At 42.7% G+C, this 72,089-nt stretch overlaps 1 protein-coding gene across 3 annotated transcripts; it reads right to left on the bottom strand.

Moving 5' to 3' along the window:
- Positions 1-15,652: 15,652 nt before the first annotated feature.
- On the bottom strand, positions 15,653-71,182 carry TRANK1 (tetratricopeptide repeat and ankyrin repeat containing 1). 3 transcript variants are annotated; one of them, XM_048511597.1, is made up of 24 exons: positions 71,063-71,182; positions 66,079-66,231; positions 61,585-61,714; positions 58,989-59,148; positions 57,906-58,024; positions 55,622-55,705; positions 55,155-55,293; positions 54,481-54,612; positions 48,279-48,449; positions 47,125-47,292; positions 44,758-45,012; positions 43,411-43,587; positions 39,820-42,726; positions 38,099-38,298; positions 37,439-37,576; positions 35,810-35,953; positions 34,216-34,372; positions 33,127-33,215; positions 29,187-29,290; positions 27,120-27,252; positions 24,704-24,849; positions 20,442-23,449; positions 19,567-19,668; positions 15,653-16,629 (listed from the first exon to the last, which is right to left on the bottom strand). In XM_048511597.1, exons 2-24 carry the CDS (start codon positions 66,228-66,230, stop codon positions 16,520-16,522), a joined length of 8,925 nt encoding a protein of 2,974 aa, XP_048367554.1. In that variant the 5' UTR covers position 66,231; positions 71,063-71,182; the 3' UTR covers positions 15,653-16,519. The 3 variants fall into 3 exon arrangements, with proteins under 3 accessions (XP_048367554.1, XP_048367553.1, XP_048367555.1); XM_048511596.1 differs by lacking the exon at positions 71,063-71,182 and adding an exon at positions 70,834-70,931; XM_048511598.1 differs by lacking the exon at positions 71,063-71,182 and adding an exon at positions 70,834-70,931 and having other exon boundaries at positions 61,585-61,711.
- Positions 71,183-72,089: the final 907 nt, after the last annotated feature.

Raw genomic sequence — 72,089 nt, 5'->3', positions numbered from 1 at the left:
ATGGAACTCTTCCCTAGGATCTAATTCAATGCTCAGTATTTTGATTCAAGATGGATCAGACATTAGTCTGAATAGCCTATTTTCTAACCAAAATATTCACAGAAAAAGAACTTTCAATGAAGACTACAAGAATAATGTGACAGGCTTACCAGAGAGCAAATGTGGCATAGCAGTAGAGTGCCTTCTGCCAGTTAACCTTTTTTCTAACCTATTTCACAGCAATGTTGTGAAGTTAAATATGGGAACGTGTATATAATGACACTGACTGACTTGAGCTCCCTGGAGGAAGGGAAGGATAAAAGTAGGTCAGATCAAAGCCCATCTAGCTCAGTATTCTGTGAACAGCCAGAAGCAGGCAGGGCACTGAGATGGCATCTTTCCTCCTGTTATGTATCCCAAGTATCTAGTATTTAGGACTAAACTGCTTCTGCTCACAGAAGCTCCATTTCTAGGTTACCATAGCTAATATAATTAAGGGGAGTTTTATCTACAGAGTTACAATGACATGGAGGGCATACTGAATTTTGGATAACCAGGGAGACTCAGATAACCAAGGCTCAAGTGACGGCCGTTCTGCTACTCTATCAGCAAATAACTGGGTGGAAAAAATGTTTAGCCATGTTTTATTTATATAAACCAAGTAACAAACTCTCCGTAAGATTTATTATTTATAATGCATTGGTAGACACAGACAACTCTCAGTTTCAAGACAAATGCCACAGTATTTGGGTCTTTCTAAAATGCCACAGTATTTGGGTCTTTTCTTCACCTGGACTCTCAGAAATCTCAATGATGAACTGAATGTGTACAAAAAATTCCCAGTAGTATAAACAACATTACATACATTTGTTGGGCCTAGAGACTGCAGAAAGGAAAGGCTTGTGTACACATTTAATTGCCACATATCTGTTTACTTACTGCTCTGAGGTAGATGATAAAACGTCCTTTGGGGAGCAGCTCATGGGATTGTTTTTCAGTGTTATTAATTACCTTGAAAAGCGAATTTACGTACTAGTGTTATGAAACACTATTCGAGGTTGAAATGAGCCCATTTATACACACTGTTTTAAAGAAGGCTGTTTTGGTCCCGATTACAGATGAACAAAAATGAGAAATGAAAAATTCATTCCCAAATTAGAAATTCTAATGTAAGAGCAACTGTCTGTCTTTAAGGCTTTTGGTTCAGTAAGGGTCAATGGTCTGATTTCTCAGACATACCTGATAATGGAGAAAGAGAAAACAAGATAGAGGGGAGAAATATTTCTCTTTTTCCTGGATATCTTTTTAGATGCATGAACTCTCCTTCATTAGTTCATCTTTGCCTTCCAGATGCACAGCGTGTCCAGCTTTAAAAAATCTCACTAGTACTAGCAAGAGAAAAGACCTTTTGGCTCAGAGAGTTAAGCTGCAATACTGCTGTCAAACTTTGCTCACAATCTGAGTGTGATCCCAACAGAAGTCAGTTTCAGGTAGCCTGCTCAAATTTGACTCGGCCTTCCGTCTCTACAAGGTTAGTAAAATGAGAACCCAGCTTGCTGGGGGTAAAGGATAGAGAACCTGGGAAGTCAATGGCAAACCATGCATTTAACATAGCCTGCATTTGCAAATATAGTTGCTTCTAAGTTCTGCAAAATGTCATGATGTGATCTTTACCTTCTATCTAACAGGAGGAGGAGGAGGAGGAGGAGGAGGAGTTTGGATTTAGGATTTATATCCCCCCTTTCTCTCCTGTAGGAGACTCAAAGGGGCTTACAATCTCCTTGCCCTTCCCCCCTCACAATAAACACCCTGTGAGGTAGGTAGGGCTGAGAGAGCTCCGAGAAGCTGTGACTAGCCCAAGGTCACCCAGCTGGCGTGTGTGGGAGTGTATAGGCCAGGGGTAGGGAACCTGCGGCTCTCCAGATGTTCAGGAACTACAATTCCCATCAGCCCCTTCCTGCATGGCCAATTGGCCATGCAGGAAGGGGCTGAGGGGAATTGTAGTTCCTGAACATCTGGAGAGCCGCAGGTTCCCTACCCCTGGTGTAGGCTAATCTGAATTCCCCAGATAAGCCTCCACAGCTCAGGCGGCAGAGCTGGGAATCAAACCAGGTTCCTCCAGATTAGATACATGAGCTCTTAACCTCCTGCGCCACTGCTGAAGTTCCTCAGGAGAAGAATACCGTAGTGGGGGGAAGAAATATTTTCCTTTTTATAGGCAAATCCTTTAGAACAGATGCCCACTTGTTGGACCCCTGGTTTGGATTCTGTGAAGGGCACACACGTGGACATATGCAGCTGCTTTATTCTGAACAAGAGCACTGCTCTATTAAGGTTAGTAGTGTCTGCTCAGGCTGGTAGCAGCTATCCATGGTCTTTCTGTTGGATAATCTCCTCGTAGGGATTATACCTTTGCACAAAGAGCAGAGTGTGCTGATGCTGGAGCACAGGGAAGCATCTCCCGAACATGCGTGTGAGCTTTGGCACAAAGAATAAATTGGAGTTGTTTGTAGTTTCTAATCTAATACAAAGAGTATTTATTAGTGAACTCCATTCTGGATAGAAAGGTAGATAGACAGGTTCACTCATCTAATCTAGCTGGATGGGGATGAATGTACTCAGCATCCATCCTCTCTACACACATGGTGCTGTAAAAGGTTTGAGAGCAAGAAAAAGAGAGCAAGCGTGAGCCGGAAGAAAGTCCCTGAGAGTATTAGTCTAACATCAAAGGGATAGTGCCAGCATGACAGAGTAAAGGTGTCAATCCCTAGGTCCCTATCTAGCATCTGGCTTACTAGTAAAAACCCCTCTGTGGTTGAGGCAGGAAACAGTGTAAAGACCAAACGTCATTGACACTAGACAGTTGGAGCAGAGTTTCACAAAATGTGTCTGCTGGATGGGTATATGGGGAAGATTGGCTCAAATTCATTTTAAAAAGGAGGTTACCATAATGAAAGTGGTGTAGTGTGGTGCAATAATTAAGAGCTGTGGACTCTTAATCAGGAGAACTGGATTCCCTACTTCATCACATGAATTCTGATGGATGACTTTGACTGGCTAGTCACAGTTCTCTTTAAACACTCAGCCCCACCTACCTCACAAGGCACCTGTTGCGGGGGGTGTGGAAGGAAAAGCTATTATAAGCCTCTTTAAGACTCCTTACTGGAGAGAAAGGCTTCTATAACAGAGAGAAGACTCAGTACAAGACTGCTCTCTAGAAAACTCATGGGAAAGTTTGCATCACATCTCAGAGATGTGCATGTGAAATCCTAACCGTTCTAACAACCAGTAATGGGAAACTGGGAAGACTATGCACATCATTACACAATTATCAACAACAGATAGCACAAAAAGAATTGTATGTCCAAGCAAGCCATTATTTTATTAATGAGACTTTTCATCCAATGATGTCTAAGCATTTTTGGAAATGATAGGTGTAATCCTCAAGCCATCAACCCCAATATATGCCCACTGGCCTCAACAGTCTAACCATCTAATTTTGCAATATGTTAGTAATGCATACAATTGTAGCAAGTGCAATAAATCCTAAGATGCAGGTAAAAGTATCATTATGAACCCGGTCCAAGCTGAATCACAAATTTGCAAATATAGTTGCTTCTAAGTTCTGTAAAACTTCAGAATTCTGTAGCAAATTTGTGCTTCTGTTGTGGTGCATAACTATGAATATCCAGATGCCTCCAACGTGGCATATATACATAACCATATCATGCCATACATCATATTTGTTTTTGTGCAGGTAGGTATACACATCCCAAAGCTCCAACATTGGGATCCAGTCAGCTTGCTTCCAGAACTACAATCAGAATCAGGGGAAACAGTGGAAGTTCAGCAGCCTTCAGATGTAAAATCCAGTTCCGCATGGGTTCCCCTCACTCTCAAGAATGACTCATGAGACTTTGGCTTTCTCTGTTCACAGAAGGTCTGTTTAAGGTTGCCAGTTGGCCTAGCTTTCTTCTGTTCATTTGAAAAGGCTGAGTTAATTGACCGAGTTCATGGTGGAGATGTGGTGGAGATGATCCACTGCTTCTTGATTCTCGTTTTTATTGACACCTGGTTTGCAGTCACTCTCCCAGTTACCTTGGATGTTATCTGCTGGGCGGTTCTGATGATTTTGTTGTTTAATTTATATTCCATTGTAAGTTGTGATTTTAACTTCTCTCTCGTCTGCACTCAGCAGTAGTGTACTGCTGTAATGTACCATCAAGTACAAATTTGCTATAGAATTCTGAGGTTTCACAGAACTTAGAAGCATATATTATGACTTATAACAACTCCTGTAGGATTTCCAAGGCAAGAAATGCTTGGAGGTGGTTTGCCATTGCCTGCCTTCACATGGGTTGAGAGAGTTCTGAGAGAACTGTGACTAGCCTAAGGTCACCCTTAGGCTTCATGCAGAGGAATGGGGAATCAAACCCAGTTCTCCAGATTTTAACCTTTACTAGTTGTTAATTGGTGTTTTTTACAAAAATATGGGGCAGACATTTAAAAGTAAATATATAACTAAATAAACTCCTGGATTTTTTTTTCTGCCATATCAGAATTTTACTACTGTATTTTTCATAACTTTCTGTATAATAAAGCAAGTTCCTTGCTGCTAGATAATAGGCATATTCATATCTACTCCTTTCTTCTCTGTATTTGGATACAGTCCTAAAAAGTTAATTTAGGAGAATTTAGAGTATTAGTATATGTATGTGTATTAGGTACATTTTAAGTACATACTCATTAAAAATAAGTTTCTATTCTGAAGATAATTTTTTTTAAAAAATCTGCCTACAGAAAGTGACTGTGATATTGGATGAAAGGAAGACTTGTGAAAGTTGGAAGTATTAAGGGTTCAAGGTAAACCAGTGCTTTCACACATCACAAAAGTTCTCTTGCTACCTTAGCAAAAAAGTTACCTGTAACTGTAAGCAGAAAACTGCAAAGTGCATGACAGGAGCACAAACAGCTGCTGCTCCTGCCAGCAAGAGAAATGTGCTTATTTAGGATTTTAAATCACAGTTTAACACATTTTAGTCTAAGGCACTTTGGAATAGTGCAAATGGGGGCAATCCTTTTTATCTATATAATAAGTAGTAGGAGGCTGGGAGATTAAGACTGTACAAGATCATGAATGTGCATTATATCTGAGCTGCGATGTGACTTCTAGCATCAAAATCTAATTCTCTAAGTCGCATTATTTCTCCACTTAGAAAATGGAGGAGCGGGAAAAAAAACCCCATTAATCTTGAGTTCACAGCTCAGCCTCCCTCCACCCATGTGAAAAGAAATGCTTGGTCGAGTGAAAGCAGAGCACAGTTGAAGGGAAATCACATTGCCCCAGTCCCTCACAGTTGATTACGCAAGGTTGCATCAAATTTCCTGACCAATTAATGAACCTTTTCTATTGGTGTGTAATTTTAAACATGCAACTGTTCCATGAATCAAACATCCATGACACTTTGTATACTAAAAAATCAGAATATGGTACGCAGGACTGACAGGGGGAACATGACCCTGCTAGCCCTGCTTAGGGTTCCCACTGTAGTAAGGGTCCCATGCTTTGGGGGCCCTCCCCTTGGTCCTGTTCAGGTGACTGGCAGGGGGATTTAGCATCAGCAAACTGAGGCCTGGACATTTGTCACTGGGGATGCATTGACATCACTTCCATCAGGTACTAAATGTTATTTCAGTGCCAGTAATGTGCGGATGCTCTGGTATTTGATCAAAATCTCTATAGCAAAAATTACTTCTACCATAGCGGTTTTGCCAAATATTAGAGCCTCCATCGGTGACATGATGATGTCACTTCTGGTGCTTGCTGGAAGCGATCTTGATATGTCACCAGCAACAGAGGCCTAGGCCTCAATTTGCTGACAGTAAGTCCACCCATGTATCCCCACTTAGAGGTGAAGCCTAGGAACAGTGGAGTTTAAAGAAAAAAGGGATCTTGCCAGATTATCATGGCATAGAATCTTCTGGAGAATTGATCCCAGAGATCAGTTTTACTAGTGGGAGATCTCCAAGTGCCATCTGGAAGTTGGCAACCCTAACAATAGGGCTTCTTGAACTCTTATTAGAATACTTCCTCTTGGGAAAGTTGAGTGACCATTTTTGTTGCCTTGGCAACAAGCAACCAAAAATGCCTGCTAAACTCTTACAAGAAGGAGCCTTGCAACAGTTAGTAAACTAGTATGCTGAGCAACTTGCCAACTGCTTTCAAAGAGGCCTGGAAGGTTAAGGAGGTAAAGAGATTATTTCTGCTGACTCTCAGTTGGAGGCAGTTGTCAGTCAAGTGGCAACTGAGATTTGGATGCCCCCACTGAGCACAGAGGATAAAACAGGTGATTTAGAAAATTTGGATTTAGCTCCAGAAAGAAGTCCAGATTTGGGGAACAGGCTGGCTGGCAGGGAGAACCTGAGATTCCCGGGGTCTGTAAGACAGAGATGTTCCACCAGGCCTTTGGTTGAGGCCATTAATATGTCCTGATGTCATCTGCCATTCTCCCTACAACAATGAACCATCAACTCATTGGTCACTCTGCATTATCCCTCCCTTGACTTCTCCCATGCTCAGACAGTTCTTTAATGGGGATTTCTGTTTGAGCTGGACTGGATAGTTCATTATGGACAGTAATGCTCTTGCCATCTTGAGTTTTTAATGGTATGCCTGAATAGTGAGTTTTATGTACTAGTCGAATGTTTTTAAATATGTGCACCGCCCTGAGCCTGACTTCTGTTGGGGAGGGTGGGATATAAATTTACTTAAATAAATAAACAAATACTGCTGCTTAGGGCTATCACTACCTGATTATCGGTTGGTGGCTCACTGTCTATTCAATCTGTGTACTGGGGGAAAGATCAATTCATAATCATAGAAACATTTTCAGAATTTGGTGTGTTTTTTTGTCCACACACATATCCAACAACTTGATATAGGTGCCCTGAATAGGTTTGTCAACTCTGGCTTGGTTATTTCTGGACAAACATTACCCTCCACCCTGTTCCAACCTCTGATTTTCCCCTTTTCTCCAGACCTCTATAGTTTGAAAATCTGTTATAATCCAAAGACAACTCCAGGCCCCACCAGGAGATTTCCTACCTGGCAAATAAATTGGGAACAGGAAGCAATGTGTTTTTCAGAAAAGGAACACTTCTGTTTTCTTTACTATTTAAGATCTGCTGTTTGTTAGGCATCTCCAAATATCCAATGACCTTTTTATCAAGACAGTGATGTGATTAGTCAGTCAGTTCATTCAGTTTTAATCAGATCTCTGTGGTAGAACTATTTACATCTCTTGAATCATGCAAGCACCCTAAGGGCCGTTACTAAGCATGCTTACTCGGAAGTAACCTTCAATGAGTTCAAGTATACATGGTTATGTCTGTAGTCTAGAACTATATAACTGCTAGTCCATTGAAATCTATGGACTTCATGTTTTTAAAAATGAGTATAAGATGCCTTTGTAAACAAGAAAATCATATATGATCAAAAGTTCAACTGTATCACTGCTGTAATATTTGATTAAATAAATTTATCAGTCCATCTGCTAAAGTATAACTGTCAAGGTAGTGGTGTGACAAGATTCTGGAAGGGAACATAGAAAAGTCCACACTATGCAAAAATTACTGATAAACACCATTTCCTCAATGTAACCTACCTCACCAACAGCATTGCCAACTCCATGTTGAGAGATTCCTGAAGGATGGGAGCTAGCGATTGTGGGGTTTGGAGAGGAGAAGGATCTCAATGAGGTAACAAGCAGAGAAACTGCTTCACCCCATATTACCCACGGAGGATAGTCCAATCAGCCAATAAAACCTTGCTGATGGTCCCCAGTCCCGAGGATGTGCAGTTGACTTGTCTCAACCAGAGCCAGGGCTTTTTCAGCCCTGGTGGAAGTCTGGTGGAAGTCTCTGTCAGCAGACAACAGGACCCCTCAGGACCTTGGACAGTTCACACAGCTTGCAGGCTGGAGATGTTCCACCGGGCTTTCAGTTGAGGACACGCATTAATCCAACTCTACCTGCTGGCCTCACAATAATCAACCAATAATTAACCATGTCATTATGTCATCTAGCATCATCCCTTCGGTAAACTTTCCCACACTCAGAAATTAGGAGCCTGAGCTGGAAACATACTGAATTGTTTTCATAGGTTTAGACCGTTGTGTGTCATCTGAATTTTATGTAAATGTCGATAAACTGATTTTATAAATGATTTTATGAATTGTTTTAATGTTTGTATATATGCCACCCTGAGCCAGCTGCCATCCAATGCATTTTCCGAAGATGCCATTGCCTCTGGGGAACTGATTTCTGTGGCTGGAAATTTCAGATCATTTCCAGAGCCTACTCACAGTGTTGTTGTAAGAGAAGAAGAAGAAGAGTTTGGATTTATATCCCCCCTTTCTCTCCTATAGGAGACTCAAAGGGCCTTACAATCTCCTTGCCCTTCCTCCCTCACAACAAACACCCTGTGAGGTGGGTGGGGCTGATAGAACTCCGAGAAGCTGTGACTAGCCCAAGGTCACCCAGCTGGTGTGTGTGGGAGTGCACAGGCTAATCTGAATTCCCCAGATAAGCCTCCAGAGCTTAGGCGGCAGAGCTGGGAATCAAACCCGGTTCCTCCAGACAAGAGTGCATCTGCTCTTAGCCGCTACGTCACTTCGCTCTTAGCCACTTAGCCACTTAGCCACTAAGGATAGTATTTATACTGCCTTGAGCAACTTGAAGGAAGGATAGGATATGAAATGGAAGAATGAAAGAAAATTATGGCCACACAGTGATAACCCATTATGATTCATGCTGACAGCTGTGATTTATTCTCTTATGATGCCAGGGTGGGGCGACCAGGGTCCCAAAAGGAATTTTTGAGTGTGGCTATTAGCTGTCCACAAAAAGGAAGCTAGTTAGTTAATCAATTGTGATCCAGTGTGGTGTAGTGGTTAAGAGCAGTGGGACTCTAATCTGGAGAACAGGGTTTGATTCCCCATTCCTCCACATGAAGCCTTCTGGGAGACTTTGGGGCAGTCACAGTTCTCTTTCAGCTCATGCAGAGGAAAGTAACAGCAAACCACCTCTGACTGTTCCTTGCCTTGAAAGCCCTACACAGTTGCCATAAGTCGGCTGCGACTTGATGGGCACGCTTAATACCACAGTTAATCAAATAAAACTTTTAATTAGCTTACTCTAGATAACCTTTACTTCAGGGGTGACCGTGATAATGATATGAACTAGGGAAGGCAGATTTCCATTGTAATCTGGCAGAGAGATAACGAAGAATGCTCTGAAAATTACAAACACCATGTTTATAACAAACTATAATTGTCATTTTGTTTTTCTTCCCCGAAAACCTCCATTAAAAAAAATCACTGCTGCGACAGAAGGAAGCTATGAAGGAACCAAAGAAAGTTTCTCTGAGCAGATTTAGGAAAGCATTTCTAATCCCTCTCCGCTTATTAGGAATGGGCCCACCAGGCCAAGTAGGATTCGTCATTAGACTTGGTGCCTCGGGACTCTGCTTTGCTACCATGGCAACTTATCTGCATCATCTTTAATACCCTGTGGATAGTCTTCCTCAAGCCCTATTTTCAATGAAGAATGGAATCAAGACGACTCTTTCACTGGTCCTTTCAGTAAATGCGCTGCGTATTCAACATGGAAAAAAATAATAAACTAACAAAACATTCTTTGAGAAAAATTACCTCACAGAAAAACCTCTTTTAGGTAAATTGCTGCAGGATCCCACTTCCCCCAGCTAACAATGCATAGTTTAACTTGAAAAGAGTGAAGAAAGGGACTCCCTCAGCGACATTTTAACATTTTGGCACCAGTTGGCTTGTTCAAACACATTTCTTGCCATTCGAACTACCTTGGATATCACACAGAGAAATTAGCCTGTTTGTTAACTACACAAGTGCGATAGCAGCTCCACAGGAAGCCAGTCAGAGATCATGAAGCTGTTTTAGAAGTCTGAATTCATGTTTGCATATACATATAACTGTATTACAACTCTTTCTTTCCTCTCTTACCCCCTTCTTATATTCAAGATCAATGAATTATGGGAAAAAACAGATGAGAAATCAAAGGTGGAGGGAAAAGAGGTAAGGTTTTTTTGGTAAATAAAATAAATGGCAGAAATTATCTTCCCAGCTAAATCAACCAATTAAGAATGCAACTTAATCCTGTTGTTGATAAACCCTCATTTTCAAAAGTCATTTTTGCTAGTCAGTTGTTTTATTCTCTAATAATAGGATTGCCATCCTCTGAGGGGGTCTGGCAATCTCCTGGGATTACAACAGATCTCCAGACCATAGAGATAAACTCCTCTGAAGAAAATGGCTGCTTTGGAGGGAGAACTATATGGCATTATATCCCATTGAAGTACCTTCCCTCCCCATGTATTTTCCCCATATTTCCCCTTATGATATTTTTGAGCCACTGAGCAGAAGGAGGATTTACCGGACTCCTAGTGGTCAGCTGTTTCAGGAGGGCAGCTATGCCTTTCACAGTTGCATACTAAGAAAGAAACAGGAGGTAGTATGTTATTCAGCATACTCGTGAAACATATGAGAATGGTTCTGTGCTGGTCACAAGGACATTCAGCAAGGGTTGCCAATCTGCAGGTCAGGCCTGGAGATCTCCCAGAATTACAACTGATCTCCGAACAACAAGAGTCCATTCTCCTGGGGAAAATGGCTGTTTTGGCAGGTGTACTCTATGGCATTATACCTCACTCAAGGTTCACAGGGTGACCATGAACTCTGTAGGGAAAAGGTGAATTTCAGCCCCCCACCCCCCAATGCTTTCTGAATCAGACAGAACTTAAAGAGTTCTTCTGAGTCTCCACGGTGGCTTTTAGTAAGTCTTTTAGACTTTGTTTAGCAAACTGTGGTGCTTGGGGCTCTTCAAAGAATCACACAATAGGAAAATAGAAAGTAGGACAGATATCCTAGAGGAAATAGGAGAAAATAATTGATGACTAAGGGAGACAGCACTTGTATGTTTCTCCCTATTGGTTTAATATTTTGTTACACAGGTCAGCATTTATGATGTCAAGTAAAATGTTCCACTTCTGTCATGATTATGAACGCTCCTGTATAGCTTTTGTTACTCTTTTATTACTATTTACCCCTAAAATAATGGCCCTCTTCTGTTTCAAATTAATTTAGATCAAACTAGCAGGGCCGTGTTGCTGTGGCTTATTGTGGTGAAATGGGAAAGGAACAGTAGCAGCAAATCAATTGCAGAGGCCAGCAGTACGTGCTCATGCAAAACACTCAAAGCCTGGATACTGTGCTGCGATGTGTCAGTGATGTGTGTGCCTGCATTCCTTTGGGGGGGGGGGGAGGGAATGGAAAGGCACCCTTTCCACACATCTAGGCTGGTTGGTCATGATCCTTCACCTGGGAGTAAGTTTGGTTGGTGGGCACGTGTCTCCTTCTGTGGAAACCCTCTGAGGGGCGCGACACAGCCATTCAGTGCATGTCACGGTTGCTGTACCGAAGCATTCCGAGTAATGCGTCTGGTTTTCTTTAACTGTAAACTTCACAATATTCAGGGAATCTAGGTACCTGGCCCCTCCCTCCCATCCCTTGTATGTCGCTCTCACTCTCTCTTCAGTCCCTCACTTCTCTTCCCTTCCATGCCGCCCCTCCCTCCCCTTTCCCTCTGCTAGGGTGGGTGGGTCATATCAAGATGCTGGGCCCCCTGCCTCCCTCCCTTGCATGCCACCCCTCACTCTCTCCCCTCCCTCACTCTCTTCCCTTGCATGCCACCCCTCCCTCCCTCCCTCATGTGTATGTGTATATGTGTTTCACTTCCACCTCGAAGTTACTGCCTATGTACTGTTTTCACTGCCCATATCTGGCCATCTGAGTGAACATTCTAAGCAGCATGAACATTCTAAGGGTGACAGTTACACATAGGCAGCTGCATGTCCTTCACCATGGAGCGCCAGGAAAAAGGCATTTACCTGGGCCAGGTGTGAAATTTCAGGTATGTGAACATCTAAAAACACTCTCACCTGGCTGACTATAGTGGCTGGGAATTTTCAGAGGAATTGGCCCAGCAGTTACTGAGTTATACTACCACTAACAAAAACACTTAGCTTTTTATATATATGGATAATCCCATTTTCTGCAAATGTAGTACCTAAGATGGCAGGGCAGGCATGAGAAGTAAGCCTCTAGTGTCTACATCTGGAAAAACCACAGATAAGTCCACGCTGACCTATAATTCTTGTGGGAACCAAATAAGCTGGTAAGATTCATGATGGTAACATATTTTTCAGAAGTCTTCTCCCCTTCCTTTATTGCCACGTAAGGAATGAAAATGGTTTGGGAAGTTATTCCACCTTATGACTGTCCTCCCGACCAACTGTCCAACAGGTGGGAATCACAAGTCAAAAGGCCTTCAGATGGTGAAGAAGAGTTGGTTTTTATACACAACTTTTTTCTATTGTACAGAGACTCGTAGCCTTCCTGTCCCCACCCCTTCCCTTGAAGTTCATTAATGCAGCTCTGTGTGCATCAGGAATTTGTAAGATCCTTCAATCACAAAAAAAACACCCTTTGATTATATAGGATTGATACTGTGGTATTTTTAGTAATGTTGTGGCTGCCAGGAAATGCATATTTGCTTAGAAGTCTCCTTGAAGTAAATGGGTCTTACTTCTGAGGAATGGACAGGCTGAACCAGCATGATCTCTTATCTAATGTAACAAAAAAGCAGCTCGCTTTGAGCTCTTCCGCAGAAACCTTGCTCAGTAAGCTTCAGAGCAGGATTATCATCATCTTTGTTCGGTTAGACTTTAAATCATCCTTTTGTTTCGCCAGGATGTCGTAAGTGTACACCCCCTGGCAAAGGAAGCAACAAAAGATCAGATATTATGGCATAAGATGTTACAAACTCCCTCCCCCATCTACTGCAGAAAGGGATTTTTATTCCTGGGCTAGTTAAAAACGAGAGACAGTTCTTTACAAGATGATCTCGTAGCCTCCTCCACAAGCACACCCACTCCCGAAGGGCCTAATCTTAATCACAACGCAGTACATATGCTTGCAGTAGTTTGTATGTGGGTAGCCAGTCTTAAATTGTGCAGTTAAAACATGTATTTTTAAACATTCTATAGAATGTGATACATTCGTCATATGCTTGCCTCTTCGTCCGGCAGTTTTCAAGCTGTGTCCTGGGGAACCCTGTGGTTCCTCCGAAGCACAGCAGGAGATCCTCAAGGAGACCTGTAATAGCAGATAGGCTTCCATGCAATGCACCAATCACCACAGATCTTCCTTTGAAATGCACAGCCAAAAATGAACATTGTAATGCAGAGGTGTCCAACTCTGGCGCTTCAGATGTTCATGAACAATTCCCATCAGCCCCTGCTAGCATGGCCTGCCAGGCCAGCAGGGGCTGATGGGAATTGTAGTCCATCACTGTTCTAGAGCACACTCTCAAATCACATTAAGACCTCAACATAGGCCGAAGTTCCCAAACAGAGAGAGAACATCTTCAAGCTAGGACGAGAGCTTGAGCAGGGGAGTCAGAAGCAGGTATTTTCCGATACAGTGGCTGGCATCTTCAGAGGATCTGAAGATGCTAAAACACAGATGCAGGCTGAAACGTCAGGAGAGAATGCTGCTAGAACACGGCCATACAGCCCGGAAACCACACAGCACCCAAGTGATTCCGGCCGTGAAAGCCTTCGACAATACATTTTCCTCAGAATCGTCTGCAGTATGCAGTTGTTCAGTGGCAGATGAAAGATTTTAGGGAACAATCTGACTGACCAAATGTGGAATGTCTCCCAAGCAGACACAAAGACTGAAAAACAGTGTTACAGTTAACTTAAGGAAAACATGGATGTCACTGTCTCAGGTGAAACTACAGGGCTGTCCTTTTGGTTCAGGGATGGGCAATGAAAGTTGGTCTACTTTTAAGCAAAAGACTCAATATATTTAAAAAAAAAAGCACATGGAGCTTTTCGCTGCAGGAAGCTACACATTATTGCCTGCTAATTGCTGCAGATCAAGTTGCTGTAAAAGGGACAGATGTAAGAGACAAATAGCAGTTCAAAACTTAGCAACAACTACAGATGAAACAGAGGGGTGCCAAACAGTCATCTTGTTCAAGCTCTGTTTTGGATGGATGCCTGAGCCCAGGTGATAGAGACAAACCAAAGAAAGATCACCCTCGTTTCCTAATTGTGAGAATCCAGCAGCTGGTTGACACTGTAGCAGTGTGCTGCACTGGACGCATCTTGATACAACTGTTGGGTTCTTATACTGTTTAAAGGGAAGGTTCAAAGGGATACCAATTTCTTTGGGTTTTTCCAAACTACCTGCAGCAAAGTGGTGGTTGTGGTTGGGGGGGGGGGGGGGGATTTTAATTAAAACCTTGCCCACACAACTGAGAATAATCTTGCCAAGCAAGAAAAATAGAGCTCTTAACTGAAACAGTTGCATCATGCCCTATTTATCAAACACCATTTCTTTTTCCCCTTCAGTCTCTTCCTCAAGGACAGCAATTTAAATTCCAACATACTTTACAGGCACCTCTGCCCTCTTTACAAGATTTCACTTGTGGGAATCGGGCATTTGCATACCCTTCCAAGCTTCAGTGTTGTTTTTAAAAAAAAAAAGAATGGAAAGTTTCTAATGGAATTGACAACCAGAACCCAACTATAATATTCAACATCAAAGCATCAGCACAGTAGGGGGAAAAATGGTTTTCTTATAGAAGCCTTGAGAGGCTTATAAAAGAATTGACCCACAACATTCATAAATGCTGACATATCAACACTGGGCAACTGAGCCCCAGAAATCAATCAAGTATAGCTACAGTCTAAGGCAGCGGTGGCGAACATATGGCACGGGTGCCAGAGGTGGCACTCAGAGCCCTTTCTGTGGGCACGCATACACAGAGTTCATCATGTGGGGGGGCAGAAAATCACCCACACACACACCTACCTAGGCTGGCCTGAGCACGATCCTTTACCTGGGAGTAAGCTTGGTTGCTGGCAATGGGGCTTGCTTCTGAGTAAACCCTCCTAGGGTCGTGATTCACACATTCGAAGCACTGCACAATTGCTTCACCAAGCTTACTCCCGAGTAACATGCGCCTCTGAGCCAACTGTTTTTTCTAAACTAAAATCTCAATATTCAGATTAAATTGCCGTGTTGGCACTTTGCGATAAATAAATGGGTTTTGGGTTGCAATTCGGGCACTCAAAAGAACTCAAAAGAAGAAAGATAATGGAAAGAAAATTGTTCCTGCCTCCCTCAAAGAAGGGGTAAGAATTACCCACTTGCAAGATGTCCTCCTGCCACAGAAAGAGAATCCTAGCTTTGCAGAAAAACAAAGAGGGGTTAACCCTTACCCAATCAGTGATGACTGTGCATAATTTCCTTCTACATAAAATAAACATAAAAGCATAAATTGCTCAGTGTCAACTGTTTAATTTTTGTGCCGGAGAGGGGAAAAGTAGCATGAAGTTATATGTAAGGGTAGATTCCCCCAAAGAAGAGTTTCAACGTGAATCCCTGCTTCGAAATATTTCGGAAACGCTGTTTTATAGGGTGGTTGTAAAGAAGTGTCACTATTCTGCAATTCACTAATCTCTTAAAACATTTCATTGAATGGTCAAGAAGACAGGTTACAACCACAGTAATTTTCCTTCTTTATTTCAAAAACGATTGAATACAAAATTTTTATTTTTGGCATTTTGAATGTATGAAATCTTACAAATTTAACATGAGTAGAAACCACAGTAACTCCCTGAAAAATACATATTTTTACACCATATAAAGAACAGCTTATGTTTTAAGAAAAGTCTATCGTCTCTAGTTCTGAGGGGCTGTGGAGAAGGGAGACCCTTACATGGGCTTTTTGTTTGTGTTGAGCTACCTTCTGAACATCTTGAAAGTTTAAAATGCAATGAAACTTAAAGAATAATCTTCTTGTTGAAGTTGAAGGCTGACAGATAAATAATGGAACTAAATAGAAGAAAGTAGAAAAGGAAGAAGTAATCTTTTCTCCTCTTTTCCGGTCTTGGATTCCAAAGGTAAAATTACTCATTTAGTGCATATGACAGTCCAAGAACCTGGTTACAGAAGGACATGATTTAAAGAAGATGAGGAAGTGCCCTAGATCGGGGGGGGGTGGGGGGTGCGCGTGCACATAAAGGATGGCAAACTAAGAATTACACATCTCTCCACTGACATTTCATCTTCTTTAAACAGAACCCTCTTCCCCATTACTTTCGCTGTCCAACTGAGACTTTGGTCTCTGCCAAATGTGTAATTCCACACTCTGTCTTCCTGTTGAGCTGACTGTATCTGAAATTCAGCCTCTCTGGTCATAAACACAATTAAGCTGGTTGTTAACATTCTGTCTGAATGACAATTTTTAAAAAAGGGGAAAAAAACTTTGGTTGGAACATTTAACTTTTTCGGTTATACATGTCAATGCTCATTTTTTCAAATGTAAATAAAAGACAGCACTAATCAGGGCATATGCCTCATCATTTTAAAAATTATCTTCGATGCTTTCTCCATTTCCTTGAGGTTTTCTTCGGGTGAAGTTCTTCAAAATTGAACTCCTCACCTTTCACTTCATCATCCAAGTCTTTGTCATAATCAAACTCTGGTTTAAGAAGAAAAAGGAAGGCACTGTTTAGTGTGGAAAGGTACTGACACACCGATTTGCCAAGAATATAGCAAAGGGTTTTTTTCAGTCAACCTCAAACGACAATGGCTGAATTTTTTTTTCCACATGGTGATCACAATTCTGACCGAATCGTTATTTAAAACTCTATCACGTCATCCAAGTTTACAGCCAATCCAAGTAATCCTAGATCAGAATCCCAGGGCTCACCAGGGAACTATTACCTCTTATCAGCCTTCGCCAGCATGGCCAATTGGCCATGCTGACAGAGGCTGATGGGAATTGTAGTTCCTGAACATCTGGAGAGCCGCAGGTTCCCTACCCCTGCTCTAGACTGTGTGAGAGAACCTTGTAGCAAAATAAAATAAATGAGTCAGGAACAGGCTGTTTCAAAACTTCTTTGTGAGCTTAAACTTGTGAAAGATGTTGATACTGAGGCTGGCATTTTAAGACCTCGCTGCATCTAGAAGTATGCAGGTGATAGACATTCACCTCACTGTTTCTCTGATGCCTTGTCCTACTTTTTTCCCCTTACCCAAGTGAAAGAATGCACCAAGCACATCCTGCTGCAGAATGACACATTGGAAAGAAGATTTATGAATAAATATGAAACAAATATAACAGAACTCTGGAAATTAGATTATTCAGCGCTGCATATCTGCTGCTGATTTGGTATTTTTCCTCCATTGTTTTCTCTTTTCCCTCTCACTTATGGTACCACATATCCCTTTATTCAATTTATAACACAGAAACTGTTGAAGATTTAGAGTTTTTGTATTAGGATGGAATTATTTTAATGTTTATTTACGGTACTTTATTCGTACCCTACCTTTCTCCCCAATGAGCACCCAAGGTGGTTTTCATCATTTTCCTCTTTCTTTTCACAACAACTTTGTGAGGTAAGTTAGGCTGACTACCCAAGGTCACCCAGTGAACTTCCACAGCACATGTGGGGATTAAAACCCAAGTCTTCCAGACACTAGTCTGACACTCTTAACAATTGCACCATACTGGCTCTCCAATACTGTTTAATATTGTAATTATATGGTAAACAGTTAGAGTTAGGAACGAGTCTGTAACTTTTCAAATTTTTACAATTCTAATCTTAATTGTTGATTGAGTAATATTAGTATATTTTAATTCTTGGCAATGTGATACAAAAGAACCAGGCCAAATTCAGATAACTGTTGTGATAAAGACTTGGGTATTGAAAGGAAGCAGAAAACAATAAGAATAAGAATTCCTTCTCTCCTGTAAGAAGACTCAAAGGGGCTTGTAATTTCCTTTCCCTTCCCCCCTGCTCCCAACAACAAACACCCCTATGAGGCGGGTGGGGCTGAGAGAGCTCTGAAGAGCTTTGACTAGCTTAAGGGCACCCAACCGGTTCTCCAGATTAGAGTGCACCTGCTCTTAACCACTACAACCACAGTAGTAGGTGGGCAAACAAATATTCACTTTTAAATGGGTCAGAGTCCAAGTTTGTAAATAATTGCTATTTCAGAACTAACAAAAAGATAATTCAAAAAGAAAACAAATGCTATAATCATTATGCAATATTTGCAGAAAGAGATGCAACAGTTCCATTTCAGCCTTCCACACAACATTTTCAGTTCTGTTGTTTTTTCTCCTCTCTCAGCAGATATTCTATAATAGTAGGGTTTAACCTATGAGACTCCAGATGTTCATGGATTCCTCATACTTCATTGCCCCGCCAGCATGGCCAATTGGCCATGCTGGCAGGGGCTGATGGGAATTGTAGTCCATGAACATCTGGAGTGCCATAGGTTCGCCACCACTGTCCTACACCCAGGAAAAGAGTGGGCACAAAAGAATTCTGTGTGCAAGAATAACCCTATGGCAAAAAAATCACCAAAGAACGACTCCATGTGAAGCAGTGTACAAACGCTAAAGCAGATGCCTATGCCGGACTGAGTCTATCTAGAGACCAGATGCATAAGAGGATTCCTGAACTTTTAATAGCTGCATAGAAAAAGGCAACTGCAGCTTGTTACAATATCTTGTCAAGGCTTTCACGTCGAATATTGGGTGCTGTGTGGTTTCCGGGCTGTATGGCCGTGTTCTAGCAGCATTCTCTCCTCTGAAGATCCTCTGAAGATGCCAGCCACAGATGCAGGCGAAACGTCAGGAGAGAATGCTGCTAGAACACGGCCATACAGCCCGGAAACCACACAGCACCCAAATGTTACAATATCCTTTATTCTCCTGTATTATTTCGATCCCATCCTTCTTCCAAGGATCTCAGGGTAGCTCATATCCAGAGTGGTTCTTTTCTCTTCCCATTTTATCCTCCCTATAATGCTGTGAGATAAGTAAGGCTGGGATACTGTGGTAAATTCCACACACCGGACTTATAACGAGTTGCAATTGTTATGAATGAATTAGTTTTCCATTTATTAAAAGGGAAAACGAGTTCATTTATAACAATTGCAAGTCGTTAAAAATCTTCTGTGTGGAGTAAGCTTGTGACAGGGCCAATGGGAGCTATGTGTCTTAGCTGCAATATGAATCTGTATTTCCCGGTCCCACTCTAATCACACCACCACACTGGCTTTCAGTGAAAGATGCATGAGCGTGTTTTCATTCCAGTCAACCTGCACATCTGCCTGATGGAAAACTGACTGGCGGATCTGTGATAAAACTGGCACCTCAATTAAACAATTTCCTTCTCTTTGCAAGGGAGACTTTAGCTGCCACTGCTCTTCTTATAGATCTGAATAGGACTGCCACATGAAGAAAGACTGGGCAAGAGGAAGAATTTTGATAGGGGAAGCTTCTCCTTTCACAGTGAGTCTAGTATCCCCAATTACATATTCCACGGTCAGTTACAGACTTTTTTGTACATACAATTGCACAGCAGCTTGATATATTTAGATCTTTGTAAAACTGGCAACATACCTTCCTCTTGTTGAAGGCTGGACTCTGTTTTCTTCAGCCATTTGCGTGCCTCGTCTAGGTTAGTGCATAAATTCCTAGCCAACTTGGACAGTATTTCTTCAGCTGAAACAGAATTGCAATTGATGCCCCATCAGAACCATGGTTATAACAGGAACAGTCAAGCATGACCAGCACATCTTGAATATACAAGAATATATTAATCTGGAAATCACACAGTAGATATTGATTGGGGGAAGGGGGGAGAACTGATTTGAGAGAGAAAATCTATGTGTACATATGTGACAGTCTTGGTGATTTAGGAGATTGTTTGACAGTGGCTCTAGCACCTGATTCACCCCTGCAGGGGGTGGGGTCTGGCAGTTACAACAGGAGTTCCACCAGCAGCCCAAGGCAGCCAGCTTGTTCAGCCCTGCCTGGGACAGATCCTCCCTGTTGATTTGCCTGCCTGCCAGCCAAGCAGAAGTCCACCTGATGAGCTGCCACCTGCTGCTCATGGGAAGGAGTGAGAGTCCTTCCCCACCCACCCCATTGGAAACACCTGCAGGGGGTGGGGTCCTATGTTTATTGACGCTATGTTTATTGATTTTTTTGCTTGATGTTATGATTACTGATGTTTGGTATTATACTGTTGTTGTTCACCACCCTGAGCCCTTCGGGGGAGGGCGGTATAGAAATCGAATAATACAATACAATACACCTGTTATCATGGGATCCCATTTGTTTTTTTAAAAAATCATATTTACAAGGCAAGGGCTCTGAGAAGGGTGCCTCTCAATATGATCTTGAGAAACCTTCATTTCAGCCCTAACATTTTTTTATTTGCGCAGAACTTTGACAGCCAACGTGGGACTATGAAAACAATCAAAATGGCTTACCATCAGACCATGCTTTTCTTTTGTAGATGTCTTCCACTGCATCTGAAATCTTCTTAATAACTTCTTGGATTTTTCTTTGCTCTAGTTTAGAACACTCCTTGGACATCAGGTGGCCTCTGATGCATGCATTTTCTCTAATGCTTTCCATCACATCTTTTCCATCACGTATTACTGGATCCACCTCCTTTTTGAAAAAATCATAGTATCTTTGATAAGCAGCATGTTTATTTTTATGCTCATCTAGGATTATATGAGTCTCAAAAGTTTTGCCAGCTGTAAAAAATTCATTTCTTTCCACATTCTCTTCCCAGTCGCCCTCTATTGGTCTTGTTGCTTCGGTAGGTTCCTTCTCAGAATCTTCCCCCCGAGTAACGAATTTGTCGGGACTTTGGACAAATTTCACTCCACAGAGATCACACTGTGTTCCATCAACATCTGCTCTTTTAAAGACTTCCAATGGTGTTTCCAAGGACTCCGGTTTCGAGCTGGAAAACCTTTTCCATCTAATACAACAGCGAACAAACAGGAAGAGACACTGCAACTTCCGCCTGGCAGAAGCTTTCTGCTGTTGCTTCTGCTGCCTTATGGATGCTATGTTAGCCAGTGGGTCTTTTCTCTCTTCAACGTAGACATCTTTCTCGAAGTCCATTTCCGGCTCTTCAAAAGCATCTGGCTGCTTGAGATATGCAAATCTGTCCAAGTCTGCAACCTCATAAAAGATTCCCCTTGTCCCTCTGGGTTCCCACTTCCAGTGACAGTCAGCTAAAAACTCCCCATCTCGGCAAAACAAAAGCTCCTTTAGGCCTTTTACTACTTCTTTTACCTCAGAGACTTCACTCATCAGGCTCACGGTCTTAAGCAATCTTTCAGGCACTTTAGTAGGGTAGTTCACTTTCAGTTTCAGAAGTCTTTCCTTGATGGTAGGAAAGTATTGAGGAAAAACCATTCGGTATTTCCAGCTAAGTACCTGGTCGGCATTTATCAACATCACCAAGCAAAGGACCACTGTACGCTCAGCTTCTCCCGATGTGATATAATCGGGGTCCTCAAAAGCATCCATGAGTACACTGAACTCTTCATAGCAACACAGAACATCAGCTAAATACATAAGATGTTTTTTAAAATCCTTTATGGCTTTCTTCGTATCCTCCGGTTTGTAGTCTTGTATAACAGAATATGTGAAGTCTTTGTTATAATCTCCTCTTCTGAATAAAAAATCCCAGTAGTGCAAAAGGGAAATGTAACTCTTGGGAAGGCAAAGAGTCATGCTTTTGCAGAGACGCATCAGGACAGCACAACCGAAGATAAACTGAAATTCTAGTAACGCCACTGTGTTTCCTATGCTTGGAATCAAAGGGTCAATACATTTCTTAACCAGGACGTTCATGAAGCGGTAAAATAGAAATCTACATTCCTCAATATTTCTGTGAGTGTAGAGCTGGTCCACAGAATTCTGCAAGAGTCGAATGAAACACAAATGGGTGCTTTCGGCATTTTCTGCATATTTATCGAGCATCAGCATGCCATACCTACCTTCTACACCTTTCAGTCTTACTCTTCCCCTTTCTGAAAGCAACTTTAATTCTCGGTCATACTCATCTTCCTCTCTAAAAACTAGCTTCTCAAACTCTTCAGGGTAACCAGAGGTCAAGGCAAAGACCTGCATCACCTTCAACCACAGATCAGTTGATTCTCTTCTATTTTTCGGGGTTTCATTTTTGAGCTCTGATCTGATGTATTCCCTCAGCACCATCGTGCAAGGATTTAAGGTTCTATAGCCACCACTGTGAAGACTTAGGATCTCTTTGCATGCCACTGGGTTTTCGGACACCATTCTCAGATGAAAATGTTTAGGAAAGAAGGCATTTACAAGGGATTTACACAATGAATATTTATCAGCAGTCAAAAGTTCATCAATGACATTAGGCTCACAAAACACATATTTTTGGAATACTCTCTTGGCTTCCAACAATAGGCCATTTATTGTAGCCAAATGCTTTTTACACTGAAATATGGATTTTATCTCATGACGTGACAAAGTTTTGTGGAAGTCTTCACAATTTTCGTCCTCACACTTCAAGCCAGCAATGAATTTCGTGCAAACGTTGGGGAAACTCTGTTCAAACAAGTGGTGTGTAATGGCAACAAGTCTATTCAATAAATATTTATTCAGGGCAGATTTTACTTCTTCCAGGCTTACAATAAACTGATCACTTGTCTTCTTCTCTCTGAGAGTAGCACATTCAGAAAAAAACTCTAAAATGCATCCAGCTTCATTCTGGGACACTTGGCAAAATTTCTTGTCCACTGGTGCGATGCCAAAGTAATCAAAACATGACTTCACCATTTCTTTCTCCGCATTCGTGGCTGCTTTCTGGAAAGCCTTGACCAGACTCAGAATTGTTTCTATGCCATATAAGGCTACTAATCTCAAGAAGTTCTCACTTTTTTTATCACATTGAGTCGCTCCAAAAAGTGCTCCCACAGCACCAGCAGGGTGATTCACAAATAAAAACATATGGAAGGCCTTCTTCAACATGCTGAAGTCCTTCTCTTCCATTCCGATCAGATACGTTGCTTCAGCGCTGCCAGACTTCTGCTTGGTTTGTTCACACAGCACCAAGGCTTCTTCCAGGATCGCTTTTAAGTTCTGCAGCTTACAAACCCCCGCAATGCTAAGGCGGGCGGCAGCAAGCAAACATGATGCTCGGAAATCTTTCTGGTTAGTGAGGTCTGCTGCTTCCAACACAAAGCCGTGCTGTTTCATTAGCTTCGCTGCCTCTTCGTCTCGACCTTCCCTCTTCAACAGGTCTGCGGCTTCAGAGAAGTATTTGTGATCTTTCAAGAACACAAGCTGGTCTTCGGTGTTAAGGTGGGACAGCACCGCCATCATCTCGCTGACCTTGTTTGCGGACGAATACCTGTCAGCAGCTAACAGATAAAACTGGTTGGATGTGTATGAAAGTTTTGAAGCCAGCTGCCTTTCTTTCCCTACCATCTTCTCAAATCTGAAATAAATAGGGATAAGTGTCAACTGTGAATGAGAGGTCAATAGTCAAACATTTACAATGCAATCCTAAACAGGACTATCCCTTGCCTCAGTGGATTTATACTCTTCTAAGTCCATTAGGATAACTTTGCAAATCTATTAGGCTTTTGAATAATCTAACAAAGATGCCCCATCAAGTCAGCCATTAAAAGAGGGGAGGGGACATCCATACTGTTGCATTTAAGAAAACATAATTTTAAATGAAAATCCTTTAATTGTATTTATCCATTTTAAAGCATTAGTATTTCAATGTAAATGAGGCCAAAGTAAGAGTTGTTGTCTTGCTTCCCTCTGTTGTGTGATGCTATATTTTTTAAAAAGAAACATCATTGGCATTTTTTCACCGGGTGTAAATGACTGAACAGTCACTCTGATTTGGTGATCGGAAGACTGCATCATAGGCCCCTTCTGCACATGCAGAATAATGCACTTTCAATCCACTTTGCAGCTGTGCAGAATAGCAAAATCCACTTGTAAACAGTTGTGAAAGTGGATTGAAAGTGCATTTTTCTGCATGTGCGGAAGGGGCCATACATACAGCAATTCCCTAAACTAGAACTTCTTACTGAGACAAATGCACATTTGAGGGTGATGCATGGAAAACATTCAAATGTGCAACTTCATACACATGCAATTGAATATTAGAAATTCAACAGTTCGGCAAAGACAAGACACATTTTTGTCGCTTCACAGTGTTTAACATCTCCACACACACTGGGCATTTTGAATAATTGGCGTTTTGAATCAACAGACTAACTTAACTTTTTGAAGTGTGAAAACATCAGTGGTAAAACTTCTGCTGAGATACAGTACTGAATTGTCCTTTCATCATTAAAAATACACACACACACCATGCACACAAGCACACACACACCAGGTGTAACATTTTTGAGAGCTGAGTAAATTCACTTAGGCTTTTTATAATAATCTGCACAGAAAAAGCAGGATAACATTGTGACCAAGACATATAATTTGTCTACACAACTTTGCAAAGCTGATTTAAAAACAAAAGTACCAAGTGTTTTTTTAAAAAAAACAGAACTTGTCCTTTTCTATTATGCCTCTGCAAAGAGCTCTAAAATATCCTCTGAAACATGGTATTAGTTTTCTGCTAGGCTTTCAGATAGGTTATATCAGTGCCACATATTTTTTAACTCAATAATAGTTTCCAAACCTGCAAAATTTATTTAAAACACGTTCTTCAAATACGCACCTTTCCACACACTGGGCCGCTTCTTCGTACAGTTCTTCACAGCAACATATTTTAAGCGCTAGGTCAAACTCTTGAATCTGTTCGAAACATCTGAACGCATCTTTGTAGCACTGGCCTCTTTTATAGAAATATGCAGCATCCTTCACCTGCACAACAATAGCATATTACAAGCAGGGATTCTATCAGTCCCCATCACCAAATATCTCCCTTTCCCCTCCCGCCCCTCTTTGTATGGTATATGGATGACTTGTGGTTTTATGGGGGTTGCTGTTCATTATTTAGATATCTGGTGATGTTTTATCCCCCTCGGGTTGACATAAATGGTGCTGGGATGCTGACTGGAACATACTGTTTATTGATGTTACTGTTTTATTGTAACTGACTTGTTGTAAGCCACCCTGAGCCCCTATGGGAAAGGGTAGCCCATAAGCCGAATAAGTAAACAAACAATTCTTTTGGTTCTGGTGGATTTTCTGGGCTGTGTGGCCATGGTCTGGTGGATCTTGTTCCTAACATTTCGCCTACATCTGCGGCTGGCATCTTCAGAGGTGTATCACAGACAATTCTTTCCCTTCCCTCCCACCACTGCCAATCACTACTGTCGGTCCTTTTCACTTCTCCTGCAGACTCCCATTTCTCTGCCTTCTCTCTCTTTTGCTTCTTTCTACACTCTGCTCCTCCTATGAACCAGACCCCCCAATCAGTTGGGTGTCGGAGGGGAAGGAAACCTTAAGCAGAAAGTACATCCTTTGCATTTTCTGAATCAGGTCTGTAGCTGCAACTACCCATCTGATGATGGAAAGGTGGAGAATGGAGAGAGAAAGCGTGTCTGAACCCCATCTCCCATCAACAGACAGGGTGAAGGTAGACAGAGATCTGAAGCAGAAAGTAGGAAGAGCCCACTTTCCGCTGCAACGTTTTCTCTCCTCAGGTACACAGTTGATGGTTCCAATCTTTGCTGCCAACTTGACCTTGCTATTTCCTTTACCTCACTCCTACCAACTCAGTCTCAACCCCTACACCAATCCTCCAGCCACTTTCTGCCACCACTCTTTCCCTTCGGCAGGTTTGGAGTCGTATTGAGGCAGGTTACCTGAAGGACTGGCTATTCCCATATAAACTTGCCCATTTACTAAGATCATCTGGAGAAAGCTCTTTCTTCATCTGTTCATATGATAGGGACCTAGGCAAGAGCCTTCTCCCAGACTTTCGAACACTCTTCCTCTGGTGAGCTGGAATCGTTTCCTCACTCCTACACATATAGTTTTCTGGTTGACCTTGGGGTAGTCACCATTCAGAAATCTCTCAGCCTGATTTACCTCACAAGGTGTCTGTTATGCAAGAGGATCCAAAAGAATTTGTAAACCACTTTGAGACTCCTTAAAGGAGAGAAAAGTGGAGTATTTTATTTCCTACTCTTCTATGAGATGAATAGGTCCCCAACTTACTGGGGGCTTCTATTTCTACCCCATGGTGCTGGACGTCATGCTGGATCTGGGGCCATCTTCACTGGCATTTCCAGGATCCTATGCATCTTGTGCAGATCCTGGCAGTTCCCTCACCCAGTCAGCCAATCAGGAGCAGACTGGGCTGGCTCTGAGAATGGAGCCAAGTAGAAGGAACTGAGACAACCAGCTTTCATTCTGGTCCATCTCCAGTTTGCAATGCAGTCCTCCGAGATACCTGGGCTGCATTCAAACTCAGCAGCTTTCCCACCTGATCCTCTCTCACTTTGGTTGTGGTTTTTTCCTGGTTACTCATTTGTGTGGATCTGTTATTTTATCTTGCTACTTTCACAACTTGGTCTGTGGTTTTAGCGTTGGACTGGGCCCTTTGGGGGAAGACTGAGCCTGCATGCCCATCATCCCAGTTGAGTGCCCCATGAGTTAAGGAGGCATGTCCAGCTCAGGGACTGCTATTGGGAAATTGCACAGTGGCCACGTGTTTACATATTACTGCCATTCCAAGTTCTTTCCTCCGGCAGGCTGGCTGAGGAACAGTTTTTTTCATCAGGCAGCAGATGCCTTCGATCCATTGCCCTATGCTAAGCCAAACCTCTGCAGCTATATTCAATAAAGCTATGGCCTGTTATACCCATACACAGTGTTGTTTCTGTTACCTGCCCAGCACACAGCCACTCACTCACTGCTGGGGCTGAAAATATATCTTCTGTACAAAACTTATACACGCTATTGCACGCGTAGGGAACCTGCGGCTCTCCAGATGTTCAGGAACTACAATTCCCATCAGCCCCTACCAGCATGGCCAATTGGCCATGCTGGTAGGGGCTGATGGGAATTGTAGTTCCTGAACATCTGGAGAGCCGCAGGTTCCCTACCCCTGCGCTATTGCATCAGGACTGTAAGATTCCCACTGCTTTTAAAACAAGTAGAATAAGAGGAGAGGCTCTATTCACCCTTCCCAGCTTTTCACAGAGCTGCGCACAAAGTCGGTACTCTTTGGCATGAATCAAGCATTTGAGAGCCAGGTTTGGTTCACCGCATTCCAGGTAGGTTTTAGCTAGATCCATGTATTCCATTTGCTTGTCTCTGTTAATGAAACAAAGAGTTAATCATAAATTAAAATGTTTAAATATCAGGCTGTCAATTGATGGACGAAGCCCCCGCCCAACACTATTTACCCCTAATGTATGAATTAATCAGGTAAAATAGATGATGCCATGACATCACTCACACAAATAATTTTACTGGGCAAAGAATATAATAAATAATTAAACTGTGCTTTAAACAATCAGGTATACATAATAGCCACAGTCCTGCTAAAGTTAGCCTTACCTGTTCCACTGAAAGTACTGGGAAAGTACTTAGCAAGTCTCAACTAACTTGTTGTAGAGGTTTTGAATGGGACAGTGACATTTGAGTTGAGTCACAACAAAATCCAGTCATCAGGGAGTTTCCTTCCCCCTCTTTCTATACTAACTCCTCATTGGAGGTCCCAAACGAGAAAGTAAGAGAAGCAAAGAACCACTTCATGATAATTTCTGTCTGCCAGATTGTAAAGTGCTGCGTAAAGAGCAATGAGTAAGCACAACTGATTCACTGTCAAACTGGAAAACCTGTGGGCAAGTGGTCTGGTTGGCAAAAGAAGGGACACATCAACACCCTTCTCTCATCTCATTAACAGTCTCTGGACAGCAACCGACAGGTAAGTCCCAGTAGACTGTGGACCTGACCGTGGGGGAAGAGCTAGGTGCCTTCTGGGCATGGAAAGCACAGACAGGTGTGATTAGTTGGTACCAATCCTGAGGCATATACAAACTAGTATCTATGTACAGATTATTAGTGAATGCCAATGTTCACATCTTTGATTTTGTAACAAATGAGCTTCAGTAAAGTTGTGGGCAGAAAGAAGTGGTTTAAAGGCATGTCAGTCCAACAACAAAATCCAAAAACACAATCCATGTAACACTTGGGCTGATTCCGCATGGGCCAAAAACAGCAGTGTGAAATGGTGTGAAAATGGTGTAAAAGGGTTTATACTGTTTTCACACCATTTTCACACCGCTTTTTTTGGCCCATGCGGAATCAACCTTGGAGACATGGAACAGTGTCGCAAGCCTTTGAGTTCTCCAGGACAATTCTACAGGATGGATTATTTTTAAATTGTGTATAAAAAGAGGTAGGGGAAGGGAAGAGGAAACTGCCTCAGGACATGTTATGTCTTTTTAAACCCTGACTTTGCAAAGGAGATGCAAACAGTCCTGGTTTCAAGGTACACTTAGTTCTTCTGAGGGAACAAGGCAAGAATGCACTCAAAAAAAGTTCCAGATAGCCAGCCACTGCCTGGTGATGAACTACATACTAGAATACAACATGCAAGTGTTCTAGAGCCAACAGAACACAAAATGCAAAAGAAAAAAGTAAACAACCAAATGACCTTCATCACACCCAACTCTTCTATGCTCTTTTTTTCTCTTGCACCCCCTCCCCCTTCCAAGTAGTTACACTATAAGCACAAGCATCAGCTGGCAAGAATGGAAATGCTATGCTGTTGGTAACTAAAGTCTGTCATGCGTTTCTCTGTAGTACAGTGGATTTTTTGGTTCAGACTTAAGAAAATCTGAGACCCGGTTCTTAAATCAACATACTTCTGTCAAACTTTTTCCAGCTGCAAGGAGGATATGGCAGATGGGAACTGCTGCTACTCTGTCCCTCTTTTTTGCCAGCTTGGGATCGGCAGGTTTCAATCAAAAAGGAAGACTTTTTGTGTATTTATTTCCTATGAGCAATGTTAGACCAATATTGCTAATGTGTACTGGGACCTGGAAATGGAGGGTAGTAGACAATTTCTTTGTGGAATGATGGCAGAAAGGAGATGAAACTTGTCAAGGGCAGATACAGCTCAGGAACCAAGAAGTGTGCTTCTATAGGGAGACAGAAAACTAAGCAACTACACCTGGGCGCAACCCAGTCCCTGCATGAAAGGTTTTTTTTTAATAAAGATTGGTTTGAAAAAAACTTACTTGGGGCTGATTTTCTTCGACTGCACTTTAAGCACAGCATCATGTGCCAACGCCAGCTTTTCCTTTTCAACTGCTCCCCCCTTCTGAAAGCACTTGGCTGCCACCTGAAACAAGATCATTTTCATTCAGAGCAAGGAAACAGAAAATTAACCAATTATTTAAAAAGCAAACCACGGGCAAGGTGTTGCCAGCTTTTTTGACCACACTGTTTCTAGGCCTGCAACAGCAGCTTGATCTACAGATCTCAGCTGGGGATAATTTTCTTATCTCGCCATCAAACCTTTACCCTGCAATCTCTACAAGTATAAATGTTCAAGATCACAGGAGAATATTTTTCCCTGATCAGCTGGAAACATTACATCCCACAAGTCTTCCATTCAAATAAGTCACTGAGTGGTCTCAGATTCTCTCAACATACTGTTGTTTCTCTCAACATACTGTTGTAGCTTCATGCTAAGCTGCAGTAGTGCAGTCAAAACTCTGCTAACAACCTGACTTCGATCACAACAGAAGTCGGTTTCAGGTAGCTGACTCAAGGTTGACTCAACCCTCCATCTTTCCGAGAACAGTACCCATATTACTAGTGACAAAGTGAAGACAACTGAGGAAAGCAATGGCAAACCATTCTGTAAACAAAGTCTGCCTAGTAAACATAATGATGAGACTTTACCCCATGGGTACCTGTTTGTTTGGTATTGTAATTGTGTTCTCCAGGATTATAACATCTCCTGCCAGCATGATGCTGGCAGGGATGATGGGAACTGTAGTCCATAACATCTGGAGGGCCGCGAGTTTGACACCTATGGCCTAGTAGTGGTGGCGGTTCTTATATCTAGCTAAAGAGGGACTACAATTCCCATCAGATGGGAATTGTAGTCCATAACATCTGGAGTGCCAAAGGTTCGCCACCATGGGCCATGGGGAATATCTTTACCCTGTCAGCAAGTAATTCCTACCAGTTTGAACAGCAGAATCTGAAAAAACTCCAAAATGTCTTCACCTATTTTGAAAAATCATGCCTCACACTACACCACACAAGCTCCATGCACAGGAATATCATTGTTATGGGTTGGACTCAAAGAACGGTGAACAGCCATTAGAACTGCTGTAAGAATTCACACAGTGGTATTAATAGGTTCTTTCGCAGCTCCCATGCTTCCATTTAAGGACAAGTTTGGGCACGTTCATTGCAAGCAGATCATTAACTTTGAATTTAAATTTCGCATTGATCACTCTGTGCGCTTGTGCTAGGTGTAAAGCACCCCTCCCATAAATGTCAGGCATCTTCTACATGTAACAAGACAACTCTGGATCCAACCCAATGTAACTATGCAGCCCAGGGAAAAATACAAAATGTCCATCTTCTAATATAAAAACAGTTCAAGTGTTCCATCCATGCAAAAAGTAATTCACACCAAGGCAGGGATGTTATGTAGTTAATTAGATTACTGGGTTAAAACATAAAAACTGTGAGAAATCCAGCCTGTTATCAAATGGTGTCAATTTAATTAAGTTCTGATATACCAGAAAATGAGGGACAAGTTTTTTTTTCACATATTGTTGTGGCAATTGTTCCACAATCATTCATCGTCCTGCGGGTCACACTTCAAGGCTGACAATGTATAAATGATACTGAAAAATAAGCATTTGTGTGGCACTGTAAGGGGAAAAAACATTTTGAGTATCAGCAGGGAATACAGGCTTCAAGACAGTAGCTTTGCAGGAAAACTCCTTGCAATTTTACCACAGGCTTACAATTAAATTCTAAAATCAAAGTCCAAACCCACCCACTGTGGTTTAAAATACTCACCTGGGAAAGACACAAAAAATGCAGCTGCAACTGGCCACATAGTATTGTGGATCTTCTCCACAACCAGCTCCCCTCAGCAACCATTTTTAGCCCTGGGAAAGTGGATTCCCAGGGCCAAATGGACCCTCCTAGAGCAAAGAGGCTCAGTTCCTCTATTATCAGTGCGGATGCACTGAAAACACAGAAAGAGATGCCAATTCTTCCTCTCCACTGCAGGCTCCCAATCCATACGGCTATTACTCCACAAGGGTCCTGCAAGCCTACAAATAGTTTTTCTCAGGGTTGGAAATGGTGGGCAGGCAGAAGGGGAAAGCTGGAAAGATCCACCATCATCAGCACGTCCTGCTATCAGCTCACAGGATTCAACTCATAGTTTGCAACAGATTCAGGCTCTTGTTACAGGAAAGCAAGCAGGATCCCTCCTCTTACTGTGCAGACACAGAGAAAGCTGGGGTAGTACCTCCTCACTGTGCTTTTTTGAAGGGAACACTTTATCATGGGGAGAAGAAGAAACCCTCATGGGGAGAGGAAGAAACAGAAAAAAAGTCCAGTCAGGAGGGGACTCCTACCTGCCCACCTATAACGCTGAGTTTAGTGAAATATTTTATATGATGTGTGGAAACTAGGGAGTATTTGCACCACCATTAGCCTCCATGGAGGCCAGCGTGTGCCTAACAAGAAAATACTAGTAAGTTTCCAGACTGAAACTTCACCTCCCAGGCCCAGAATATTTGTTCTAGAGGAGGGCCCAGAATAGCAATAGTTATGCTCAGTAAGATGTTTGTTTACTATGCTCTACTACTACTCTTCTTTCAGTCCAGTGTACACAAGTTCTGGACGCTACAGAGATGAAAGGACATAAGTTTGCAAAAATACAGCCTTAGGCATAATCTTCCAGCATTTTGTTGTCTTCCTTCCCTCAACATTATAGACTACTGGCTCCCATAGACTGCCTCACAAAAGGCTACAGAGAACCAGTGTGGTTAAGAACAGCGGACTCTAGAGAACCGGGTTTGATTCCCCACTCCCCCACAAGAGCAATGGACTCTTATCTGGTGAACTGGGTTTGTTTCCCTGCTCCTACACATAAAGCCTGCTAGGTGACCTTGGGCTAGTCAGTTCTCTCAGAACTCTCTCAGTCCCACATACCTCACAAGGTGTCTGTTGTAGGGACAGGAAGGGATTCCTTACAGGAGAGAAAGGTGGAGTATAAATCTAAACGCTTATCTTTTTCAAGCGTCCACACTCGTTCACCTCCTATTAGCAGGACCCTGCAAAAATATGCCGCCCACCCTTTGCAGGGTTCTTTGAACTTTCTTCCCTCCCCAACCAACGTCAAGAGGAAATTCACCCCATGAACTTCCAACCTTTCTTTTCATCTAAGCATTAAAAGAAAAATAGAGGCTGCAGGTAAAGACTGGGAAAGGAGGAATTTAGCAGTAGTTATGATATTCACATCAGGGGGATGGAACTGGAAAAGAAGGGGCTCAAGCACGGGTATGGGAAAGGAGACCAGAGTGGAGAGTAGCCTTGCCACTTAGGCTAGGAGGTGGAACAGAGAGAAGGCAGAGGAGGGGAAAGATTGCAGACGGGGGGGGGGGGGGGGTGTTGGTGGTTCTGGGAGCTTACAGCATTTAAAACTGCCCTCCATTGAACTCAAAATGAGGCTATAATTGACTTTTATATATATATATATATATATATATATAGACGAAATCAGTCCACCGCACTGGAGTAGATCATGATGAGATGATGGGGTAACATTACTGCTTTTAAAACGTACTGACATTTTCTAGAGGTTAAGTAATAAACAAAATAAGGATGTGGAGTGTCAATGCAATTTCATGCAACTCACAATCATATTTTGTTGTTTAACTACAACAATCCTCTTAATTGTTCCTCTTCCAATTCATCAATCTTTTGTCATATTAGATAACATATTAAAATATTTTAAGTACACAAAACTCAAACTTTTTGGCAGATATTTTCTTTATCAGTAAACAACTAAATCATCAGAACTGACAGTACGAATAATTAGATTTGGCAGACAAAAGTCTGAGGAGGATCTGGACCATCATCATCATCCTCCCTTGCAAAAACATAGTTTTTAAAGCAAATCTGTAAATGTACCTTCCAACACTGGTGCTTAGCATAATATTCTCCTTGGGCAATCCATTCTTTTGAGGTTGATGTTTTAACAAACATGCTATCATCCAAGTCTAGGATCAAAAGTAACAATGAGAAAATTATTTCACCTGTTTCATGCGTAGCCAGAAAAGTTAACAGGTCAGTTTTGTGATATCAAACACCTTGGGCTACTCTGGGGATGACCACTGCCAAGGAGGGCGCCTGGAGCCACCCTAGGCCCAGCTGCCACTGCAGCATATGCCTAAGGCTACTTCAGGGTTTAAAGTAAGTGATTCTTCCCTCCAGTCCTGCTCTCTATCTGGCTTGCCCAGAGCCACTCTGGGCAGGTACAGCAAGGCTGTAAAGTGGGAGGTTGCAAAGGAGAGACAGGACTCCCCCTTCCGACAGGTTTCGCAGGCCCCCACTTATCCTCTCTATTTTCCATCCACTTTTGATTAAGCTGGCCTCTTACAGGGTATATACAAATACTGTTTGGGCTGAAGCACCCTGAAAAGTGCTTACATCTGAAGACATTCTGACAAGCGCTAAATGATTTACAAGTGTACTGAAGATAGATGATATCAGAGTGTCCATTAGGAGGCAGTGACTGGAAAGCCCAGTTACAAAGCCAGGGACAAACAGAGGTGAAAAAGTTGGCAGTAGCTGGAATGGAATGGAATTTACTGACAATCACCGTGGTGTGCGTATCTGTCAGGAGTAGGACACTGGGCAAGCCGCTACTCCTTTTTCAAAATGGCTCTCTGGCAGTTACATGCTGACCAGGAATGTAAAGTCTTTTACCTAACACAACTGATATCAACTGGAATGTCCTTAAATTGTAGGCACCAAAAAACAGCACAGCATCATCCTAAGCAGAGTTACTCCTTTCCAAGCCCACGGAAGTCAACAAACTTAAAAGGGTGCAACTCCATTAAGGATTGCACTGTCAGTTATTTCAACATTTCATTCTCAAATGAAAATTATTCAAAGCAACCAACTTAATTCCCTGTCACCTCCGTATCCGCTTACGTTATGCAAAAATCAAGTAGCAGTTCCGGATCTGTCTGTAAAGAAATCTTACACCGGCCTTACCTTTATTTTCATCTGTTTTGACAACCTGAACAAGTTCTCGCTTGATGAAATATTGAAACGCCGGTGCACGCCTGTCACAGTTTTCATCAAAGATCCACAGATTGACTCTGGCTCTTGTAATAGCGGTATATAATTGCTTTAGCTCCCCATTAAGCATCTAGAATGCAACAGTTTAAGATTCTGTAAGACACCAGTGAGGCTCTCGTAAAAGAAGGAATACTCCTAAATGCATCTGGACCAATGACTCACATTTTTAAAATTTCTATCTCACTTTCTTTGACTGGCCAAAGTACAATTTAAAGCTGACCTAATTTGGTTTAACTTATTTCTCTCTTTTTGTCTTTATATTAGTTCTCCTCAAGACATATCCTAATGAAATGTGGTACACATATTTAGGACACCATTTAAATCAAGCAGGCCAGGAAAGAAGCTTATGCCACACTGCTGCAGATTCTGGCAAAGATACTAGTTATGCACTAGATATGGCAAAGATACTAGTTAGGCACAATTATGACACAGACTCATAGCTCAAATACCATATAGCTCCCCCTACACCCTAAAGAAGAGGTAGACAACTGCAAAATGCATTATCTGAAATGAGACCTTTGAATACTGAACTATAAGCAGTGTTTTTGGTGGGGAAACGATGCTGATATTTATTTATTTATATTTATACTCCTCCCTTCCCAACAGGGCTCAGGGCGGTGAACAACAATTACAGAATTAAAACAGCAAAAACATAATCAGCATTAAAACCACTTACAGATGGCGTTAAACCCCCCCCACACACACACACACAACACCACACCCATGGGAGGCCAGTGATGATAATGATTCAGGCCAGCTGACTAGGTGGAAATGCCCAGCAGAAAAGCTCCGTATTACAGGCCCTACAGAACTCATTCAGGTCCCACGGGGCCCTGAACTCATCAGGGAGCTTATTCCATCAGGTAGGAGACAGGACTGAAAAGGCCCTGACCCTTGTGGAAGCCAGCCAGACCTCCTTTGGGCCAGGGATCTCCAGTAAGTGGCAACAAGTGGAGGGACCTGATGGGACAATAGGAGCAGAAGGATCTGATGGGGCAACCTTACACATATTCATGCACCAATTTCTATCAATTCCCATATATGACTTTGGAGAACCCGCAAAAGGTACCAATGAGGTACACAGTACCAGCAAGTACCACCACAAAAACATCCTGACGATAGGGAGTCTTCTCCACTCAATACTATTGGCTCCAAGGGCTTTTATCTTCCCATTTATTTATCTCCGTGGTGGTGAACCTTTGGCACTCCAGATGTTATGGACTTCATTTCCCATCAGCCCCTGCCAGCATGGCTAATTGGCCATGCTGACAGGGGCTGATGGGAATTGTAGTCCATAACATCTGGAGCGCCAAAGGTTCGCCATCACTGGCTTATCTTAAAAGCTTCCCAGCCTGACCCCATCAAACACTCCATCTTCACTTTCTACAACCTGTGCTCTTTGCCCAAACTGGTGGCTGAAGAATAGTCCCCCGCCAACCAAGGCTGATCCGATCACACAAATAAGCAAGTGACAGACATTAGAAAGATGGGTTTGATGAATAATTACCTTGTACATTTCCGTATTCAGAACCTGAGGTTTGCCCTGATGTTCAGTGACTTTCTCCAAGGGTGTTTCAATGATTAGCTTGTTTTCTTCAGTGAAATTACAAGAAGGAGTGAAATGGGAAATTATTTTCCATTCTTTGTATGCCTGAAATACCAGGAAAAGAATGTAGCTCAAATGCAAAATGTGTTGTATTTCATAGGATGTAACCCACTGGTCTTATATACTATCTGAGATAACACTAACATTAGAGATCCTTGTGAAAAATAGAAGCCATCTAAAACAGTGATCTTCAATCCATAAATCAGAACCCTCAGGGATTTGGCCCATCTTATTATCTAGCCTTTATGTATGTTATTATAGTCTGCCTTTCTCACTGAGACTCAAGGCAGCATAAATCAATACAACCTACAAAATGGAGTATCCCATAAGCAGTGTGGAAGGATTAGGATTCTAGAAATCTCAACCCAAGCAGAAGTATTCACATGATATGGTAGATGATGCAGAAACTATACAGGATACTACATATAACAATAGATATAAATGTTATACACAGTAATAGAGTCCTCAGCCTTTGCCTTTCATTAAATCCTCTTTCTGAATCATTCCATTATCATATAAATCAATTCCACATGTAAAAACTCCCTCCTGAGAAATTCAGGTTTGTGTAGGCAATTGGGAGTAAGCCATTCTATGAGACGGGAGCCATAACAGAGAAGGCACGTGTATGGGTACTTGCTGACCTTGCCCATTTGCAGCATTGACCTTGCCCATGTGCAGAAGGTCCTGATGAGATTAGCAAAGCAGTCATGTTGGACTATATTGAGAGAGGCGGTCTCACAGATATGAGTATCTTTGTATCCCCTTTCCTTAACCCTAATTAAAGGTCTGTCGCTTGTTCACCACCCCATTCACAAGGTCTGAGAATAAAAGGGTGGAAGACAGACAGTGATAAGGCCATAGGAAGGAACCAGCATTTTATTCATTTTATGTAGTTATACACCACGTTTCTCCTCCAATTCATCCTCACAACAACCCTGTGGCGTGCGTCAGGTTGAGAGATTGAGCCTGGCCCAAGATCACTTAGCAAGCTTCGGAATTTGAACCCAGGTCTCTCAGGTAACTAGTATGACACTCTTCATCACTACACTACAGTGGTTCTTCAGAAGTGGAAAGACAACACCTGCAGCTTGGTAAATGTTCTTTGCAAGCGTAAATTATTTGTTCAAAAGTTAAGCCCCGATACACTGGGAAAGATACTGTTAATCCCTTCTGCTGATAAAAAGGGCCATTCTATGGGCATTTGTAATTGCAGTAAGCAGACCTCAATGCAGTCATAAAAACAGTGGCAGAAAGCAAGGAATCTGGGGATGTCTGCTTGAGGGACACACTCCGTGCTGTTTGCTGATGATACAAGACACACTTCTGATTGACAAAGAAAGAGATTGCAACCCATTAAGATACACAATAATCAAAGCTGCAGATCACAGAGCAGAATGTTATGAAGAAGTGGAGAGGCCTCTTTGTCTACGCATTTGACATTTCCCCCCCACATCTATCTGCAGACTGCTCTCTCAGTCAGAAGGGCACGTGGGAATTCTGCAAAGGTAGATGGTAAAGCACTTTTCATACCTCTGAATCTGTGAAAAAGTTGTAGAGGAGCACATCATCAAATTCTAAGCCTTTTGCTTCATAAATGGTCAGCACAAGAGCCAAATTAAGTTCTTCAGGAATCCTTTCCTTTGCTGTGTCATTCGCTACCAGTATTACCTTCAACGAAATGGACAACATTAGCTCGCTATCATCGAAGCATGACCTTGATCCTATCCACTGCTTGCCAACTCCCGTTAGAATGAAGGGCTTTTGCAGCAGGGGGTGTACAAGTTTGAATCCTGGAACAGGCACTAAGACAATCATTGGAATTCTCAATGTTGGGGGGGAAAAGACATCGTTTCAAAAATGATTCATTTATTGAAACAAATTCAAGACAGCTCACTGTGATTTATAGTAGTAATAATAGAAGCTTGGATCCCACAGGAAATTTTTGCTCATTTCCCCATCCCATAATACACCCCCCATTCTTACATCATTCTGTCTCTGGGGGAAATTTCTGTTTCTCAGATTTCAGAGATCATTGTGGCCTGCAGGCAAAGATGGCCTATTCTGCTGACAGAAATTCCTTCCATGAGAGCCAAGCCATTGTAAGGGATCATGAGAACAACAGGTTCTGACACAGAATTTGGCCACAAACACAGACCATCTGCCCAATATCTTGTACTAAGTAAAGCAAACCTGATGCGCTCCAAATTCTATTGGCTGTGTTTTCCTTTTGTTGCCTCTCAGCAAAATGGCCAGATCACTAACACTGCAAGATTCCAACACAGTGGGTTTAGGCCCATCAAAGAGACCTAGATCCCTGGGAAGCCGATCAAAAGATTCAGGAAAATAGTACTGAAGCAAATCAACAACTCCAGAGGCCAAGTGAAGAATCCCTGCAAAGACAAGTGAGCAAAACTGACACATTAAAGCTTCCTCCCAGGCAGAACATGGAAAATAAAAAGAACAACAATAATCTCCGGATGTCAGCAGATGTTTGACTTAAAACGGTTACTGCAGTAGACAGACCTCTCAGACCTATAGCCTATAACTAGTTTTGTTGATGTTTTACAGAAGTGATAGGCAAATATGACTAACCCTTGGTCCATGCTTATTTATATGTTTATGCCCTGTTTGTCTCCCCAGCAAGATCCAAAGCAGTTTCTGATGTCTTATGTAACATGGAAACTCAGGTATCTTGCCATGAACAGAGATACATAGGATCAGAAAAAGTAACATGGCTTGCCAACACAACCCGCCCATTTAAACTTGCACTGACATCCAGAACTGTCACCACAACAGCCACAGATATACACAAGTCAGCCAACGAAAAACTAAAAGGTTCTACAAAACAGCCATTTTCAGGGTTGGCAGAAATATAGGAAATGAAATTTGCCTTTAGCGAATGTTCTGCCCCTAAGCATTTCTTCCTTGCTCCAAGAGGATTACATTTTGCATTGTACCTTTGTGCCCCAATTCCCTTCTTTGCACACTCCCTCCCCGCCTTCTGACTAGGCTAAAAGGGCACAGGGATCTCCATTCCTACTAGTATCTGACAAAAGGAGCTTTGTCTCTTGGAAGCTCATGCCCTGGAAATCGTGTTACTACTAGACTCCAATCTTGCTGTTCTGCTACAGACCAACATGGCAACCCGCCTGAAACCATCCCACTGAAGAAATATGAAAATGCCCAATCCACATTGTACAGCCATTGCCAGGTCAAATAATATAAAGCATTTGTGTTGGTTAAAATCAAGACACAGAGGAAACACTAGAATTATGAGACCAAGGCACCATTTTTAAGTCAAAGAAAACATTTGCCGTTCAGCCTTGGTGAAATATATTACTTTAAAGGTAGAGAGCGGCTACATTAGAAGTCACAACAAAATAAGATTAAACAGAGGTTTGTTGATATCAGGAATGAACACAACTTGCTTGCTGGGATTGCATGCTCTCCTCGCCTCTCATAAATGCAGATGATCGAAAGCTTCTTGATTTGATCACCTACTATTAGCCATGACAACCAAATGCAAGCATCTGTACAAGCTGGCGGTTGTTTACTACTCGAAAACAGGGATTTTAAGCCTGGTTCAGAATCCCCAGTCTGTGGGGATGTACTCCAGTTTTCTCCAACATTTGCTTTTGGATGCCGTGGTCTGAACGGAAAACTTTTCAACCAAGCTCAGGAGATAACAGGAAGAGAGAGAGGAATGTAATCATGCAAATGAAAATAAACTGCATTCATTCCAAATATCAGCAAGTCTCCGTTTCATCCATGCAACCATCCTGTACCAAATGGTTTATTCTTGCTTGCTCAACTTGATTCTTACACATCTTTTGCATCACAAAATACAAACAACTTCTTTTTCATCCTCCCATTCTGGCAGCCACGTAACGGTAAATATAAAGTTTCAATACCTGAATGAGATCTGTAGTTCTGATACAGCTGATATATCCTTTTTGGCTTTCTTACAACGCGCTGTTTCTTGACAGTAGAGCTTACACTGGCATAATGGAAAAGTGATCTCAGGTCGCTGAAACGAAAAGCAACTCCTTTCATGATGCTCTGGGCGGTGTCGCCAGTCAGGAACATTGCGTTTGGGTCATCAATGCATTTCATTAGTAACACAAGCTCTGCCTGAGTAAAATCCTGAATTTCGTCCCCATAAAGTTCGTGGATGCACCATGGGAGGTCATCGAGCCTCATGAGTCTTTGAGACAAGTTGTACAGAAGATCTTCCTCATCAAAATAACCTCTCTGTGATTTTATCTGCTGGTAAACAGAGAAAAGTTGATAAATTTCACTGCGATCCTCTTTGAAGTTTGGAGATCTCTTCCGGCCAAGTTTTTTATATTCTTCTTCTGTCAGTATGCCCTGGGGACTGCTCAATGCTTCGATAGATCCTTTCAAAAATGATTTTATTTCTTTCCAAACCAATGCTGGGTTATAAGGACATTTGCCTTTGACCATATGGGGCCAGATTTCATTAGCAAATACATCGTATGTCACATAGACTCGAGGATCATGCTCTTTAGGGTGAATTTCTGCAGCCTTTTCATCCTCGTCATAATCCACTTCTATATCAACATCATCATCTTCCTCTTGCCAATTTGAGATAAGAAAATCTTCTTTAGTGGACCAGCCAGTAATGGTGTGCTTGAGACTTCCATCTTCATTCCTATGGAAGAACGGGTCTGGCATTGAGGCATCAAGCAAGAGAACCCATTGTTGAGATGTGAGGAAGAGGGGGAAATTTTCATCCTTAACATCTTGAAGTCTGTAAACGGTTGCCTCAAGAGGTCTGAAATGACTAGTTGCCTTGGCAGATTTACTCAGCTCAGTGAAGTTCTTCTGAACTTCTTGGCAAAGGACATGATTTTTAGTAATGAATATCTGATGCAGATGTTCCAGTTTCTCAGATTCTTTGGCAGCCTGTCCCTCTTCTTCCCCGCAGTCATACACACAATTTATTTCTGCATCATCTACCCCTGAAGAGTCTTGGTCATCCTCATCTGGTTGTTGCTCATCATCTGTACTCTCTACTGTGTCCAGTTCAGTAGAATCACCAGAGTTGCAGCTGTCTTGTTTTCCACCATGGTCTTCCTCCTCAGCAGCAGCTGCATTTTCCAACTGAATATCAAATTTTAGTCTGCGCCACATCTGTCGGACCAGCAATGGACCTCCCGCGCACTCTGCTTTTTCCCAGTAAGAGTGAAATTTCTTCCAAAGCCTATACAAGCAGCAAGTCGTCTTTCCTGTCCCACTCCGTCCAATTAAGATGATTGGCTCTAATGGCTTAGGGTTCAAATCAATGACGGCGTATTCCAATTCACCCACTCTGAAGGGGTATTCAACAGTAGAACTCATATCGTTTATAATGTTGAGTGCCATGTTAGTACTGAAACTATGAAACTTCATTATATTGTATTCTGTTTCTACTGCACTAGCTGGGGGGAAGTATTCAGGTACATCACGGCCTTTCAACTTTTCCGGCTTGGTGTCTTCAACATAAAACCGAGGGATGCGCTTCTGCGTTTTCAGGTTAGATGAAATGACAGCTGTATTGATACCTTTCAGTTTTTTTCTCAAGATGCACGAAAGGCCACGCTTGTATGCGCTGCATGTTGTTTTTATAGCCTGGTCAAGTTTGTTGTGGTCAAGTACAATGTCCCACAGCCGAATCATTTCAGTGTAAACTCTCCCCGTTTTTTCTGTAGGGTGAACCGGATGCTCATGCTCTATGATCGTTTCTGCATTCTCACTGCAACGGGGAGAAAAATCTATAGCGAGCTCCCAAAGCATCCTTGCCCCCTTGTCCAACTTTGCTTCATAAAGTTGAATGTCAGCGTTCAGGTGCTTCAGCCGCTTCTGTAGACCCTGAGTCCACTCTCCATTTCCTAGCTGTTGAATTGCATGGATTATTTTCTTCTTTATGTAGTGAGGAGTGCTCTTGTTTCCTAACTTCTTCAGCATTTCAGATGTACACTCGATTTCCCAAGTCATGTTATCGAAGTCTTCAGTGTGTGCCTCAATCTCCTGTATTTGCTGATCATCTTCAGTGGCTTCTTCCTCTTCTTCTTTGGACTCGTTAAACTCAGCACAGGTCTCCTCCACTAGATCTCGACTGCTGACTAAAACATAATGATCCAACCCCTCGTGTCTAAAGCTGCGATGCTCACCCTTTTCATCTTCACTCGTAGCCATGGACGGCTTTAGTGCTTCAGATGACACCAAATCCGTTTTTATCAAGGCCCTATCCAACGCGAATTTCTGGATTAAATTTGCAATTCCTTGCACAAGACCTTCGCGTAGCGTCAATGGCTCATTACCGTTCCTATGTGCCAAATTTTTCACTCCAGCATCTTCTGTCTCTTCCCACTTAGAGCAATCTCCCTCCCATGGCGATTTTCCATGTGGCATTTTTGATACCGGTGCAGATGACGAAAGCTTTGTGCTTTTTGGCTGAGATTTGTTGTTGGCTGCAGTCAACTTGGCCATTCGGGCTACTTGTGCAACTGGATCGTGTCGACACCTCTTCTTGTTCTCAGCCACGGCTTCATTCCAAGCAATAAGCACGGGGTCATTTTTTTTCTTCCTGTAATTCACATCTCTCCCCAAGTTATTTTTTAGATTAAAATTAATAGAAAACTTTGCTAGCAAGCCTAGCATTTTCTTGACCTGCTTTGTCGCACTTTTCTGAATAATAATGTGCATTACTGTATTTCCATTCTTATCCTGGACATTAGGATTAAGGTATGAAAATTTGGATGGATCTGAATCATACAAATCTAGAAGGTAGCTCAGGAACTGCAAACCAATGTCATCTGGGGAGAAAAAGCAAACTGAGATAAGAAAAAGTCAAAAAAATTATCAATCATTTGTTCCTATTTTAGCAGTGTAATCTTAAGTATAGTTATCGACTTCCATGTCCACTTAAGTCAGACTATTTAATTCTGCTTAGGATTGCACTGTAAGACACCTGATGAAACTCATTTCTGTTACAGAGGCTTTCCCAGTCTTCCACACCCTCCTACAGATTTATTTAACTATAGGATTTCCCCTTGTGGCAGACATTTCTGTCCTCCAACAAGAAAAGTCAATGGTTTGGATCTTATAGATCTATTCCATTAACAGTGATGCTTTCCACAGCACAACTGACATCTACTGACATCTACATCAAGGCAAGATTCCTTGAACCAGAATGAATCTAATGGATCTAGCCCACAGCATAAAGAGATAGATGCTGAAGTAAAGGAATATTCTACGTTGCTGGAAGCAGTTTTGGAAAGTGTACTGCTTCTTCTCCACCTGGAAGTGCCAGGGACTGAATCGGCCTGCAAAGCCCAATTTCTAGCAATGAGCTACGGCCTCTCTCAAGTGACCATTTAATGTTGCTGTGAATCACTTGAATGGGATGCACACTATAACACCACCTTCCCATCAGCAAAGGGATGCTGGTGGAGAGGAGTTCTAGGAAGCTTGTGAACCTATCCAAACCAAACACTTACCTTTGTGCTCAAAACATATGGACAGTGCAGCATGTAAAGGTGTGTCACCTTCCGCAATGGAAAAAAGTAGAGGATTTGAGCGAGAGCTCAGCAGCAGATACGCCAACTCAAAATCATTGTTCTGCAAGCATTTCTGAAGTGGCCTTTCATGGAGGGTTCCAGTCCCCTCAGGTGATGCTTTGAAAACAGATTACAAAGCACAACATTGTAGTCATTTGCTATTAAGGGGTGGGGGCATCATGGAATGCATGAGTCAGTTCAATGGTTAGTGCAAATAACTAGAAAGCATTTCGTTTATATTTAAGATACTGGCAACAAGAGGTTCTCTTGGGTCCTGGCTGTTCAGCTGGAAGAGAAAATGAGCTACATGTGCAGTTTTCATCATGTAGGTCCTTGCTTTTTAAAGGGCGCTGGTTCTTCAAACAGCAGCAAGGCTTTCTTACAGCCTCTACAGCTAAAGACAGATTAAGAGACACACACAGGCAGACTCCATAATGTCATCTTGCGTTAAGCAAGATGGAGCTGTAAAGACTATGTGTTCCGTGTCTCGCTGCCAGTCCTCAACCCAGACACAGTGGAGGGAGATGCCGTAATTCACACCCAAATCCTGAATACAGCGAACCTTCAGCATCTTATTTGCAAAAAAAAAAAGAAATTATTTTACAACTGATCAGCTGGAAGGTCTTGTTGTCATTTACATTAAAGCGTCCATAGTGTTTTTATCTTGTATTTCCTCAAAGGAGACCAAGGCAGCTTACATGGTTCTCCCCCTTTCTATCTTCGCAACAACACTGTGAGGTAGATCTGATTAAGTGACACAATGGCAGAGCAGTCTCCTCAGTCCTAGTCCACCTCTTGAAATTATTCCAGACTGGTTCCAATTCCATTGAAGTGTGTAGGGTTGTCATTTAAGCAATATGACTTCCATGGGAACACCAAGTCACTCAACAGTGCCAAAAATTCAACTGAGTTTGGTTATAGCCCCCTGAAAATTTACCTCATGAACCTAGATAACTGCCACCCTAATCACAATAAACTTTTATTCATGAGACACTACTGAAGATTTTTCAAATCACAGGTGAGCACACACAAATCACAGGTGAGCACACACTCTATATCTTTTCCCACCAGGCACTAGGACCCAAGCAGAGCATTCTAAAACAAAGACAGTCCAGCATGTGGTGGATGAAGTTACAATTAGTTCTTTTGATGGAAAGGGGTATAGAGTATCTTATAAATATCTCATATTTTAAAAGATAGTGAAGACGGTGACTTTTAAGACATCTGTTTTGGTCAAGAATAGATTCAGATTTTCTGTATAACATTTCAGCATCCAGGAGTTTTTACCTCCTCTATCTATCAGGCATCGTATGAGCTGTACTCGTAGCTCATCACTCCTGCCCATACAATTCAAGATGGTGCCAATGTCAAGATCAGAGAGGTTGCAGTTTTTAACAGGACCGTCTCCTGGCGTCATCTCCTTCGTGGCCTTCCGGGTCAGCAGCAACAGAACTTCATGCCACTTTTTCTTCTTTATCAACAGCTTTATCAGGTTGCTACTGAAGGCAGGAGGGATGTCACAGACCACCTCTTCAGGGATTTCTGTCGACATACACAAGATGGAGCCACGGTCAGAATAGAAAGTCAACAGAACCAAACTTCAGAGGCACAAACATATAAGTTGCTCTTCCATTCTGAAACTGGCCGTGTGGTGCTGTCTGATTGGCAGCCTTTGGCAGGGAGGGTGGGGAACAGGACTCAATCGCATCATTCATCTCTCTTGCATTCCACATTGACCCTGCTGGCTTACCACTGACGGTAGTAGCACTAGTATGACTCAGTTTAGACCACAGTTAGCGAACTGGGCACCAGTATCACAAATTTGAGCTCTCTCTCATCCGCCCCCCCGCTCCAAAACTCATTTTGCAACTTCCCCCTCTTTTGCTGCTCATTTAATGTTACATTTGCCAACTATAGCAAATGAGATTCCTTTTTAAAGCAAGTTTGAAAATGTACTTCAAAACCACAGTTCAGATGAGGAACACGGGCTAAAAAAATCTGTTAAGTAAAACTGGTCCCTAGGGGTTCCCCCCCCCCCCTGAAGTTTCCAAAAACCAGATCTGCATTTTTGTACATCAATGACTTGCAGACTACCAGACCAACTGCAGCTCAGCAGCTTTTATCGTTCTTTCTAAGTACTTCCCTGCAACATTTTCTAGATTTTCTGTAATGTCAATGCATACTTACTTCAACTGCTTTTCTAGCACCACTTTACCTGGGGGCCTTCTTATAGCCTCTCAGGGAATGATTAGCATGATAATGGTATCACTTACACATTAGTTGTTACTTACACATTATTGCACAAAAATAAGCACAGGAGCATATTTTTGCTAAGAGAAAGGGGCATGTGGAAGTCGTTGAAAACAATACACCACAAAAGCAAACATTAGAAAAGCCTTCTCAAAAAGTCACCCAAAAAATCAGGAAATGTGTTGTTTCCTCTGCCATCTCTTTAAGATAAGAACAATGTGCTGAACACACCATTGTTTCATCCCCAGCATCTTAGAGAGTTTCCCTTTGTGGTAGGGATACAGAACCCTCTCCCATTACAAAGGTATTATAAACGCTAAATCACAAATAAGTCCAAGGTACGTCAAACTTCTTGGCAAACACTGAAAGACTCTTTAAGTGAGACAAGGGTGACAAAGCCTGTCTCCTTTTGATAATCCACTGATGCAATACGATGCCGCAGCTCCTCCACTCAGCTGGTCAGCTTTCGCTGCACCTTTAAAGGTCCAAAGTCTGCTGTCCAGGGAAGGACCTTTAAAAAATTGCAGCAAAGACTCGAATTGCTACATCAATTCCACTCAAATATTAATGTGGAGAAGCTGCCATTGTGTTCAGTGAATCTGGACCACATTAGTCAGGGTTTTATGCTACGAAACCCAAGCTAGTGACTCTTCGATCAGGAGAGGCCAATCTACTGGTGGTCCCTGGCCCTCGAAGCGACAACGGCTGGAGCCTCCACACGTGGGCCTGCAGAGCATTTCACGGCTCTGGCCCCTGGCCTGGTGGAACAGCTTCCTCCCCACAACCGGGCCCTCAAGGGACCCTTGCCCGTGAGTTCACTTCGCGAGGGCCTGTAAAGGACGGAGCCTGTTCCATACGGGCCTTTGGAGGAACCAGCCGTTGAAGGTGCCCCCCCCTTTTTTGGCCCTGACATCTGGGCCAATTGTCATCCTAGACTCGCCATTCCTCCCTTTTGGAGGGGGAGGGAATTTTTAGAATTGGAACGTTGGACGCCACTGCTCCTCCCTTTTGAGGGAGAAACGGGAGTTATAGTAGTAGACTGTTGAATGCCATTTATTTTATTGTCCCTTATTATATTTATTAGATATGCTTTATGGTTTCGCTGCTTTTAAATGTTTTAATTGATTATGTTGTCCTTTTGTGTTGTACACCGCCCGGAGCCCTTCGGGGATGGGGCGGTATAAAAATCCAAAAAATAAATAAATTAAATAAAATACACACAAAGCAGCTGATAATTCAGTCAATAATAATACTTAACATTCATCCTGCAGCTTCTCTATACAGGTTGAAGGCACTTCACAGAAATATTGACTACCAGGTAAGACTGGGTTTTATTCCATTTCAGAAACCAGAAATATACCACTAGCTTCTATCGAATACTTCAAGGGAGGAAACACACCACACCTCTGACTGTAGGCAGCTGATTCAGAAGCTTCCGAACAGATTTATGCTCTAGCAGGTTGGTGACGTGCGCGCTGTGTTCCGAGTGGCAAAATTTCTCAAACTGGTCAAAAACCTCCTGAAGCAAAGTAGCAGAAGCCGGGGGGGATTCTGCTTCAGTCTGTTCTGCAACTGAACAACATGGAAAAACACAGTGATGACCAGAGGTGGGATCCAGCAGGTTCTCACCAGTTCCCGAGAGTGGGTTAGTAATTATTTGTGTGTGCCGAGAGGGGGTTACTAATTGGGTCTGCTTTTCCATTAGAAATTCCATTAGGTCCAGAAATCATAAAGTTCTGTTGTTTCCTATGTGGCTGGTTAGCGAAGGTAGAAAACGGGATAATTCTCCCTGTTGGGCTGTTTTAAAAACATGTTTTAGAAATATAGTAAAGTTCCTTGTTTAAGGAAAGTATCCTTCTTTTGATTTCTAGAAACAAAATTAAGTATTTGAAAGTATTAAGTATTTGACAGGCAGTCAATTAGAGGAGTTGTTTCTGTTGGCAGTGAATGATAGGACTTGCTATAATGAGTTTAAATTATGGACAGAAAGATACCAGCTGGAAATTAGGAACTTTTTTTTACAGTAAGAGTTTTTTACAGTAACAGAGAAATTATTAATGCCCCGCCCACGGAATGCCCGCCCCCGCCCCCGTCGTGCCCCGCCCAGCCCCATTGGTGCTACGCCACTGTTTGAATCCCACCACCATGGGAACCTGTTACTAAAATTTTTGGATCCTACCACTGGTGATGACACTTTTTCGCTTGGAAGGGGAGACCCTCATAGATTTGGAATACAGCAGTTCAACAATAGACTGAACATTTTTTGGCGTCTCCTAGCTAAATTCAATTCACTCCTCTTATTTCCAAATTTACCACCTTTCCATAAGCACATCCTGGTTAGTATTAACCAAGTTTTATATGCATAAGAATGTAATGACAAGGTCTGGTGCTTAAAAGGGGTGGCACAGTTGAGGAAATTCACACAGGGAGAAGACTGGATGAGGGGAGAATGTTCCAGTTCTGTGTCCCAGATCTTTTAAGTGCTATCTCTGCAGTAGGCTATTGCAAACAAAGGGTACATTTTCTGCACATTTGAGCGAACAGAACAGGCAGCTCACCTGATGATTTCTCAGAAAATGAGGCATTTCTCTCCATGTACTTATTGATGATTTCTACAGGCCTGAACCTCTTGTTCTTTTTGAAAATATCTACGGCAGACTTTGAGTGGCCGTCACGGATCCTTGGATCCACCCCAGCATTTAGAAGCATCTCCACATCTTCAATTTGATCTAAGGTACAAACACATACATGAATATAAAACCGTGTTGATTCATAACAGAAGTAGAGTCTCGTTGCATGTTCACATTTGGAAGCTGACACTTTCAGAAACAGAACACAATTGCTATACAGCAGTTTTGAAAATGGTCCAAAGTGCATTCAACATCCATTCATTTTCCACATTCCACCAAGACACGTAAGCCCCTCATCTGATCCCTGCCTGCTATAGAGCATTAAACTGGGGGCACAGAGACTGCCGCACAAGTATGTCCTTCAGTTGGACAGAAAGAATGTGGGTCAAGTTGCAAAGAATTTCAGAAGCAAAACCCTAGAAACCAATAAGTTAAAAGCTCACAATCTTGAAAAAAAAATACCTCACAGAGCCTGAGACTTGATGTGAGGTGAAGAATCAGCAGAGCTGAAGCAAGTGCTTCTATACCCTTTTCAGGTTAAAGAAGAAGAGTTTTGATTTATACCCCACCTTTCTCTCCTGTAAAGAGACTCAAGGTGGTTTACAAGCTCCTTTCCCTTCCTCTCCCCACAACAGACACTTTGTGAGATGGTGGGGCTGAGAGAGTTCCAAAGAACTGTGACTGGTCCAAGGTCACCCAGCAGGAATGTAGGAGTGCAGAAATACATCTGGTTCACCAGATAAGCCTCCACCACTCAGGTGGAAGCATGAGGAATCAAACCCGGTTCTCCAGATTAGAATCCACCTGCTCTTAACCACTACACCACATTGGCTCTCAAAGTCAGTGGGGTTGTGCTTTTTCTGGCAGAAGTCGGAGCAGCATGCACCCGTACTGTAAAGAAGTCCAATTCTCTGGCAGCATTTTTAAATCTTATTAAAGAACTGCTGCCGGTTTTGACAGAACTATTGTCTGCACCGGGAAACAGAGAACTTTGATAAAATAGCCTTTATATTCCTCCGGATGCCTATTAGCAAGACCTACCTTTTCGTAAAGTTATGCAGAGCGGACAGGAAGCTTGTACATCTTTCTGTGGCAGGCCTGCACCAGAGCAGTCCCAAAGTGGGGCTGCACAGAAACCCACTCAAGGAACTACAGTTGCACAGGTAAGTGCAGTGCTGTACATTAGTTCAAATTGTGATTTCAAACACACACAGAAGGTGCATCTGGAATTATGTCCCACCCATTACAAGTACATATATCCAGTCACAGAAGAGAAGAAGTACGCTACATTTACCTCAAGTAAGCAAACACATTTGATACACAATGATTCAATCACTACTAAATGCACAAGTCAGAAAGCTGTGAGGGATCTTTCCTAGCAGTTTTATATACATGTTGGAAACTACTGTAGATAAAGTTGAAAACTGACACAACCCACAGCTTACAGTATGCCCAAAGCTGTTTTCTGGACTGACCCAAAAGATGAGGGCGAGCTGTGATGGTGGTAGGTTAAAAAACCAAGCAAAGTACCCAAGCGAAGGCTCGACTCAAGAACTCCATTCCATTCCTCCACTTCCTTTTGGTGATAACTATGTACTCATTCATCATGGAATTCTAACTTTTCAATCATAAAAACATCTTATGTTTACAAGGATGACTTTCATTGGGCAAGTGAGGGAAGGAACAGGTCATTGTAGCCAGTTGGGTTAATAAACCCCGTGCATATTAGAAAATGAGAACCTGAATGAATTATTCCATCATCCTGGAATTGAAACCTGTTTCCCCAGCGCCACCCAGTGGACTAAAGAAAAATTTCAAGTTTTTTTTTTTAAAGATAACTAGCTACAGGGGTCTGCAACCTGAGGTTCTCCAGATGTTCACGGACTACAAATCTCATCAGCCCCTGCCAGCATAGCCAATTGGCTGTGCTGGCAGGGGCTGATGGGAATTGTAGTCCATTAACATCTGGAGAGCCGCAGGTTGCAGACCCATCTAGAAACAGACTTCTATAAAACCAAAACTCTAGAAGCGAAGGAAGCTTCTCATTGCAGGAACGCGCGGGCGGGGGGGGGGGGGGGGGAAATCCCCAAGGAGGAGTCACAGGATGCTTCCTATTCACATGTAAGCCCCCACCCCACCTTAAACAAGCCTGATTTTTGCAAAAGGACAGTGTATCAAGTATCTGCTGCAGACTTGAACCTTAAAACTCAGCATTCTGCAGCATTTGCAATTAGAGTGACCTGGAACAGAAGGAAGAAGCATGAAGGGGAAAGGGGTAGTCTAAGAGTTGATACAGCAGCAACTGCCAACTCCTTCCCCTGCCCCCACTTCCCTGACAGGAAAATTGTAGAAAGTATGTGCTACTCAGAAGTGCGCTCTACTGAGTTCAACTGGCTTACTCCCAGGTAAACATACAGAAGACCATGGGTTAGGCAGTAAGCCAGCACACATTTACCTGAGAGTATGCCCCATTAAGCAGGGTGACTAGTCCCAATTAACCCAAGCTTACTGAAACTTGTAAATTAAGTAGGGCTGGTTGGTTGGTACTTGATTGGGAAACCACCAAGGAAAGTGGGAGGAGTTTCACAGAGGAAGGCAAAGATAAAGTCACTCTGTGCATCTCCTGCCTTGAAAAGTCTCTGAGGGAACTATCATTTGCAACTTGATAACTGCTTAGTTATTATTATGCCCACTAGGTTCAATGTAGCTTACTTCAAAGTAAACACGGACAGGGGCTGAATTGAAAATCTTCTACAAACACAAATGTTCCGCAGTTTCACTTGGCTAAAGACCTTGTTTGTTTGTTCAAAATACAGTCATCAAGGAACTGCAAACAGGGGTTGTCCAAACTAGTTCCAGACTGACATAAGAGGCCATACCATGGGATTTAACTTTTGTGGTCCCACCCATCACAGAAATTCTCATTCTACTTAAACCACACCACATGTTACCCTTGCTTTTGAGCTATCGAACAGAGGAGCTCTTTCCAACACAGAGATCAGAATAACTTAATTTCTATAGTAAATATTTTCCTCATTCTGTCACTTAAGAATTGCTATGATATTGAACAGGAAATAAACAGAAGATCTTTCTATTCAGTTTTCATGCGGAGAAAATATATTACAGGAAATAAATGAATGCTCCTAACATTAAATGCTATTGTTTCCTTTCAGGAGGAGAGGTGTCTATTTATTATTCTCACTTTTTAAATCTTTTCCTTCCAGGAGTTCAGGTTTCTTTACTCCTCTGTTTTATCTTCACAATAGCCCTGTGAGGTAGATCAGGCTGAACAATTATAGATGTAATAATGAGTCTAAATTCCTGCTGGGTTAGAAAATAAAAGTGAAAAGTATTTATGTGTGATGTGGAGGAAAATAGAACAAGGGGGAGCTGACAATTGTTGGCTAGAAGGGAACTAGCAGTCAAAGGACGGGGTACTAAGGGGAAATTTAGCAGTGACAGGAGGGAACATAGTAGAGCATTTCAGAGATCCCTACGGAGGAAGGAAAACCACAAAAGTTAGGGAAGAAAATACTGATGGATAGCTCATGATTTGAGGTATTTTCAAGAGGAAGCTACTCTCAGGGGGACCTGGGATTTCATTATTGCCTTTTTTATCCAGTTCTCTCATAGTTGTACATTTTAGGAGGTATAAAAACCCTTTATCCAGTGGTGGGTTTCAGCAGGTTTGCACCACTTCGGCAGAACCAGTTGTTAAAACGGTGCTTGTAAACAACCAGTTGTTAAATTATTTGAATCCCACCACTGCCTCTATACCTATGTGGTCAAGTAAAGAATCTCATGTCGATTTCACACAACATAATACCAAGTTACATTCAGTATTTAAAAATCCAGGTATATTTTATCCTGGTTTCTCCCTTCGCATGGGTGCCCATTTCCATGAAGGAATTGAGTTAAGACTGGGAGGAAACACTCCAATTTCTTTTGCAAGAGCCCGGATTTTTTTGTTTTTACAAAGTAGATGCAGCATGCATGCTCAAACATCCCCGGTGTGCTGCATTCTGATTGGCTCTTCCCTCCCACCCAAAGGCAACGCTTCTGGATGGCGGATTCACAGCAACCACAGGAAAACCAAGCAGGACACACACACACCTTTTCTCTAGCTTTGGAAAGGAACCACGGCAGGGAGCAACACAGCAAGCACGTTGCGCTGTACAAAGTAAAAAATTTTGACCCATACTGGGCAGAGCACTATGTCCCATCCACATTTAAAGGTGTGAAGGAAACCACAGCACGAGACGCTCACCCCGCGCCCCCCCCCCCCAATATACCAAACAACATTTGACTAGTCTTGGGGGCTGTCACGGGGTGAGAGCATCCTGCCAGGCAGGCGCTTCCCCCACCCCTCCCCGCCAGCACCCCATTGGGAATGTGAGCCTGGAGTTGTGAGGCTGGGCTCTCCAAGCTGTGGCTCAGCTAGCAAGTGGCGCCTGGCGAGAGCGAGCGGGAACAGGGTGCACGCTTGGCCTTTCCCGCATGGGCTCGCTTGCCTGACTCCTGGAAGAGCTGTCAAAGGGCAGAAAACTTGCTTGGGGAACGTTCCAAAAAGGGCAGCCTGCAACTCAGCAGAAATGAAACCAACATGATGTAAGGCGGGAAGATCAGGTGATGGGGTGGGAAAAATAAATCAGTTTTGATCCTGTGGCATTCACATGGAAGCGATTGCATGCTGGATTTTGGGAAAAGATTGCAATTTTAGCGGTTTTTGACAAACCCGGGATGAGGGAAATATCGCGGGACAAACCCGCTTTAGGAGCGGGAACCGTGCAAACTTCTTGGTCAAACTGGGAGATTTCCCTTGCTCCACCCAGGATATTTGGACAGTGCAGAATCGACCTCAGACACTCCTGTCCTGTGCTGAACCCCTTGTTCATATCAACAAGGCAAAACAAGTTGTAACAGACCTGTACATAGTTACTTGTGTTATACATTCTCTAAGTGTTAAATGTAACTGCAAAGAAAAACGCTGCTGCTAAGTATAATGTCTACAGAATAAACTTGCAAGTTTTAATTAACTTATGTTTGTCTCTGTATCCTCTAACAAGGAGATCAGAAGAAAGTTGTTAATTATTTATTTTTATTTATTTATTTTTTATTTTATTAAACTTATAGGCCGCCTATCCCCGAAGGGCTCAATTATCCGATTTCCTCACTCCTCCCTTCAGAGGAAGAAGGGGAACTTCTTACAATGTGATCTTATGAGCATAGTTATATGGCCCAGTTGGCCTGGGACATATATTGTACTTACAGAAAATATTGTGGTAGGATCAGATTTTACAGCAGGCCACCAAGCTTAGCAGCAATTTGTGGGCCATTGTCTAAAAAAGATAAACCTTTAAACTCCATGGAAAGACACAGGGAGAGCTCTGATGCTGTGCTTGCAAGCAAGTATGCTAGAACTGCAACTGCTTTGGAGACTCAGAGTATCCTTGAGTTTCTAAACAAGCTCAATCTACACAAGACCCCAAGGAGAAAGAAAGGCAAACCAGTCACAATAAATCCCAGCAACATTTATTACACAGTGCTTATGTAAATGTATGAAATAACTCTTCACTAAAATAATCACACAAAAGCAAAATTCTTATTGGTAATTACAGCAGAGTCTGGATGCCAAATCTTCTCCTTACTTGGAAGAACAGGAGGTTTTATGTAATCATCTAAGCATGGTCCCTGACTGGTGCTCTGTTTCACAATGGCACTGTTGCTAGAGGCTGTTCCTTGAGTTCATAACTTCCTTCCTATAGAAAACTAGCAACTTTCATAAAAGAATTTTTTATAACACTGCCATGGTTGGTAACTGACACGGCACTCTCGCAGAAAACCAGATTGATTTAATGTATTGTCGAAGGCTTTCATGGCCGGAATCACTAGTGTGTTGTGGGTTTTCCAAGTTGTAAGGCCGTGTTCCAGCAGAACGTGGCCTCACAACCTGGAAAACCCACAACACACCAGTTTTATTTAATTTTTACTTTTAAGCATTCTGATAACAACCGTTACGATACAGATTATGATAAAGGATAGGAGAAGCTGAAAGCTGAAAAAAATTCCACGTCACAGGAAGTGAACAGAGCTTACAGCAACGGTAAGTTCCTAATGGCATTTAACTTACTTTTAAAAGGATACCCTCTGGTCTGCGATGCTACGATGTGAAGAACTGTGGACCCATCCTCATTCTGCTGGTTGATAAGAGCCTTTAATTCAGGCTTATGGTCAAGTAGCCATTTGAAAAGGTGGTTTCCTTCTAAATAATGTAAAATACGGAAGCATTTGCCATTGGTCTGAGAGCAAGTTTTGTGTGGTACATTTATCATGATCAAGGAGGGCAGGAAAGGGCAGCGTGGTTTATAAATCAAATAATTAATTTAAATTTAAACTTTTTACATTTAATTCTACCTATTCTGTGTATAACACAGTTCATTGTAGAGCTCTCTGTCAGACAGCAGCGGCCATTCTTTTCATCAAGGGGACCACAGCCAAAACCAAAGTATGTAGAAATGACACTCTACAGTACGCTTTATTGACTAGCTTTTTAGAATAATTATTTACTAGATCGAACAACAGAGTTTTGTTTGATAAGCTAGACAGCAGTGCTATGGAGCCAAGCCAAACAGGCTTGGGAGACCCATCAGTTTTCTAACTTGGCCCAACAGAGCAACCAACTCTTGGGTCAGTGCTGTTTCTGACACTCACACCACAAACACAAGCATCAAATTAAGTCTTCAAATACTCTGCAGAATCATTCAGGCAGCTCCTTGCTTAGAGAAGACTGCTTTTTGCACTTACTTGCATTGATGCAAAGTTTGATGACTGCATGAAGAGGATAAGCGCCAACACTGTTTATGTTTGCTCCCATGGAGATCAGCCATTCTACCAGTTTGGGTACCCTTTCCATTCTCTCATACGAGCCAAACATAACGTATTTCTAGTTTAAACCACAGAAAATATATGGTAAACTCCCCAGATGCATGCAAAATTAGTATAAATCAGTGTAAAGGATATTCACAACAACAAATAAATATTTGATCCACTTTCTTGGATCTCCCACTAAATCCCCCCCCCCCCAACAATTTTTCTGCAGATTTTTCTCATTTAGGAGAATGGGGGGGGGGGGTTGTGCTACGTGCAACCACTTCTGAGTTGCTAAACACCTACACATCACCTATAATACCTGCTACTTATGCTAAATCCATTTTCTGATTTTGCCAACCAGTCCCAAAAGAAAGGTCTTCTATTAGAAAGTTTGGACTCACATCAAACAGATCTTTCAATGGTAAATTGGTGACTCGCAGATTCCTTGGCAACCTGTCCTTTTCAGATGCCAACAACAGACAAGCCTAGAGGGAAAAATATTTGTGAGCATATGGCCATTTTACACATTCACTTTGAAATTCACTCTGAAAGTCATTTTTTTGCAGATCACAGGGTTTTTTCCAAGAAACCAGTTCAGTACTTAAAGACTGTGATATCCTAGTGACACTGAGAGAAGTGACAGGAAGACATTCTACAGCAATATTTTGTCAGCTTGGAATTCAATCCAGATCCTAGTGCCAGCATCATCCTGAGGTTCTGTATGAGGAACTTCTATACTTTGGAGGGAAAACACACATGCACACCACAATAGCTTTAAAAAGGGCTTGGGCAGATTTATGAAGGAGAAGTCGATCTATGGCTACCAATCTTGATCCTCCTTGATCTCAGATTGCAAATGCCTTAGCAGACCAGGTGCTCAGGAGCAACAGCAGCAGAAGGCCATTGCTTTCACATCCTGCATGTGAGCTCCCAAAGGCACCTGGTGGGCCACTGCAAGTAGCAGAATGCTGGGCTAGATGGATCCAGCTGGTCTGATCCAGCTGGCTTGTTCTTATGTTCTTAATATCTGAACCCCCATTCCTACAGGATCCTGAGAATAGATTTCTATTTTGCACAGGAATGCCTTTAAATTAGAAAGACAGTAGGATTGTAATGCAAGATTCTACGTTTTGTAATATTAGTTTTTACTGAGCCTTTGTCCTGGACTTCTTAGTCCAATCATAATTTAAAAATAAACTTGAGTACTGCTTTTGCACTTGTCCAGTCAGTAGTCATCAGACTACACCATGAGGGGATGGTAGCAATTCCCAGCTCACACCTTATTTTTTTTTGCTTCGACTTGAGAAAACTGTCCTGGAATTGTGGGAGAAAAGTGCAGCAGCCAAACCACAGCAGGAGTAACCCATGGGGCGGGCAGAGTAATTTCCTACTTTTGCCGTCTCCTTGCTACGTCCAGCAAGAAAGAAACCCTGGGTCAGAACAGTGTGTGATGCACATGGGATGAAAGGAGCACCGCCTATTCCACATGCTCTACTTTCCTCTGCACCATTATTTTCAAGCAACACTTCAGCATTCACAGATGCCATCCACAAACTTTGATTCAAGAGCTGGGAGTCTGCCACCACCAATTCTGAGAATATTATCAATGCTATTTGCTTGGACAGCAGTGGCCACCTCTTGGGGAAGAAACATGATGAGCCCCATTGGAGAGAATTTTTAAAGGAATAAAAAAACATTATGTGCTCATTGGTGGGGGCTAGAGGAGAGGTTTGCTGTGCTTTGCCAGCATGGGAGATGATTTTTGCTACAGTGGTTTACAAGAACGGCAAGTGGGGACCCACAAGCCTAACAGGGGGAATCCCATTCTCTCCCTACTGCTTACCTGGCAGGCCCAGAGCATCTCCTGAACTCTGTTGTTGGGCCTGGAGTGGCTCCCAGGTCCTCCAGACACAGGAGGTAAGTCCGTTGCTCATGCATGCACCATGTAATTTTTTTCAGGTTTTCAGATTTTTTGGTCAACCTAGGGCAGTGATGGCGAACCTTTTTGAGACCAAGGGCCCAAACTGCAACCCCAAACCCACTTATTTATAGTTAAGTGCCAACACGGCAATTTAACCTGAATACTGAGGTTTTAGTTTAGAAAAAACAACTCATACATTAACACCTTTTGTCTTAAAAGACAGGCGGGGATTGGAGCGCGGAATCAGGGAGGAGGGGTGTGGGTGGCTATTCCCCCCTCCACCGAATGACTGAATGGCAGCCACCTGGGACATTTGTTCTGATGTCCCTGTGGCAGCTTCGCCTGGAGTGACGGTGCACGTGCCCACAGAGTGCCGCCTCTGAGTGCCGCCTGAGTGACGGTGCGCCTGAGTGATGGTGGGCCTGAGTGCCGCCAGAGTGACGGTGTGCGTGCCCACAGAGTGCCGCTCTTGAGTGCCGCCTCCGGCACCCGTGCCATAGGTTCGCCACCACTGACCTAGGGGGTCCCTCCAAGTTTGCAGAAGTATCTGATTTATGTCCTTCTTTCTCCAGCCATAATGGGTATGAACAAAACATTCTAAACAGTAGTAGGCATCTAAATTAAGAACGAATATCTGATCCCAGTTATCAAAAAGATTTCATAGCCACATAATTTGAAACTTATCTTGTTTGTAAAGTCACCCTGAGCTTCAGAAAAGCAAGATGTCAACATTTAAACGACGTAAGTACAAAATATCAGCCTACCTGCCATTGCTCCCTTTTGACCAGCTTTTCAATCACATGATGCCAAACTGTTCGACTGAAATTTTCTCTCACAATTCCCGTAGCGACAGCTAAAATCTGTGGGGTAACAGTTCTTACATCTAAGAGGGGGGAAAGGAAGCTCAAGATTACAACAAAGTTGTGTACTGAAAAGATTACGACACTGATAAAACATAAAAGGATGTTAAACACTGAGTATAAAGAAATTCAAATTATCTACCCAGAACCATATTATGCATTTTTCAAATTGCTAGAGGTTAGGGTGTCAGACTAGGAGAGCCAGGTACGAATATCTGCTCTGAAGGTAAACTTGCTGAGTAACCTTGAGCCAATCACAGACTTTCAAACTATTTGAACTCACAAGGTGTTGTGAGGATTGAGCAGAGAAGAATAATGGAAGACTCTGTGGGTCTCCCACTGTGGAGAAAGGCAAGGTATAAATGAAGTGAATTCTCATATAAATAGATAGCATTCAGACCTATTCAAACATCATTGAACTCAGTCTGGTGTAAGGAAGAGAAAGTCTTGGGCTTGCAGGAACCCTCTTACTATCTCCACTACCCACCTGTATCAAGCAAACAATACAGCGACCAATAGGTCAGGGGTTTGCAACCTGCGAAACTCTCCAGATAGCTCATGGATTGGTTTCACAAGTCTTATCAGTCTTCCCTGCCAGCATGGCCAATTGGCCATGCTGGCAGGGGCTGGTGGGATTTGTAGTCCATAAACATCTGGAGAGCCGCAGGTTGCAGACCCCTGAAATAGGTGATCCCTTGAACAGATTAACATGGTATCTCGTTGACCCTATGATTCAGGACATCAGGTCACAGAACCTGAGAAACATCTTCAACAGGTAACACAGATGCATGCATCCCTCTTGCTCAATCAGAACAAATAACTTAAAACAAAAGGGAACTGCAGAAGCATCAACTACAACTTAACAGTAGTCAAAAATCCATTTTACAAAGAATAAAGTAGACTGTCGTCTTCTACAGGGTCATCAGCCTTATAATCTACCCTTACAGAAACCGTCTACTTAAAATATAGTTTCTGATGTTTACTTACTGTTCGTACTTGAAAAGATGCCAACTATAAACTCTGAAATTTGAACCACATCTGATGAACTCAGGAGAAAATTCAAGCTCCTGCTGTAATGATTAGCTAGCTCATGCCTAGGGAGACGCCAAGCAAATTTAATCAGAGAATAACCGGCTCTGTAATAGCCCTAAAAGGGGAAAAATCATTATATTTCAGCGAAATATGAATAGATTTGGCCAAGCCGAGCAGTTTAACAGCAAGTGCATAATGGCCTTCCTTCCTGGACAAAGATCAAAGGAGTGAACAGTAAAGAACAACTGTGTAGGGAGACAATGGGATGAAACTGAAAGTCTTTCCTTCAGCAAAATAAGAGCTCCTGATGGAAAAAGGGAAGGAAGGGACGCATTTCACTTCCCTGTCCTAACCTCTTGACCTTGCAGTACATGGCCAACTCTTGTGGCTGTTTAGTTATCTAGAAATCTTTTAAGGTGCCAGGGCAACCTGTCTGAGGCAGCTTACAAAATAAGCCATTGTAATAACAAAGCACTGAAATCTGTTAACTAAAAAACCCCAGTCAGAGCATAAAATCAAAAACTGTTGGGCAGCTTAAAATGAATTAACATTTTTCAGACTAAAATACACTATAAAGATGATGCTAAGAGGTCAACCTGTTAAAATAAAAACCTGGGAGACAGAAGGGCTTTGCCCAGGCATGTAAAACAGAGTAATACAGACCCCAAAGCAGCCTCAATGGGAAGCACATAACAAAGGTGAGTCCCACTACTGAAAAATCACCACCTGCCTCACCTCTGACAGCACAGCATGGCGAGAAGGTGGTGAGAGGAAGCTTATAACTGGAGAACTGGACTGGCTGTTCATCCATGCAGGTCCTGCAACCCTTGGAATGCTCTTTTTGGGGGTGGGAAAGCGTCGCCAGTGAAGAGTGATAGACACATGGCAATATTTATTAGTCCATACATCCTTAATTCCAGTATAGGTAATTTAGAACATATATTCAGCCTGAATGCCAGTCATACTTAAAACATCCTTCAGCAGTGGCGTAGTGGTTAAGAGCAGGTGGATCTTAGTGGTTAAGAGCAGGGAGTGAAGGGAGAAAGGGTTAAGAGCAGGTGTATCTCTAATCACTGGAGGGAATACCCAAGTTTGATTCCCCAGCTCTGCCTACGCCTGAGCTGTGGGAGGCTTAGCTGGGGAATTCAGATTGAAGCCTGCTGTGCAGTCCAACACACGCATACAGCTGGGTGACCTTGGGCTAGTCACAACTTTTTGGAGCTCTCTCAGCCCCACCTACCTCACAGGGTGTTTGTTGTGAGAGGGGAAGAGAAAGAAGATTGCAAGCCCCATTGAGACTCCTACAGGAAAGGGGGAATATAAATCCAAAATCATCTTCTTCTTCCTTACTCACGAAGATGCAATTCTTACTGATATCCTGTATAATATTTTGTCAAGCTGAAAAGATACCACGTTCTGCTACCGAAATGTTTCAAGGAAGCCCCAAAAGAGTTTTATGAGTAAACTGCAGTTACAGTTAAAAATCCTGAAAGCAAACCCATGTTTGAAATCAGTTGATTTCTCAGCATGTGACGACTGTCAACCAAATATGTCAACCATCAAAAAGTACAGAATTTGAAATAGAGAAACATGAAAGAACTGGCTACTTTTCAATTCTATGCAAGCTATAACATTTGAACATTGCTGCTTAACATTTTGTTTTTGTAGCATAAATCTATAGGGCCTAAACCCACTTCCAGAGAAATTGAATCTCCAGCATAGTGTAGTTGTTAAGAGCAGTTAAGAAGCCTGTCAGGTGATCTCTAGCCAGTCAGTTCTCCCATACCTTTTTCAGCCCACGTGGAAGCGAACAATGGCAAACCACCTCCAAACATCTCTAACCTTGAAAGCCCTATGGGGGTCATGATTTGACGGTACACACACCCACCCAGCCATCCATACAATGCAATTCTGAACAAAATTACACCCTCCTATTGGTCACACCCACTTCAAAAGACTTATAAGCAGTGGTGGGAACAAAGCAGGAATCCGCAGACCATCTTTCGGGCAGAACTGGTTGTTAAAACGGTGCTTGTAAACAACCAGTTGTTAAATTATTTGAATCCCACCACTGCTTATAAGGGTATAAAGACTGCACAGTTGGCAACTGTCTAGAATACCTGTAATTATAAAGCAGCAGTGTATATGCCTAATAAAGGTAGTAGTGGTAGTAGTGGTGGTGGTAGTAGTAATAATAATATATAAAGCAGCAACATTACATGTGGCAAGAAAAATTTCTGAAAACTCTAAAGCCACCAAGATTAACATTGTAGGTATCAATAACCTTTCCATTCATTTCTGTAGCATTTAGATGGGATCACTCATAAACAAATGTAGATTCCAAGTTCTTCCTGCAATTCAGGAACATAGTCAGAACTTCCATTCCATGTCAATTTAAACAGAAAATGAAAAGCGAGCAGCTCACCCTAACCTCCTCTCTTTGGAAAATAAGATGCTCTTCAGAGTCAGACACTGCTTGAAAATATTTGGCATTCAAAACTTTAAACAAACAATTGAAAACACCCGGTGAGCCACATAGAGCACACAGTACCTTAACGTAAGTTGGGTCACACTGGAGACTATCTTGTGCTGACATCAAAGCTTCATTCCATTTATTTAAATTGTAAAAGGCATTGGATCTATTGCACAATAACACAGCCATGTCTCGGCCATGGACCCTCCTGCAAGAAAAGCATTTTAATGTAACAAAGCTATCACTTTCAATCACTGCTAAGAAAAAACAACCAGAGAAGCATATCCTCCCCTATCCAGCAGTGGCGTAGTGGTTAAGAGCAGGTGCATTCAAATCTGGAGGAACCGGGTTTGATTCCCCACTCTGCTGCTTGAGCTGTGGAGACTTATCTGAGGAACTCAGATTAGCCTGTGAACTCCAACACATGCCAGTTGGGTGACTGGGCGAGTCACAGTTCTGATGAGCTCTCTCAGCCCCACCTACCTCACAGGGTGTTTGTTGTGAGGGGGGAAGGGTAAGGGAGTTTGTAAGCCCCTTTGAGTCTCCTTAAGCAGGAGAGAGAAAAGGGGGATATAAATCCAAACTCTTCTTCTTTCTCTACATGCGAACATGAAATCTGAGGAAACTGTGTCAAATATAACACATTTGCTCTGTGAAATTCCAACCAAATCACACTAGTAATATAATGTAAGTTTACTCTATTTGCTATTAGTAAGCCAAAATTGGCTATCGTGGATTATAGCACTGTTTAACATTGTAGGCTGCATTCGCGTGTCACTAACAAACAAGTGCCTATTTGTAATGGGCGTGAACCTGATTTCTGGACATCAGCCCCCTCCCACCGCAACGTGCTACATCAAGACTTTAGGAGAAAGTCTTCAACAAACTCCAAACCATTGCAATGCCCAAACGCTGACATATGTGTTACCATACTGCCCTGGAATAACTTGAAGAGGCTTATTCACATGTATCCCTGCCCGTGTGCCAGCCTAAATGGTGATGATGGTGTTGCAGAGATGGGGAGCCTGTTCTCTGGAAATAGCCAGGTCTACCTACAAGAAACTTCCAAGAATTGTTTTCCTGTTCTCATGCTCTCAGCTTGATTGCTATATCAGATCAGTTTCAGCTCCACCACCAAGGAAGAATGTGTCCTCAACAGGATACAGTAGCCCTGCTGAATAGATACTCATTCCCAGCCACAAGACGACTCCTGATGTCATTGCCTCCCCTGATGATCTTAACCCAGATATTCTCTCCTGTAACTAACCTCTTCTGACCACTTTACAGTGCACTCTGTTGATTCTCAAACAATCCATCCAGATACCTCCCAGAAGTTGCCCTGACACCCCCTGTAAATATCCTGCCCTCCAAAGGGCCAATGGCTCAGTGCCACTGACATCTTTCCATCTTTCCATCTTTGTCGCTGTGTCCAATGCATTGCCCCCTGGAACCAAACGCTCCAAACCCTGGATCTTCTTCACTTTTTGATCAGGTTGTATTACACATAAATCCCATACCCCTTTCTATTCCAAATCTATTTTCCAACCTATCTATATATTAGGAACTCTGTGTGTGTATGTTTGTTGACTGAACCAAGTGATTGTAAACCCCTTATCCCTGCAATAAAGATTGTCAAATTTGAACCTTCTCTGTGGATTTTTTTCCCGAGAGCTGATCTTCATGTACGCTGGTATTAAAGATTCCTTATCTAGTCTCTCACAACATTAATAAGCAGTTTGCTCTAAGCTAATATTCCCCACTATATTGACAGACTGTGTCTCCACATAGCATGCTTCGGCTAGTCGCCAGGTGATACAAAGGAGGTTAGAATAGTATCCAGAGATTCTGCTTAAGGCATGCCACAGACCAAAATGTAGCCTGTTCAAAACACATAACTCTGTTATGAGCTTGTGCCAGACTAACCAAGGTTTATACATACATCTGAATACAGCCAGGAGTTTTTTAAAAATGAGAAAAAACACAGAGTGGATCTCATGAAGCATTTGTAGCAAGGAAATGGCTGGATAAGGGAGGCTTGGAGGTGCAGAAATCATTAGGGCAGTAAACCCAAGCAATGCAGGTCTTCCTTGGTCCAGTATCTGCCAGGTATGGCTACCATTAGAGCAGTAATGTGAAATAAAAACCCAGGGGGAGAATCAGAACCAGAAAGTCATGTTTAAAGGCACTGAATTCCACAAACAAATTTGAGCTAGTCAGCTGATACTTCGGCTACAAAAAAACAATTGCCTGCAAACCATCAAGATGGAGAAAGATTTTTGTTTGTGGGTTTTTTTTCCGAGAGCTGATCTTTTAACACATAACACTTTAAAAAACAATCTGGCGTAAAATGAAATGCTCATTTAATGCAAATGAACACTCTTACGGCTGGAATTATGACTTTTGTAAACAGATGCTTTTCTCTGGATAGGAAATAGCTTTAAAAGTCATCATTCAGCTCAACAATTCATGAACTGCAGTCCAGGGACTGGAAAGTTATTCAACTGGGGAAGTTGGCTATACCCTTGTTTTAAGCCTGGATCTGATTGCTGCACTGATTTGGCACTCTAATTATAAATGTTTATGAAGGCACCTACCAATCAAAACACATGGACATTCACCTTCTAGTAACTAACACCAGCACTCACTTCTGACAGAGACTATCTATTGTTTTGTGGGGAAGAGCATGGCAGATATATCATAGAGACCAGGGGTGTACCGCCCAGGGGGACATATGGGGTCAAATGTCCTAGTCTGGTTCAGACCATTTAGTCACACAATGCGGAGTGAAAATCGGCCTACTCCACCTCGGCCCCTCCTTCCCCCAGAGTCCATACTACTAGACTTCAAGACCCTAAGCTGCAAAAAAAAGTTAAGTTAGGATCATGGGGTAATGGGGCGGAAGTGAGAAAACTCAGATTTTGCACCGGGCTACATGTTCCCTAGTTATGCCTCTGATAGAGACAGATGAATGCCCAAGAACACTGTAACATAGGAACATCTTCTGGGAGCAGGGTAGGAACTTTCTCCAGGATAAAATATCCAGATGAATCAGATCTCCTCTATTCAGTTTCTACCAGCATGGCCAATTGGCCATGCTGACAGAGGCTGATGGGAATTGTAGTTCCTGAACATCTGGAGAGCCGCAGGTTCCCTACCCGTTCTAGGGTATTGATTCCAGTCAGTACTACTCTATCAAACAGTGAAACAATTCACAGCTGTATATCTTTAAAAAATTCTTGCCTGAATTCATGAGAATTACCTTACCTAAAAATGAAAAGTAACATTTATAATTTTCTAAAATAGTAGAAATATGGAGTTAGATCCAATTGATTTTTTATTTTCAGTTCTGCCCAATTCCTCTCCTTATCACATGTATGACCTTTTTCCATGCCGGTCCCATGACCTCCAGCATTATATTCTTTGGTGATCCCCTCATCCTCAGCAGCTGAAAAGGTGAATGGGGCTATTCATAAAGCTAAATATTTTAAAAGCCAACAGTGCACCCTCTCAGATTATATAAGGATTCGTCTCAGCTTTAATGCAATGTTTATAGGAGCCTATTGGTATGTGCTTTTACTGAGGAAGCATCTTATAAAAATTTACTTAAATCAACAAATTAAACAGACTTCCTTCCTTCTTCTGAGCAGAACTGCCTCCTTCAAAGCTGAGCAACTTCAATAAGTATAATATAAAACTCCAGCCTACTTCCATGAACCTTAATATAGCAGGCTTAGGTGTCCTATATCAGTGGTGGCGAACGTATGGCACGGGTGCCAGAGGTGGCACTCAGAGCCCTCTCTGTGGGCACTCGTGCACAGAGTTCATCATGTGGGAGGGGGTGGAAAATCACCACACACAAACACACACACACACACATCTAGGCTGGCCTGGGCATGATCCTTTACTTGGAAGTAAGCTCGGTTGCTGGCAATGGGGCTTGCTTCTGAGTAAACCCTCCTAGGATCATGATTCACCCATTTGAAGCCTTTACATTTGCGCTGCACGGCAGTTGTTTCACTCAAGCTATATGTCTGAGTAATGCTTGGCAGGCCTCTTTGTTTTTCAACCTGCTTTTTTTCTAAACTAAAACCTCAGTATTCAGGTTAAATTGCTGTGTTGGCACTTTGCGATAAATAAGTGGGTTTTGGGTTGCAATTTGGGCACTCGGTCTCGAAAAGGTTCGCCACCATGGTCCTATATGGAAGTGATGAGGGCAAAGAGAAAAAAATTTGGCTTCCTTGTAGCTATGATACCCTTTATCTCCTAGACTGGAGGAGGCAGAGGACTAATCTCCTGGATTAGGAATGTATGGAACACAGTTCAAGGAGACAACAGATCCCGGTCCCTTAAATTTTTGTGCTTACTAAACTTCAGAATTCATGATGTTCTTTACAGCCTAAAGATACTAGGGATTTGCTTTCTCCTAGTCCAAAGAAAATACACATAGTATTGACCTGGGGTGAATTTTTACATAGGACTTAACTAGTACTGAATCAGGTCAAAAGTAGCTTCAGGTCCCAACTGGAAAAAAACAAATGGGGTATAAATATAAATAATTTTTTAAAAACTTACTGTGCTTCAGGATGCGAAAAAACCAATGCACGGATTGCTTCATCATAGTTTTTAATAGCCATAGAATAGTTCCCATTTTTGAAGTCATCATTTCCCCGAGTTTTCATGTACTCAGCATAGGCAAAGGGATTTGGAAAGTTGAAAGGCTCCATCCTAATAGAGGGGAAAAAAATACAGAGCTCTGCATGGCAAATCACCTATCCCTCACCTAAAAATACTTAAGGTCAAGCTCTCAAGACGTGCGAGGCCGGCTAGGTCCAGCGCATTTCTCACGACTCCACGACCCAATGGCTTTGGGACCGCCTGCCGGACGGTCCTTAGAAAGAGCCTGGACGACAGGGCGCCGCGAGCTCGCCACACCGGCCGACTCAAGATGTCCCCAGGGCTCCTCCGGCACGTCAGCTTCGGTGGCCTGAGGGACACGCTTCCTGGACCTACCTGCACGCCGCCCAGCATTGCAGGGTAGGTATGGCGTGGTCCCCAGGCCTCCCGGCTGACGCAATGCGAGGCCCAGGGACAAGGTAAGTGCAAGGAGGGAGCGGGGCGCTCAGCTGAAGCCGCTGCGTTCGCTATCTGCAGTGGCTTCCCAAAACCAGCGTTCCAGGAAAGTCGCTTCCCAGCCCTCTGTCGCGAGATCGGTGAAAAGCCTGGGGACAAAAGCGTTTTTTTGCGCGGCCCCTGAAGCGCCATGGTCATACATATTCACTCGCAGGCGAAACGCCCAAGAGTATTCACTAGTAAAATAACAAAAGTACTTGAAGAGCAGAAAAAAAAATGCAACTTCTGATTCTGCTGTCAATAGATGACCCACACTGATTTGATAATGTGCAAAAAGAAGCAAGATTCCCACAGGAAAGAAGCCATAACAGGAAGTGATCAACAACTTGCCCTTGTTTTTTTCTTCTTTTAACGACATTTTACTTGCAAAAAAATCTATCAATAAAATATTCAAGTTGAAGAATCGCTGGACTTAAAGATACACAGCTTTTGGGAACTACAAAGTGATTCAGGATAGTAGTGACATCCAAGATAGATTTTGGTTGAAATGGATTTCTCTTCTTTCTGCAACATATTCCACTTGTGGAAGACCAGAGAGAGAAAGAACAGTAGTGGAGGTGAACAACTGACTTTGCAGGTGGTGATGCCAGGAATATTTTGGCTCCTCCTGCTGTTACACGAAGATGGACTACTGGCAAGTGATGGGTTGTACCTCCTGGCTGTAGGTAGGAACATTTTTGCTAGGGAGGCTCCACAAGAGCCCGAATTGTAATGCTTGGGAGGGGCAGGATTCATCAAGTGCAAGAGATAATAGCCCAAAGGTTAAGAGAGAGAACTGAGCAAATAGTTCAAGAACCCAACAGTGGGAGGGGAAAGAACTTAAACAAACAGCCAGGGGAGATGAACCATGGCCTTAAATGTCTCAAGGGAAGTAAAAGTTCCACTCTATTTTGTGTTGGTCAGATCTCACCTAGAATTCTGTGTCCAGTTCTGGGCACCACAATTCAAGAAGTATATTGACAAACTGGAACGGGTCCAGAAGGGGGGCAACCAAAATGGTAAAAGGTCCTGAATCCATGCCCTATGAGGGAAGACTTAGGGAGATGAGTATGTTTAGTCTGGAGAAGAGATGGTTAAGGGGTGACATGATAGCCATGTTTAAATATTAGAAGGGATGTCTTGTTGGACAGGGAGCAACCTTGTTTTCTGATGCTCCAGAGGCTAGAACAGGGGTCTGCAACCTGTGGCTCTCCAGATGTTCATGGACTACAAATCCAATCAGCCCCTGCCAGCATGGCCAATTGGCCATGCTGGCAGGGGCTGATGGAAATTGTAGTTCATGAACATCTGGAGAGCCGCAGGTTGCAGACCCCTGGGCTAGAACAAAGAGTAATGGATTCAAGGTGAAAGAAAAGAGATTCCACCTAAACATTAGGAAGAACTTTCTGACAGTAAGGGCTGTTCTGACAGTGGAATACACTGCCTCAGAGTGTGATAAGCCTCCTTTTTTGAAGTTTGTAAACAGAGGCTGGGTAGCCATCAGTCAGAAGCGCTTTGATTGCAACTTCCTGCATGACAGGGGGTTAGACTTGTTGGTCCTTGTGGTCTCTTCCAACTCCATAATTCTATGATTCCTGTGCAGCATAGCTATGCCACGAAATAGGCCGTTACATGACCAGAAGATGAATGTATTGCATTCTAACTTTCAGAGCAGAAAACATTCCCTATTGCAAAAGTGAAACTAAACAGCAATGACGTTTTCGGGCTTCTTTAAATGCCTTGCATTTATGAGGCTGCTTTAGCTGAAAAAAAATGTTTAGGATTGTTCTGTTTAAATTATCATACCTACTGGAAGTGCTTTCCTGAGAGAGAAAGAGGTAACTATTTTTCCTGGGGTATACAATACACACACAAACACACAACAGTTAAATACCAGACAACACATATGCTTAATATTTTATTGTTTTGCTTTTTACAAAACCCTCCAAAATCTACTTTAGAAAATTGCTTTCAGTGTTCCAACACAGTCATCTAAACAGAGTTATACTTTTTAAGAGCCTTAATTTCAAGAGTATAACTCTGCTAAGGTTGGCACTGTCAGAGGGCACCAGAAACTTTGGCTCATTCCGCACATGCAGAATAATGCACTTTCAAACTGCTTTCAGTGCTCTTTAAAGCTGTGCAGAATAGCAAAATCCACTTGCAAATAGTTGTGAAAGTGGTTTGAAAACACATTATTTTGTGTGTGCGGAAGGGGCCTACCAGTCAGTTGTACAAACATGATTCCAAAAGTAACCAGTAAACAGGGAGAAAAAAACACTCGCCCACTTGCCAACACCTATCCAACTTAATTGTGACCCACCAACGAGCAGGGTGGGAGGAATATCTTTTGGTATAGTGCCCCTGCCTGAGGGTCTACAGCTATTTGAAAGCTTGCTTTAAACTCCTCTCAGATTGTTATTACTGGGACAGCCAGACAATTGATGGCATTTGCTAACTGACATGTTAAAAGCAAGCAGATCACTCTACAAAGGTAAAACTACATCTGAAATATTTTTGCACGAGAATACATTCAAACATGCACCTCCACCCACCCATCTCATGATAGCCCGACTACACATTCTACCCAAACATCTAAAACACTATTATATCTTATCACAAAATTAAAACTTTTAAAAGTAATATGTACTCCCTCATGTCGCTTTAGTGATTAAGAGGTCTGACGAAATATTAAGACAATTCAAGTACAAACTGAAAACAACCAATGCACATACAAACTCTTTGGCTCATTCCGCACATGCAGAATAATGCACTTTCAAACTGCTTTCAGTGCTCTTTGAAGCTGTGCGGAATAGCAAAATCCACTTGTAAACAGTTGTGAAAGTGGTTTCAAAATGCATTATTTTGCGTGTGCGGAAGGGGCCTTTGATTAGTGTTACTTGCTACATTCTCATACCTCAAGTGTTTGAGGACAAACGATTAAATTAACAAGTACCTTTTTATTCCATTCTTTCCACAAGCATACCCAGTTCTTCCTGTCCCATTTTACCTTCTCACCAATCCTTCATGGAAGAATGGGAATCTGAAACTGGGTCTCCTATATACTGATCTAACTTTCCTCTTCAACAACAAAGCTATCAAGAAAGAAAGGATGCAAAGTCTTTTCTTTATGGATTCACCTGTAGGTAACTGGCTTTTTTTTCATTTGGATAGGACTACTAAAACAAGCTTCTTCAGGTGGCATTACAGTTGCTGACATTCAAGTAAAGTCCAATGAAAGATCCACCTTCTCAGTTCACTCAACCGCTTGTCTGGACTGAATGGTATACGCATACAGTAGCTTTAGAGAGTTAGCAAGGTACAGTGTAAGATTTGGGAGAGCCAAGGTTGAACCCCACTTAGCCAGGGAAGCTAATGAAAATATTCTTGGGCCAGTCCCTCTCTCCAACCCAGTGGTGAGTTGACCATGAGGAAAAAATACACTTGTGAAAACACCAAGGGAATCTGACGAAGTGCACCATGAATCACAAAAGTTTTTTAAGGTACCACTGGATTCCTCTTTTTCTTTTGCTGCTCCAGACTACACAATCTGCCTATCTATTTGGAATTATCTTTAAGGAACCATATAGTTCCTGTTTACTCTTCCTATGGAAAACTAACCCAACTACTCCCTCTCCGATGACCGCCTGTATTGATCAAGTGGGTGGCAGCAGGGAAGGGTGGTTTTCCGAGACTAGCCAGGCATCTCTTGGGAGCTGCAAACAACAAGTTTCCTGTACAAGAAAAAACCAGAATCCAACCCCTCTTATGATCAGGACAGGAAACTTAGATTTAAGGCTACACTGGTCGCCTTCCACAGGGCTAGGTGACACTTTCCCAATGTTTCTACAACCCTGCAAAAGGGCGGGGGGGGGTGACAAACGCGATGCATGTCGATTTCTCCAGTCGATTTCCCCTCCACACATCTACAGTCTTGCACAAGTTTATACTTTAATTAATACTGTTGGTCTTTGAGGCGCCACCGAACTTTTATTTTACAACGGCCCGGAACGACTATCCCTTTGCAATTCCAGCCGAAGCCCACTACAACTTGGAGGAACGCGTAGGAAGAATGCGACTTTGCCCCTTCCTCTGACCCGTCCGCTCCCTCGACCCCCTGTGCTTCCGCCCCGCCTTTGGCAAGTCCCCCCCACCGAACTGCAAAGCAGGCTTGCAGCACTTTAAAGAGGCGCCCACTGCAACGCTGACCCCCCTCACCTTACGGAAAGCCTTGACCCCCTTCACGGCTTACTCCCTAGTAAATGGGCACGGTAAGTGCAGCAAAAGAGAGGCTGCTAAAGTCGGGAGGAGGACTGTGCAAAGGAGCAAGCATCTTGCCCGGCGCATCCCCGCCTCTCCCTTCGTTCCTCGGGACAAGCCTCGGCTAGTCCGTACCCCGAAGCGAGTGGACAGAGAAAGGCAAACCCCCGCCTCCCCTCCGCCCTACCTGGGCTGCAGGAGCAGAGGAAGCTGCTCCTTTCTCCTCTAAAGTGCAAACGGGACGCCGGGGCCGCTCAGCTGTTCCGTGTCAACAAACCGCGCTCTTGCACCGCGGCTTCGCCACCGCACCTAGAAAAAGCGCCAGCCACCTTCCCACTGCCTTTCCCCCCTCCCTCCCTGTACGTCATTTCAGGGAACTGGGCGGGGTCTCCCCCCCTTCCCCCCAAGACAGGCAAGGCTGCTGCTCTCTCTGCAGCCGACTTGCCTTTGCAAAAGTGAAACTAACCCGGACTGGCTGCTCCGCCCCTTTCCTGCAAACGAAAAAGCAACATTCCCCCTGGGTGTGGAGGCTGCTGCCGCTCAGGTCCCTTCTGCACATGCAGAATAATGCACTTTCAATCCACTTTCAGTCTTCGTTGCAGCTGGATTTTACTGTGAGAAATAGCAAAATCCACTTGCAAACAGTTGTGAAAGTGGCTTGAAAGTGCATTATTCTGCAAGTGCGGAAGGGGCCTCAGGCACAGCAGATTTATAACGGGTTGCAACCGTTATAAATGAAATCGTTTTCCACATATAGTAAGGGAAAACTAGTTCATTTATAATGATTGCATGCGTTATGAATCTACTGTGCCGAACTTCCCCGTGCTTTGTTGGAGTAGAAACGTCAAAAGGCAAGATTCCTGTAATATGCAGCTGCCCCAAATATATGAAAGTACAGTTATCCCTTATACATTGCTGGGGTTAAGGGCACAGCACACTAATATGTTGATATTGTACAATACTATACATGGTATATTATATACAGTGCTGTACGTGGTTTACTCATTTCTGAGTTTCTGAACTTTTTTGCAGTGTCCACTGGTCAGTGTGTGTTGTCTGCAACACTCCCCCCAAATTCCCATTTAATTTCTTATGCCAACCCACGACATATCAAAACTGCGATGGGGAAAGTCACAATGGGGAAGGGATAACTGCACTTTATGCTGTTTCAAGCCACTGGTCCCTCAGGATCGGTACTCACTACTCACATTGGC

Source organism: Sphaerodactylus townsendi, linkage group LG11 (genome assembly GCF_021028975.2).
Source record: "Sphaerodactylus townsendi isolate TG3544 linkage group LG11, MPM_Stown_v2.3, whole genome shotgun sequence".
NCBI classification, from domain to species: domain Eukaryota; kingdom Metazoa; phylum Chordata; class Lepidosauria; order Squamata; family Sphaerodactylidae; genus Sphaerodactylus; species Sphaerodactylus townsendi.
The sequence above is the reverse complement of the archived record's forward strand: the minus strand, read 5'-3'. Positions and strand labels throughout refer to the sequence as shown.

Excerpts from the sequence above, each read along its gene's own strand:
- TRANK1 (XM_048511597.1), bottom strand. The coding sequence starts at position 66,230 with ATGGAGCCTTTCAACTTTCCAAATCCCTTTGCCTATGCTGAGTACATG. Across the intron at positions 42,727-43,410 it reads CATATGTTTTGAGCACAAAG|ATGACATTGGTTTGCAGTTC; the intron begins GTAAGTGTTTGG and ends TTTTCTCCCCAG. Across the intron at positions 24,850-27,119 it reads TCTGTGAAAAGCTGGGAAGG|GTGAAGGATGCTGCATATTT; the intron begins GTGAATAGAGCC and ends ATTGTTGTGCAG.